The sequence below is a fragment of the Hemiscyllium ocellatum genome, chromosome 33 (genome assembly GCF_020745735.1).
Source record: "Hemiscyllium ocellatum isolate sHemOce1 chromosome 33, sHemOce1.pat.X.cur, whole genome shotgun sequence".
NCBI lineage: Eukaryota > Metazoa > Chordata > Chondrichthyes > Orectolobiformes > Hemiscylliidae > Hemiscyllium > Hemiscyllium ocellatum.
In genome coordinates, this window is record NC_083433.1 from 19,095,535 (window position 1) to 19,154,336 (window position 58,802).

A 58,802-nucleotide genomic window follows, 5' to 3' on the forward strand; every position below is an offset into this window, starting at 1 on the left:
CTAGCTATCACCATTGTTAACAGCTAACCCGAGAATGCAATTTTTTAAAAAAAGGGTTTTGTGATTTACACATGAAAGAAGTGAAACTATCACTGTATTCTAATGGACAATCAATTTTTCAATGTATAATTTCAGTTACATCACACTGTAAATTTTTGCTATAAATTCTGTGTTACCTGATGAAGGAGCGACGCTCCGAACGTTAGTGTGCTTCCAATTAAACCTGTTGGACTATAACCTGGTGTTGTGTGATTTTTAACTTTGTACACCCCAGTCCAGCACCGACATCTCCAAATCATGACTACTATACGTTTCAAGATATCCTCTATAATATGGACATTTTCCAAGATGTCACCGTCTATTTCCCTACATTCTATACCTTCCATGTCCTTCTGCACAGTAAACACAAATGCAAAATACTTATTTAATATCTCCCTCATCTCCTGCGACTCCATGCAAAAGCCACCTTGCTGATCTTTGAGGGGCCCTATTCTCTTCCTAGTTACTCTTTTGTCCTTAATGTATTTGTAAAAACCCTTTGCATTCTCCTTAACTCTATTTGCCAAAGCTACCTCGTGTCCCCGTTTTACCCTCCTGATATACCTCTTAAGTAAACCCCTACTGCCTTTATACACTTCTAAGGATTCACTCGATCTATCCTGTCTATACCTTACACTTGCTTCCTTTTTCTTAACCAAACCTTCCATTTCTCCAGTCTTCCAGCATTCCCTATACCTACCAGCCTTTCCTTTCACCCTGACAGGAATATACTTTCTCTGGATTCTCGTTATCTTATTTCTGAAGGCTTCCGATTTTCCAGCCATCCCTTTACCTGTGAACATCTGCCCCCAATCAGCTTTCAAAAGCTCTTGCCTAATACCATCAAAAATACCTTCCGCCAGTTTAGAACTTCAACTTTTAAATCTGATCTATCCTTTTTAAAACAAATAGAATTATGGTCGCTGGCCCCAAAAGTGCTCCCCCACTGATACCGCAGTCACCTGCCCACCTTTATTTCCCAAGAGCAGATTAGGTTTTGTACCTTGTCTAGTGGGTACATCCACATACTGAATCAGAAAATTTTCTTGTACACGCTTAACAAATTCCTCTCCATCTAAACCCTTAACACTATGGCAGGCCCAGTCTATGTTTGGAAAGTTAAAATCCCCTACCATAACCACACTATTATTCTTACAGATAACTGAGATCTCCTTACAAATTTGTTCTCAATTTTCCTCTGACTATTAGGGGGGTCTATAATACAATCCTAGTAAGGTGATCAACCTTTCTTATTTCTCAGTTCCACCCAAATAACTTCCCTGGATGTATTTCTGGGAATATCCTCCCTCAGCACAGCTGTAATGCTTTCCCTTATCAAAAACACCTCTCCCCCTTCTCTCTTGCCTCTCTTTCTATCCATCACGTGGGTGTCAGAACAGTTTTGTTTCTGTATTTTCAACTCCTTCTCTCAGGTCTCTTCAACTCCTCTGTAAGAGTCTGTCCTTGTTCCTTCACAATTTATTTCAAACAGAGCTTTTTTAAAATATACTTATTCATAAAAATATCTTTATACGGACATTGTCACTGAAGCTTATCAGTTCGGTGCAGTAGCATATGAAGAAACAAACAAATATTGGAGTTTGACTCTCTCCAGGAAACAAACCAAAGATATTGTACAAGATTATTTTTGCATATATTTGAGGCACCAGGAGGGTCTGATAACTGAACAGACCCCTATTTAACTTCAGGCTGAACGGTTTCAGACAATGGTCTTTGCCCACCATCCCTTGGCAACAGCTGCCCCAAGCTTTCGTGCGTCCCTCAGCACATAGTCCTGGACCTTGGAATGTGTCAGTCTGTATCACTCACTCGGAGTCAACACCTTGCTCTGGAAGATCAACACGTTTTGGGCAGACCAAAGAGCACCTTTCACCGAGTTGATGGTTCCCCAAACACAGGTGAAGTTTATCTGGGGAACAGACCATAGAGCACAGAGTCCGGTGTCACGGAGCTGCTCGGGACGAACCTTGTCAAAAACCAATGCATCTTTCTCCAGATTTTCTTTCAGTTATTGCTGCTTCTTTCAAACACTATCACAGATGCTCCTCTTTCTTCATTACCACAGATCCATGAAGGTGGTAGGACAGGTTAGTAGGGTAGTTAAGGATGCATAACGGACACTTGCCTTCAATGTTCAGGGCTTGGATTATAAGAGCAGGGCAGTGATGTTTGAGTCGTACAGAACTTAGATCACAGCTGGAGTAGTGTGTGTGGTTCTGGTCCCACACTATAGGAAGGATGTTATTGCACTGGAGGGGGTGCAGAGGAGATCCACCATGATGTTGTCTGGGATGGAGTGATTTGGTGATGAAAAGAGCTGGATAAGCTTGAGGTGTTTTCTTTGGAGCAGAGACGGTTGAGGGGGAACCTGACAGCAGTGTATAAGATTATGAGAGACATGTTCCCCTTAGTTGAAGGGTCAATAACAAGGGCATCATTTTAAAGTGAAAGGCAGGTGGTTTAGAAGGGACTTGAGAAAAAAACATTTTCACCCAGAGGCTGATGGGAGTCTAGAACGCACTGGGAGAGTAGTTGAGGTGGGAAACCTCACAATCTTTAAAAAGTACTTGGAGGAGCACTTGAAGTGTCATAAACTTAAAGCTATGGGCCTAGTGCTGGAAAATAGGATTAGTGTAGGTAGAACTGTATTTTTGGCAGCACAGATATAATGGGCCAAAGGGGCTCTTCTGTACTGTATAATCATACGATTCCATAATTCTAGATATGAGGTTACTCCAAATCACTAAAACCCAGTGTTTGGGGAATCAAAAAGACCATCAACCATTATCTCAAGAGATCTGGAATAAAAGAAGGTGGACATGATTCAGGTCCATTGTACCCTGAAGGTGGCTGCACTGGTGGATAGAGTGGTCAAGAAGGCATATAGTATGCTTGCCTTCATCAGACGGGGTACTGAGTTTAAGAGCTAGCAGGTCATGTTAAAATGATACAAGACTTTGGTTCGGCTGCATTTAGAATACCGTGTACAGTTCTGGTCACCACATTACCAAAAGGATGTGGACACTTTGGAGAGGATGCAGAGAAGGTTTATGAGGATGTTGCCTGGTGTGGAAGGTGCGAGCTATGAAGAGAGGTTGGGTAGGTTAGGATTGATTTCATTAGAAAAATGGAGATTGAAGGGGGATCTGATTGAGGTCTACAAAATTATGAAAGGTATAGACAGGATAGATAGAGGTAAGCTTTCTCCCAGGGTGAGGGATTCAATGAGAGGTCATGCTTTCAAGGTGAGAGGTGAAAAGCTTAAGGGGGATACATGCAGAAAGTACTTTATGCAGAGGATAGTAGGTGCCTGGAACACATTGTCAGCAGTGGTAGTAGAGGCAGGCATGGTAGATTCATTCAAGGTGATTCTGGACAGATGCATGAGTAGTTGGGAAACAGAGGGATACAGATGCTTAGGAATTGGGCAAGAGGTTTAGACAGTGGATTTGGATCAGCTCAGGTTTGGCGGCTAAAGGACCTGTTCCTGGGCTATAAATTTTTTTCTTTGTTCTTTGATGCTACAGACATATAAAAGGTGAAGTTGCTACAGTCCCAGAGGACCATGGGGAGTTGTCTCATCAGAGAGAGAGAGAGAGATTCAGACGACGGGGGATTGGGGTGGTTTAACCTGAGAGTCACCACAATTCCAGTGAGGGGAAAGGTTGAGAAGCAGAGTCCTTCATGATAATCTCAGCCAATATGGGAATTGAACCACATAAAGCCATGGCTAGACCCCCATTCTGAGAAGTGCTTTTTGATTTGTGTGTGAAGAGGGATATGTTGGGTCTGAGGTGTTGCAATATTCAGAACATGAGCGGCACTAAACGTGTCAAGATTATGAGCGCCGATGCGTGATCTTGCCAAAGCAGATGCTTGCCAGGGGGGTGACAGATAAGTCATTTGATAGATGATGGATAAAAGATAGATAAATTTTGGAATATTAGATAGCAGTGTCATTAACTCCATGTAATCTAGGTTTTAAAAAAATTATTTGTGGGATGTGGGTGTCGCTGACATTTATTGTCCATTTCTAGTTGTCCTCGAGAAGGCGGGGGTGAGCTATTTTCTTGACCCATTGCCGTTCACCTGCTGTGGGTTGATCCACAATGCCATTATGGCAGGAGTTCTAGGATTTTGATCCAGTGACAATGAAGTAACAGTGATATATTTCCAAGTCAGGATGGTGAGTGGCTTGGAGTGGAATTTGCAGGGGTTGGTGTTCCCATGTACCTGCTGCTCTTGTCTTTCTACATAGAAGTGTTTGTGGGAGTGGAAGGTGCTGTCTAAGGACCTTTGATGAATTTCTGCAGTACATCCTGTAGATAGTACACACTGCTGCTATTGAGTGTTGGGGATAGAGTGGATGTGGTGCCCATCAAGCGGGCTGCTTTGTCCTTGATGTGTCAAGCTTCTTGAGTGTTGTTGGGGCTGCACCCATCTAGGCAAGTGGGGGAGTATTCCATCACAATCCTCACTCATGTCTTGTAGATAATGCTGAAAATGTGTTGCTGGAAAAGCACAGCAGGTCAGGCAGCATCCAAGGAACGGGAAGAAGGGCGTATGCCTGAAACATTGAATCTCCTGTTCCTTGGATGCTGCCTGACCTGCTTCGCTTTTCCAGCAACACATTTTCAGCTCTGATCTCCAGCATCTGCAGACCTCACTTTCTCCTCTTGTAGATAATGGACAAGTTGTGGGGAGTCAGGAGGTGAGTTACTTGCCACAGCCTCTAACTTGCTCTTGTAGCCACTCCGATCTTGTGGCAATTCCAGTTGAGTTTGTGGCCAATGATAAGCCCCTAGGATGTTGATTGTGGGGGTGTCAGTCATAGTAACACCATTGAATGTCAAGGGATGGTAGTTAGATTGTCTCTTATTGGAGTTGGTCATTGCCTGGCATTTATGCGGTGTGACTGTTACTTGCCACTTGTCAGCCCAAGCCTGGATATTGTCCAGATTGTATTGCATTTGGACACGGACTGCTTCAGTATCTGAGGAATTGTGAATGGCGCTGAATATTGTACAATCTTCAATGAACATCCCCACTTCTTACGATGCAGGGAAGGTCATTGATGAAGCAGTTGAAGATGATTGGGTCAAACCCTTGTGAGGAGTGCAGAGATGTCCTGGAGCTGAGATGACCTACCTTCAACAACCACAACCATGTTCCTATGTGCCAAGTATGATTGCAACCAGCAGACAGTTTGCCCCAATACCCATTGATTCCAGATTTGCCAGGGCTCTTTGATGCCAAGGTAAAAACACTGACTGCAGATGCTGGAAACCAGATTCTGGATCAGTGGTGCTAGAAGAGCACAGCAATTCAGGCAGCATCCAAAGTGCAGCGAAATTGACGTTTCGGGCAAAAGCCCTTCATCAGGAATGATGGCTAACTTAGTCAAATGTGGGTTGGATCCAATCAAGGTGGCAGTGGAGTTGCAGTGGAGCATGCAGGCTTGTGCTTGGAGCTTGTCTGCTCTGACCCACACCCTCCCCCCCCTTTAATTTTGTTTCTCTTTCACGTTCTTTTCCTTGTTCACTACTTTTCTTATTTAATCGACATACCTTCTATAAAGTGTGAGTCCGTGCGGCGCAGAGGAGATTGTGGAGGAGGAGAGCAAGCCAGCATGGGGAAGCCGAATTCGATGTGGCAGCGAGAGAGGTCGCTGGCATCGAGGGTGGTCATCCCAAGTGATGGCAAGAGCAGGAGCGGGCAGGAGGGGCTGAGATCGAACCCAAGGCGGGTGTGAGATTGAGACCACAGTGGGGGAAGGGGTGAGTTTGAGCCGGGTTGGGGGATGGGGTGAGATCGAGCCCTGGGTGAGGTGGTGTGGGGGTGAGATCCAGCCCGGGGAAGAAGGTGGGGGTGAGATCGAGTCAGGGGTTGGGGGTATGGGGATGAGATTGTGCCCGGGGTGGGTGGAGGGGGTGTGGGACTGAGCCCAGGATTGGGGTGAGATCCCGTCTGGGGCAGGGATGTGGGGTGGGCTGGGATTGAGCCCAGAGTGAGATGTGAGGGTGCGATCAAGCCCAGGGTGGAGAGTGGGGGTGAGATTGTGCCCAGGGCAGGGAGTGGGGGAGGGATTGAGCCTAGGGCAAAGGGTGGGGGTGAGATTGTGCACAGAGCAGAGGGGGTGGTGAGATTGAGCCCAGGGTGGGAGGAGATGGTGGGATCGTGCCGGGGGCAGGGAGTGGGGGGAATGGGATTGAGCCTGGGTTGGGGTAGGGGTGAAATCGAGCCTGAGGCAGGGAGGGTGATGAGATTCCAGTCTCAGGCAACTCTTTGTGTGGATTGTGCACGTTCTCTCCTGCAACCTGTGTGGGTTTCTGGCAGGGGAGGTGCTGAGTGTGTGGGGGAGTACCACCTATTGTTGTTGTAGGCCTGGTCAAAATGGCCATCAACAGATTTAGGCAATGGGTTGTGGACGTGGCAGTGAAGAAGGAATTTAGTACACTTTCCTTTATTGATCAATGCATTGAGTACAGCAGTTGGGAGGTCATATTGCAGATGACTAGGACATTGGTTAGGCCACTTTTGTAATACTGGGGTCTCCTTGCTCTAGAAAGATGTTGTTAAACTTGAAAGAGTTCAGAATAGGTTTACAAGGATGTGGCTAGAGTTGAAAGTTTTGAGCCATAGAGAGAGGCTGAAAAGACTAGGATGTTTTTCCTTGGAGCGTGAGAGGCTGAGGGGTGACAATGTAAAGGTTTATAAAAATCAAGTGGGACATAGATACGGTGAAGAGCCAAGGTCTTTTGCCCAGGTTCGGAGAGTCCAAAACTAGAGGGCATTGATTTAAGGTGAGAAGGGAAAGATTTAAGAGGGACCTAAGGGGCAATATTTTCATGCTGAGGGTGTTGCGTGGATGGAACAAGCTGCCAGAGGAAGTGGTGGAGGCTGGTACAATTACAACATTTAAAAGACATCTGGTTGGGTATACGAATAGGAAAGGTCTCAAGGGATAGGGGCCACATGCTGGTCAATGAGACTAGATTCATTTAGGCTATATAGTTGGCATGGACGAGTTGTACTGATGACTCTATGACTCTAAAGGGCATATTTTTAAGGTGAGAGGAGAAAGATTCAAAGGGACCTGAGGGACAGCAATTTTATACAGAGGGCAGTTCATGTGTGGAATGAGCTGCCAGATGAAGTGGTAAATGCAGATACAGTCACAGCAATTAAAGGATATTTGGGCAGGTACATGGATAGGAAAGATTGAGAGGGATATAGGCCAAACACTGAGATGTCTGGTATGAGTTGGACTGAAAGGCCTGTTTCTGTGCTGGATGACCCTATGACTCTAAATAGCTGCTGCTGACCAGCACAGACTGGATGGGCTGCAGGGCCTTTTTCTTTGTTGTAGACTCTATGTTTCTATGACTGTATATATTCAATTTAATACAGACAGCTCCCAGGTATAAAAATGAGCTCACAAAGAAGTGATTTGCATTCATATGGGAGTTTTGAATGAACCCAAATCCTTCTCAACCAAGGAGATTAGTGTAGTTACTGTTGTACAATGGGGTGAGTGGATGGGGGAAGAAGTGAATTTATCTTCTTAGTTGGAAAACTCCTTGGACAAGATGGTAAGTGGATGTGTTTAGAGGCAGTATAACAGTAGTAAACCTGAAAGAGGATTTGGTCAAGAGTTAATATTCAGAGATGAGTGCCCATTGGGACTTCCTGTGATATTGGGACCAATAATTGCATGATTGTATAGAACCTCGACATTGTTAAAATGGAGAATGAGATTGGAGGTTCTCGCCTTGCACTTATCAGGATTAAAAGTCAAAACAACCAATTTTCTTCCTTTCTAAATTAGATTTTCTTGAGTTTCGGTCCTGGTATGTCAAGGTGAAAAAGTGATTGGAACCAGGTGGAACTCATTGATAATGAGATCCCTGATTGGGATTGGGCCAGTCAGGGAGTTCTGGCTGACAGATATAAACAGAGGATTCAGAGAGTCTCCTGACTTCAGGGGACTGACTCTGAACTGGCTAGCCACGATCAGTGTACAGTGCATAAGGGGTGACCTGGTGACAGGATATAGGCCTCTGTGCATCCCATGTCCCACTTTAGCAACATTGGAGGCAGGTTAATAGACATGGGCCACAGTAAGAACTGTGTCTTAAATTCGCATGCTCTTTGTGCATTAGTTTTTAAATGACTTTGTTTCCATTGTAGTCAGATTATTGTCATGGCCGGAAACCAGATCTAGGTTATACTTATTGTCATTGCATCATATTCTGACTTACTTTCTTTTCTAATATGTAAAAATCTATCGTGGACTTTCGCAACCAGACTGATTCTGCCAGTCTGAGCTGGGCGGATGTCAGAGCAGTAACCAGAAACCAGATTTCACAATATCAGTGTGACCTTGAAGGCGCTCAGTCCCCAGGTCACTCGGGGGGTTTCAGTGGAATCAGCACTTTAGTGTGAAAACCTAAGCAGCAGGCTGATGTGCAGTGTTGTTGTGGCTGTGGAAACCGCAAACTCAGAAAAGCCACGGGCCAAAGAAGCCGAGCATGTAGGTGAAGCAGCTCAGAGACCGGAATGAACAGCCTGCAGTGGGTCACCTTGATGTGGCTGAATTGTAAGTATTGCATCTACCCAACTGGGTTACTGATCCAATTGCTTCATTACTTCTCCCCATCTTCTTACTGCCCATTGCGCCCATGCATTTGTGAAAACATCTATTTATTTAATCTTTCGTCTATTGGATCCCAATTTCTAAATCCGCTGGGTCGCCATCGCTGATTTATTGGATCCCAACAGCACTGTTCACGTGCCTTCAGCTCGAAAGCTGCAGTGCTTCAAGAAGTTGGCTCACCCCCACCTTCTCAAGGGAATTTGGGGGTGGACGATAAATGCTCGTCCAGCCAGTGATATGCGCATCCAACAAGTAAGTCAACAAAACTGTACCTATTGCATGAAAATTATCAATAGGAAGAAGATTGGCCATGATCTAGATGCATGGTAGAGCAGCATTGAGGGGCCAAATGGCCTGATAGAGTCATAGAGATGTACAGCATGGAAAAAGACCCTTCAGTCCAAATCGTCCATGCTGATCAGATATCCTCAATTAATCCAGTCCTATTTGCCAGCATTTGGTCCATATCTCTCTAAACTATTTCTGATTCACCCACCCAGATACCTTTTAAATGTTGTAATTAATCCTATTTCCAATGTTATTTAGATTATGACCTCTGTCTTTCTTAGATCCCTGTCTTAATCTTTGGATCTAGCTATACTGTTAACACTGTTCATTGGCTCCCCTTAGAGTTGTAGCAATATTTCATAATGTTATGCGAGGTTGAATAAGAAATGCGCAATTTAAAAATGCTGCACAAATATGGTTGGCGTTTGCATGTTCGCATTTGGGAACGTTGGGGGAGAGTAGGGAGGTGATCACCAAATGGTTAAACTATGTTTGAAATTATATAGACTCCTTTCCTTGGTCCTCAAGTGGAACTTGAAACCAAGACATTAGACTCATTAACTGAGACACAGTTCATGTATCTGAAGACCACCCTATGTTACAAGTGGGGAACTTAAAAGTTGCCCCTTAAGTTCCTTTTATATCTTTTTTACAAATCATCATGGCAAGTTGAGGGTGGATTTATAATAAGGTAGGCAGAGACTACAGCCATGTCCCCGGTTTCAGATATTCTTGTCACCCTCTTAACATTTACTTGTTTCTTCCGAATACAGATAATTGCATCATGGCATGGACTTCGTGGATAGCAGCGCTCTCTGGAGAGACAGTGAGCCTGGGATGTGAGATTCAAAATAGTTCAGATCTGCTGTACTGGTTTGTACAATTTCCCAGCCAGTCTCCAACCTCACTGTTATATCACCATCGCACCAGCACCACCGCCACTTACTTTAATGGTTTCGGGTCTCGTTTCTCTCCCTCGTTTGATTCATCCACTCAAAGCTCTCAGCTAAGGATCACAAATGTCAGTGTTTCAGACACTGGGAACTACTACTGTGCTTTCAGAGTACACGGTGAGATGAGATTCGGGACAGGAACCATGCTAACAGTGACAGGTAAGAAAGTGACCACCCTCTCACCCGAACACGGTTTACTCTAAAAGATTAAAATTTCCAAGCAGTGTAGAGTTGAGGTCCAGGTACAGAGATCTTTAAGGTGTCACAAACAGGTCCAAAAAATAATCAAGGAGATTAAGAGAATGCTGGCCTTTATTATCTCCAGTACTAAAGGTATGCTTCAATTGTACAGAGCCTGGTTAGATCATACCTGGAATCACTGTGAGATGTTCTGGGTGCTACATCTCAGAAAGGAGATATGGATCTCAGTGGGTGTGCAGGATCTATTGACCAAGCTTATCTTCAAGACTGAATTAAGTGGAGAGATTGCACTATTGTTATGTATTGACAAAATTGTGACAATTCAGTAGGAGGCCACTTAACCCCTTGTCTCTGTACGGGCTCTCCAAATGAGCAAATCACTTGCTGCCATTCTCCCACCTTTTCCCTGTAAACCCTGCACATTCTTCTTTTATATATAACTGTCTAATTCTAGATAAAAACCAAAAGAACTGTAGATGCTGTAAATCAGAAACATAAACAGAAATTGCTGGAAAAGCTCAGCAGGTCTGGCAGCATGTGCGAAGAGAAATCAGTTAACATTTCGGGGGGGTCAGTTCTGAGAAACGATCACTTGATCAGAAACATCAACTTTGATTTCTCTCCGCAAAAGCTGCCAGACTTACTGAGCTTTTCCAGCAATTTCAGTTTTTGTCTAATTCTAGTTTCAATCTCGACGCTCCCACCATCATAAACAGTGTCTTAAACATTAGCTGCAATAAAAAGATTTTCCTAATGTCCTTCCTTTTACTGATTACTCTAAACCTGTCCCCCCTCATTCTCGATTCTGTTAGCGAACAGGAACTCCCTGTCTAATCTGTGCAGACCTCTCATGGTTCTACCAGGTCCTCTCTCAGCTTCTTCCCTTCAAGAAGAGTGGTCCTAACTTCTCCATTCCACCTTCATTCCTGTTCCTCATCTTGGAACAATTTCTATTCAGCTTAGTTATACTATCTTTGAAACCTTCACATCTTTCAAGTGTGCAGCCCAGAGCTGAGGCTAGACTAGTGTCTTGTAGAAGTTCAACATAACCTCTTTGTTCTTGTATGTCCCTATGTTGCCAGAGTTGGAGGGTTTGAGCTATAAGGGAGAGGCTGAATAAATTGGGGCTGTCTTTAGAGTGTCAGAGGCTGAGGGGTGACCTTATAGAGATTTATAATATCATGAGGGGCATAGGTAGGGTGAATAGCCAAGGTCTTTTCCCCTGGGTAGAGGAGTCCAAAACTAGAAGGCATAAGTTTAAGGTGAGAGGGGAAATATTTAAAAAGGAGCTCGGGGCAACATTGTCACGCAGAGGGTGGTGCATGTTTGGAATGAGCTGGCAGAGGAGGTGGTAGACGCTGGTACAATTACAATGTTTAAAAGGCGTTTGGATGGGTACATGAATAGGAAGAGTTTAGAGAGATATGGGTCAAATGCTGGCAAATGAGCCTAGATTAAGTTAGGGTGGAGAATGGGAAAAATTTCTGGCTGTAAGAGCTGCTCCTTTTTTTGAGGTATTTTAGGTGTTGGAGGTGATTTCCTTGAATTCCAGGAGCAGCAATTCCTGTTTTATTTGCTGCTGCATTGTTTGGGAACGTTGGAAAAAAAAAGTCAAAACAACAGCAGTTTTAAAAGGGAGAAGGGCAGACAAAGGAAGCACTTGGTGAGGACAGTGCAGGGGAGAGAGAGAGAGAACGAACGAACGAACCTGCATAGTTACTGCCTTTGCTGTTTGAATTTGTGTATTGCTGGACATCGGAGTGCATCTGGGAAAATTAACAAACAGTGAAATTCACAACTAATCTTGGAGGAACTGTTGGGCGAAGTTCACATCACATAATCAGATAAGTTAATTGTTGTTTTAAGTCTGTCCAAGAGAAAGGCTGCAGTAGTGAGTATAGTGGATTCTTTCTTGATTATATGTTTTTGGAGATAAGTCTCTTGATTAAACTTAAAATATAAGCCATAGCTATTAATTTAACTTGGGGCAGTGTTTGTAGAGGAATAAGATGGTGTTATTTTCTGGGTCTGTAGATTGTGAAGGAGCAAAAATGGCCTTTGCAGTGATATGTACTTCTTGTCAGATGTGGGAGTTTAAAGAGAGTTTAAGGGTCACTGCGGATTATATCTGCCATAAATGCTGTTGGATGCAAATCTTATCAGATCGAGTGGATCGACTGGAGAGACAGATAGAAGCGATGAGGAATTTGCAACAGCAACAGTATGTGATGGATGGCAGTTATAGGAAGGGGGGAAAGTCTCAGATACAGTCACATAGATGGGTTAACTCCAGGAAGGGTAAGAGAGGTGGGCAGCTAGAGCAGGAGTCTTGTGTGGATATACCCATTTCAAACAGGTATGCTGTTTTGGAAAATGTAGGGGGTGATGGATTCTCAGGGGAACGTAGCACAAACAGTCAAGTTTCTGGTATTGAGACTGGCTCTAATGCAACGAGGGGTACGTCGGCTTCCAAGAGATCAATTGTGTTCGGGGATTCTGTAGTCAGAGGTACAGACAGACGTTTCTGTGGCCAGCAGAGAAAAAGCAGAATGGTGTGTTGTTTCCCTGGTGCCAGGATCAAGGATGTCTCAGAGAGGGTGCAGAATGTTCTCACAGGGAGAGGGGCCAGCAAGAGGTCATTGTGCACATTGGAACCAACGATATAGGAAGGGAAAAGGTTGAGACTCTGAAGGGAGATTACAGAGAGTTAGGTAGAATTTTAAAAAGGAGGTCCTCAAGGGTAGTAATATCTGGATTACTCCCAGTGCTACGAGCTAGTGAGGGCAGGAATAAGACGATAGAGCAGATGAATGAATGGCTGAGGAGCTGGCGTATGGGAGAAGGATTCACATTTTTGGATCATTGGAATCTCTTTTGGGGTAGAAGTGACCTGTACAAGAAGGACGGATTGCACCTAAATTGGAAGGAGACTAATATACTGGCAGGGGAATTTGCTAGAACTGCTTGGGAGGATTTAAACTAGTAAGGTGGGGGAGTGGGACCCAGGGAGATAGTGAGGAAAGAGATCGATCTGAGACAGGTACAGCTGAGAGCAGAAGTGAGTCAAATAGTCAGGGTAGGCAGGGACAAGGTAGGACTAATAAATTAAACTGCATTTATTTCAATGCAAGGGGCCTAATAGGGAAGGCAGATGAACTCAGGGCATGGTTAGGAACATGGGACTGGGATATCATAGCAATTACGGAAACATGGCTCAGGGATGGGCAGGACTGGCAGCTGAATGTTCCAAGATACAAATGCTACAGGAAGGATAGAAAGGGAGGCAAAAGAGGAGGAGGAGTGGCATTTTTGATAAGGGATAGCATTACAGCTGTGCTGAGGGAGGATATTCCCGGAAATACATCCAGGGAAGTTATTTAGGTGGACCTGAGAAATAAGAAAGGGATGATCACCTTATTGAGATTGTAGTATAGACCCCCCAATAGTCAGAGGGAAATTGAGAAACAAACTTGTAAGGAGATCTCAGCTATCTGTAAGAATAATAAGGTGGTTATGGTAGGAGATTTTAACTTTCCAAACATCATCTGGGACTGCCATAGTGTTAAAGGTTTAGATGGAGAGGGATTTCTTAAATGTGTACAAGACAATTTTCTGATTCAGTACCTACTAGAGAAGATGCAAAACTTGACCTACTCTTGGGAAATGAGGCAGGGCAGGTGACAGTGGGGGAGCACTTTGGGGCCAGTGACCATAATTCTATTCATTTTAAAAGAGTGATGGAAAAGGATAGACCAGATCTAAAAGTTGAAGTTCTAAATTAGAGAAAGGCCAATTTTGATGGTATTAGGCAAGAACTTTCAAAAGCTGATTGGAGGCAGATGTTCGCAGGTAAAGGGACGGCTGGAAAATGGGAAGCCTTCAGAAATGAGATAACAAGAATCCAGAGAAAGTATATTCCTGTCAGGGTGAAAGGGAAGGCTGGTAACTATAAGGAATGCTGGATGACTAAAGAAATTGAGGGTTTGGTTAAGAAAAAGAAGGAAGCATATGTCAGGTATAGACAGGATAGATCGAGTGAATCCTTAGAAGAATATAAAGAAAGTAGGAGTATACTTAAGAGGGAAATCAGGAGGGCAAAACGGGGACATGAGGTAGCTTTGGCAAATAGAATTAAGGAGAATCCAAAGGGGTTTTACAAATATATTAAGGACAAAAGGGTAACTAGGGAGAGAATAGGGCCCCAGCTGAAAATGTGTTGCTGGTTAAAGCACAGCAGGTCAGGCAGCATCCAAGGAACAGGAAATTCGACGTTTCGTGCCAGAGCCCTTCAACGTCGAATTTCCTGTTCCTTGGATGCTGCCTGACCTGCTGTGTTTTAACCAGCAACGCATTTTCAGCTCTGATCTCCAGCATCTGCAGACCTCACTTTTTACTTTAAGAGAATAGGGCCCCTCAAAGATCAGCAAGGTGGCCTTTGTGTGGAGCCACAGAAAATGAGGGAGATACTAAATGAATATTTTGCATCAGTATTTACTGTGGAAAAGGATATGGAAGATATAGACTGTAGGGAAATAGATGGTGACATCTTACAAAATGTCCAGATTACAGAGGAGGAAGTGCTGGATGTCTTGAAACGGTTAAAGGTGGATAAATCCCCAGGACCTGATCAGGTGTACCTGAGAACTCTGTGGGAAGCTAGAGAAGTGATTGCTGAGCCTCTTGCTGAGATATTTGTATCATCGATAGTCACAGGTTTGGTGCCGGAAGACTGGAGGTTGGCAAACGTGGTGCCACTGTTTAAGAAGGATGGTAAGGACAAGCCAGGGAACTATAGACCAGTGAGCCTGACCTCGGTGGTGGGTAAGTTGTTGGAGGGAATCCTGAGGGACAGGATGTACATGTATTTGGAAAGGCAAGGACTGATTCGGGATAGTCAACATGGCTTTGTGCTTGGGAAATCATGTCTCACAAACTTGATTGAGTTTTTTGATGAAGTAACAAAGAAGATTGATGAGGGCAGAGCCGTAGATGTGATCTATATGGACTTCAGTAAGGCGTTCGACAAGGTTCCCCATGGGAGACTGATTAGCAAGGTTAGATCTCATGAAATACAGGGAGAACTAGCCACTTGGATACAGAACTGGCTCAAAGGTAGAAGACAGAGGGTGTTGGTGGAGGTTTTTTCAGACTGGAGACTTGTGACCAGTGGAGTGCCACGAGGATCGGTGCTGGGTCCTCTACTTTTTGTCATTTACATAAATGATTTGGATGCGAGCATAAGAGGTACAGTTAGTAAGTTTGCAGATGACACCAAAATTGGAGGTGTAGTGGACAGCGAAGAGGGCTACCTCAGATTACAACAGGATCTTGATCAGATGGGCCAATGGGCTGACAAGTGGCAGATGGAGTTTAATTCAGATAAATGCGAGGTGCTGCATTTTGGGAAAGCAAATCTTAGCAGGACTTATACATTTAATGGTAAGGTGCTAGGAGTGTTGCTGAAGAAAGAGACCATGAAGTGCAGATTCATTGTTCCTTGAAAGTGGAGTCGCAGGTAGATAGGATAGTGAAGAAGGTGTTTAGTATGCTTTCCTTTATTGGTCAGAGTATTGAGTACAGGAGTTGGAGGTCATGTTGCGGCTGTACAGGACATTGGTTAGGCCACTGTTGGAATATTGTGTGCAATTCTGGTCTCCTTCCTATCGAAAGATGTTGTGAAACTTGAAAGGGTTCAGAAAAGATTTACAAGGATGTTGCCAGGGTTGGAGGATCTGAGCTACACGGAGAGGCTGAACAGGCTGGGGCTGTTTTCCCTGGAGCGTCGGAGGCTGAGAGGTGACCCTATAGAGGTTTACAAAATAGGATAAATAGACAAAGTCTTTTCCCTGGGGTCGGAGAGTCCAGAACTGGAGGGCATAGGTTTAGGGTGTTAGGGGAAAGATATAAAAGAGACCTAAGGGGCAACTTTTTCACACAGAGGGTGGTACGTGTATGGAATGAGTTGCCAGAGGATGTGGTGGAGACTGGTACAATTGCAATATTTAAGAGGCATTTGGATGGGTATATGAATAGGAAGGGTTTGGAGGGATATGTGCCGGGTGCTGGCAGGTGGGACTAGATTGGGTTGGGATATCTGGTCGGCATGGACGGGTTGGACCAAAGGGTTTGTTTCCATGTTGTACATCTCTATGACTTGAACAAAGCCTTGGTTATGGTATGCTTTATGAACCATGCTCTCAATCTCTCCTGCCACATTCATTGACTTGTGCACCTACCTGTACATTCTAGTCCTTCAGCTGCTGCACCCTATTTAGGGTTGTGCCCTTTATTTTATAATTCATCTGAATGTTATTTGTACCAAACTTCACCTTTCTCTGTAGTGAAGTGCACCTGCCACCTGCCTGTCCATTCCACCTACTTGTGAATGTCCTTCTGGAGTTCTACAGCATTATCTTCACAGTTCACAATGCTTTCAAACTAGTGCTCTGTACACCAAGTTCTAGGAAAAGGAAGGGCCTCAACTCTGTCGCTTATCAAACCTCATTACAAACTTTACTTCACCCCAAAAAAACTCACCCATTTGCTACTGCTATAACATGGGTTGTATTTCCTGGGATTTAGAAGATTACGGTGAGGTTTGATTAAACTTTTCGTAGATATTACGATGAACTGACAACGTAACTGGAGAGTAACGATCTCTGGGAAATCTAGGACAAGGGAACATCATCATAAATTAAACAGAGCTTTCAGGGATAAATTAGGAAATATCTATTCTTACAAAAGGTGATAGAGGTTCATTACTCAAATCCACAAATTTCAATTCATGCTAAATTTTAAAACTGTCATTGATTTTGTTCAACGAAGGTTATAAGGGGATACAACAGAGATCAAACATAATCCCATTGGATAACAGAACAATCTTGAGGGGATGAATGGCCTTCCCCATTGTTCCCCCAGAGAATGGGAAAGAGGAGGTCTTCATGTACTGACACACAATGTTGCTCTCTCTATCATAAAAGGGTCTTTAATTTCTCATTTTAAATCTGAGAGAGAGGAATTTGCGAACAACACATTAACATCACACAGCAAAGGTAGGTGGTAAGAGCAGGAAAGACTCCCTGTCAGCCTCATGAGGAAAGAAATGTTGGAAACTCTCAGATCATTTTCCTTGGTTCCAGATCACAATGTGTATGCAAAAAAATAGATGTTACCGCAGCCAACCTGGCCTCCCTGAGTGAGCTGTCACATTTTGACAACAGTGAAATCTACTTCCAGTGCCACGTCTATCGCCAATCTTATCCCTACCTCAGAAATATTGTGGGCACAAGTCCAATTCCAGAGATTTGGAAGGAAATCCATGTCGATATTCCACTGAGGGAGTGTGGTACTGCCAGAGAGAAAATATTGTTTTTGACTATAATGAGGGAACTGTGAAATATTCCCCTGTCACTCCTTTGGAAAGGAGACTCCCCAGTCATAATACCATAAGAATTGAGAGCAGGAGTGGGCCATTCAGCCTTCCCAATCCTGACCCATCCCTCAATGAGGCCTGAAAATAATTTCAGGAGCAACGGATACGAAATACTCCCGATGCAGTCTCCTCTACAATGGGGAGATTGGACGCCTCCTAGCAGAGCGCTTTAGGGAACATCTCCGGGACACCCGCACCAATCAACCACAACGCCCTGTGGCCCAACATTTCAACTCCCCCTCCCACTCTGCCGAGGACATGGAGGTCCTGGGCCTCCTTCACCGCCGCTCCCTCATCACCAGACGCCTGGAGGAAGAACGCCTCATCTTCCGCCTCGGAACACTTCAACCCCAGGGCATCAATGTGGACTTCAACAGCTTCCTCATTTCCCCTTCCCCACCTCACCCTAGTTCCAAACTTCCAGCTCAGCACTGTCCCCATGACTTGTCCAGACTTGTCCTACCTGCCTATCTTCTTTTCTACCTATCCACTCCACCTTCCCCCCCCGACCTATCACCTTCATCCCCTCTCCCACTTTCTCCCCACCCTCACCCTCCTCTAGCTTATCTCTTCACGCTTCAGGCTCACTGCCTGTATCCCTGATGAAGGGCTTTTGCCCGAAACGTTAATTTTACTGCTTCACGGATGCTGCCTGAACTGCTGTGCTTTTCCAGCACCACTAATCCAGAACCACAGCAAAAATGGTTGACTTTAATTACCCTCTGGGCAATTAGTGGTAGGCAATAATTGCTGGCCTAGCCAGTAATATATACATCCTATGAATGAATGCTAAAAAGTACATGGCATTTGATGGTAGCTTTTCTCTGTACATAACAGAAGCCCAGTTTTCTGCATTATAAGAGCAATGGTGCTTCAAAAATACTTTATGGGCTCCAAGGCTCATTAAGACATTTTGAAAAGGGCTATATGCATCTGAGTTTTTCTTTTCCACAATCATCGGCCCCAAAATGCCTTCCAGCCAATGCAATATTTTTGAAGAGCTGCCATTGTTTTAATGTAGGAACCCATTTGTCACTCAGAAAATAATTTCAGCTCCCAACCCTTGAAATGAAGCTTGGAATAAGATTGTTCAATTTGTTGACTTGGAAAAAGATTCACAAGGATGTTGCCAAGGTTGGAGGGTTTGAGCTATAGGAAGAGGCTGAACAAGCTGGGGTTAGTTTCCCTGCAGCATCGGAGGTTGAGGGGTGACCTTATAGAGGATTATAAAATCACGAGGAACATGGATAGAGTGAATAGACAAGGTCTTTTCCCCAGGGGAGTCCAAAACTAGAGTGCATAGGTTTAAGGTGAAGAGGGGAAAGATTTAAGAGGGATCTAAGGGGCAACTTTTTCATGCAGAGGGTGGTACGTGTATGGAATGAGTTGCCAGAGGATGTGGTGGAGGCTGGTACAATTACAACATTTAAAAGACATCTGGATGGGTTCATGAATAGGAAGGGTTTAGAGGGATATGGGTCAAGTGTTGGCAAATGGGACAGGATTAATTTAAAATATCTGGTTGGCATGGACGGGTTGGACCAAAGGGTCTGTCTCTGTGCTGTACATCTCCACGACTTTTTTTTAATTAGCCTGAATTGCTGGCTTCTCCGGCAACAGTTTGAGGCTAAATTAAAACAAAAAGCTAGAATCTCAATTAATGCAGCAAAGGTATCAAAACATGGCAATGAATATTACTTGTGGAGCAACTTTAAGGTTGCTAAGTTTCTTTTGAAGAAAAAGCTAAGAGTACAGAGAAAAGGTTGGAGACCTGCAACAGGTCAGTGTGTATTTAAGACATACACTGAACCTCGCTCACTTTAAATTAACACAAAGACCTGTGGATGATGGACATCTCCTGCAAAAATGGAGAGTGCTGGTGGGTGACTGGAAGTGAAATATTAACTGTATTTTTCCTTCAATACATGCTGCAAGTTCTGTTGTGTTTCTCTACCACTCTGTGTACTTGGTCTAGCCCTGTCTGTCTGAGCATCTTCAAGAATTTTCCACGCTTATCACAAACTTATGGGGAATGATTACTTAGTGGGATTATCCCTAAACAATTAATCCAGAGAACCAGATATTGTTGTGGGAACCTGGGTTGAAATCCAACCTGGAATTTGAATTTAATTAAATAAAAATCTAGAATTAAAAGTCTAATGATGACTGTATAACCATTGTCTAGGAAAACCATGTTTGAGCTGAAAACGTATTGCTGGAAAAGCGCAGCAGGTCAGGCAGCATTCAAAGAGCAGGAGAATTGACGTTTCGGGCATGAGCCCTTCTTCAAAACCATGTTTGAGTCATTAATGCCCTTTAGGGAACGAAATCCGGTCGATATGTGACTCCCTCAGAGCATTAGGTGATGGACAATAAATCCTCTGAATAAATACATTTTTAAAGTTATATTAGTGCAGGTAAGGATGGCATAAATATTCGAATACTTTTTTCCCATTGTGGGCCAATTTGCGGTTTGGAAGTTGGGAGTCCTCAGTGAGAATGGAAAGTGTGAGATTGGGCCCTGTGAGAGCAGGGATGCAAATGTTATAAATGAGATAGAGCAACATGCCAACCCTTGCTGTCTCACACTTCCCAAAATTACAACTTGGAACTCCACTTGGTCTCCCAATCCCCCAGATGAGAAGCTGTTTAATGGAATGACACAGCAAATATTTTGTCAGAAGCATCTTCAACAAACATTTCGCCTAGAGCTTCCAGTTATTAGATTAGATTACTTACAGCGTGGAAACAGGCCCTTCGGCCCAACAAGTCCACATCGACCCGCCACCCACCCATACCCCTACCTAACACTACGGGCAATTTAGCATGGCCAATTCACCTGACCCGCACATCTTTGGACTGTGGGAGGAAACTGGAGCACCCGGAGGAAACCCACGCAGATACGGGGAGAACGTGCAAACTCCACACTGTCAGTCGCCTGAGTCGGGAATTGAACCCGGGTCTCAGGCGCTGTGAGACAGCAGTGCTAACCACTGTTCCACCGTGCTGCCCCATGCTGTTCCATTTATCAGCATTGAATTGCAAATTGTCTCCTTAAAGTGTTCTAACAGTGGATCAGTCGATAGGTTTGGTAAAAGGATTCAGAAAGGATTCACTAGGTTGTTGCCAAGTTTGAAACATTTGAGATATATGAAGATGCTGAATAATCTGAGGCTGTTTTCCCTGCAGTGTCGGAGGCTGAGGGGTGACCTTACAGAGTTTTATAAAATTATGAGGGGCATGGAGAGGGTGAATAGCCAAGTTCTTTTCCCCAGGGTGAGGGAGTCCAAAACTAGAGGACTTAGGTTAAAGGTGAAGAGGGGAAAGATTTAAAAGAGACCTAAGGGACAACTTTTTCACGCAGGAGGGTGGTGTATGTATGGAATGAGCTGCCAGCGGAAGTGGTTGAGGCTGGTACAATTATGACATTTAGCAGACATCTGGATGGGTACGTGAATAGGAAGGGTTTAGAGCGATATGGCAAATGGGACAAGATTCATTTAAGATATTTGATCTGCATGGATGAGTTGAACCGAAGAGTCTGTTTCCATGCTGTATGTCTCTGTGACTCAGTGAATTGAAAATTACTGCATGTTATTGAACAACCTGTATTTTTCCACAATTAGATTTGGGAAAATATGGCATTTCGCACTTAATCTGTCTCCGACAAACCCAATTCTGGTGAAGCTGCTTCATTAGCTGGTAAAGTTCACTATAAAAAGTCAGGTTTTTTTTACTGAAGATAGTAGACATGCTTTAACCAACTGGTAAGTGATTGCCGGGCAATCATTCTTGTGCAGGGCATAGGCAATTACCAGTGACCAAGCTCATTTCTTCAAGTTGTGAAATGTTTTCAGGTGGTTTTATATATTTTTAATTTCAACCTTTTTGTTTTTCCTCCCTGGCTATTTATTTCCCCTCTCTCCATTCAACCTTTCAGATATTCTCCCACTCGACAGGTTCACAGATGTTATTACACACCTCTAGAGCTGGTGGGATTTGAACCCATGCCTCCTGGCTCAGGGGTAGGGACCCTACCACTGCACCTCAAGAGCGCCCCACATCCAAATTTTCAATTCCGCATTTTATTTTTCTTCCTGCTTCTGATTTTGATTTCAAATATATTGGTTCGAAATCCAGGTCTATTTTCCTCTTTTGAATTCTCAATCTGTAAATCTCATCAGTTGTGAGGATGCACAGGAAGGGGCCTCCTGGCTGGAGACCTAATCAAAAGTTTCGGGTGAATTTCCTACAGTGAATAGGTGCCTAAGTTACAAATGAAGAGCTGTTGCATGACCTGAATAATTTATATATAAACCAGTGGTTAGTTAAAAGCAAATTGCAGATTGTACTTGCTATGAAATAATAGGAAACTAGGATTGTGTGAAATACTCAAATTAAACTTTCTGTGACAGATAATAGAATGTAAGTGAAACCCTTCAGATAATTTCAACTCAGAGGAATGCGTCTTCAGCAGAGAATGCAGAGCAAGGCCCTAATTCAAAACTTAGGATATTTAAACTTTATTCTTTCATGGGATGTATATGTCGCTGGCAAGGCCAGTATTTATTGCCAGTACCTAATTGCCCTTGAACTGAATGGCTTGTTGGGCCCTCTCACAAAGCAATTGAGATTCAACCGCATTTACTTAAATTGAAAAAGTATACTTTGTTCATAAAAATTATGTCTGTTAGTACGTACAAAAAGATTCTGATGCTGTTCTATATCATCATTCCAACGAGGAAAAAGGTACACAAACAGTACATCCACTGTACAAGATAATGAGAGGCATAGATAGAGTTGATAGCCAGAGACTTTTTCCCAGGGCAGAAATTGTTAACACGCGGGGTCATAGTTTTAAGCTGTTTGGCGGAAAGTATAGAGGGGATGTCAGAGGCGGGTTCTTTACACAGAGAGTTGTGAGAGCATGGACTGCGTTGCCAGCAGCAGTTGTGGAAGCGAGGTCATTAGGGACGTTTAAGAGACTGCTGGACATGCGTATGGTCACAGAAATTTGAGGGTTCGTACATTAGGTTTACCTCACATGAGGATCAATGATCGGCACAATATCATGGGATGAAGGGCCTGTTCTGTGCTGTACTGTTCTATGTTCTATGAACTACTGCACAGTTGCAAATAGCAGTTTTCAGTAGGAAAATCTTTTACATTTTGAGGCAAAGAGATAGTCTGATAACTGAACTGACCATCACTAAACTTCAACAGAAAGACTTCAGACAATGTTCTTTCCCCACCACACCTTGGCGACAGCTGCCCCAAGCTTCAGTGAGTCCCTCAGCAGGTAGTCCTGGACCTTGGAATGTACCAAGGTCTGCATCACTCAGTCAGGGTCAACTCCTCATGCACTGGAAGACCAGCAAGGTTCAGACAGAACAAAAAGCATCTTTCACTGGGTTGATGGTCCTCCAGGTGTGTGTCCTGGGGAACAGACTGTAGAGCACAGAGTTTCGCATCATGGATGAACCTCTGGGTCTGGAGTCACATGAGCCCAGCCTGGGTAGGGACTGGAGGATCTGATGGGCTTTCATAACAATCCACTTCATGGTCATCATTACTGAGATCTGATTCCAGATTTAGTTAATCGAGTTTAAATTCAACAAACTGCTGAGATGAGATTTGAACCCATGTCCCTAGAGAATGAGCCTGATCTTTTTGTACGTAAGGCAGTGAAGTTCAGAATACCGCCATCTCCTCTCTGAGGAAATGATGAAAGATCTCATGGAGTTTGAACAAGATCTGTACCCTGGAACTGCCCTGGATTGCTGCCTGTAATTCACAATTAGACAGTGTATCATTTCTGGGCTATCCAAACTTTTCTTTACTCATTTTGTTTTTGCCTTCCCTTTTAAGACAGAGATGAGGGCATTTCTTTTCTCTCTCAGCGTCTTTTTGGAACTCAGTGTCTCAGAAGACAGGATCCATGAATATTTTTGAGGCTGTGTGGTGGATTGATTCTTATTAGGCATGGAATCGAAGTTGATCCGGGATAGGGTGGCACAGTGGCTCAGTGGTTAGCACTGCTGTCTCACAGCGCCAGGGACCCACGTACAGTTCCAGCCTCGGGTGACTGTGTGGAGTTTGCACATGCTCCCCCTGTGTCTGCAGGGGTTCCCTCTGGGTGATCCGGTTTCCTCTCACAATCCAAAGATTAGGGTGAATTGGCCATGCCCATGCAATATTGCCCATAGTGTTCAGGGATGTGTAGGTTAGGCATTAGTCAGGGGAAAATGTGGACTAATAGGGTAGGGGAATGGGTCTGGGTGGGGTTACTCTTCGGAGGGTTGGTGTGAACTTGTTGGGCTGAAGGACCTATTTCCACCTTGTAGTGATTCTACGAAAAGGGGGGAATGTGGAATGGGAAACCGATCAGAATGATCTTATAGAATGGCTGAATGGCCTACTTTTTCTTGGAATTTGTCCATTAGTGTGTTCCAGCTTTCAGTGAGGCCTATTTTCCTATGAGAAAGTGTTATGTCCCCAGATATCTAGGTCACATTTGTAATGTATCCTAGCCAGAGTATTTCAACTGGCTTTTATCAGACAATCCTTTTTGGACGTCAGTGGAACAACGGGACTAGAGTTTGGCTTGTGCTGTCACTAACATTGGTAGTGCATATGAATGATGCTGTTGACATAGCCGTCCTATTTGAAATGGTTATTTGGTTTTGCTGTTGAAATACTTCCACAGAGGCCCATATCCTATCACCAAGTCACCCATTATTTACATATACATCTTACTTGACACTGATCCAGCTCCCTCAGTGCCAGCTCTCAGAGTGAACAGAACCCTTGACATTCGTGTTTCTATCCATCAACCAATGCTCCCTGATTAGACCAGGTTAACAGCCCCAGTCAGGGATCTCATATTCTATGAGGCCCAACTGGCCGATCTCATTACAATCATCTTGCTGATCAATAGATAATGGTTGACTAATGGCTAAAGTTTAAAACTATTGTAATACTATTAAAAGTTATTCCTCTTAATATGGTTATTTTTATTTCACCATGTACTGCAGATGTCTGTCAATTTCACTCCAAATTTCACTCCAGGCATATGTGCAAACACTAACATAAAGGATTAAAAATACCTATAAAAATGACTAGAATCCAGGTTATAATAATTATTCCATTAAACAAAAGAAACTGGTCACTCAGGGGTTAGCACTGCTACCTCACAGTGCCAGGCACCTGGATTCGATGCCATCCTGAAGTGACTGTCTGTGTGAAGTTTGCACGTTCTCCCTGTGGCTGCGTGGGTTTCCTCCAGGTGCTGCAGTCTCCTGCCACAGTTCAAAGATGTGCAGGCTAAGTGGATTGGTCATACTAAATTGCCCATAGTGTTCAGGAATGTGAAGGTTGGGTGGGTTAGCCATGGGAAATACGGGATTACAGGGATAGGGTAGGGAATTGGATCTGGGTGGGATGCTGTTCGGAGGGTTGGCATGGTCTTGGTGGCTGAATGGCCTTCCTCCACACTGTAGGGATTCTGTAGTTTTATTGGAACACCTGCCAATCAGGAGGGATGGGGATAGAGGCAGCACCATAAGGGGTAATGTCCCCGGATAGTAATCGATGGACTGAAAGGCCTACTTCTGAACCTACAACTTGTATTTTTAACTCATGTCAATCTGGCCTACATGTGACTCCAGCCCCGCAGCAATGTGTCTGACCCTTAAGTGGCTTCCAGGCCCTTTCCACTGACACATTGTGAAAAAAATCCTGTCAAAAAATAAAATGAAATTGATCAAATTTCTCCGGCTGAAGGCCTCAGAGGGTGGCGATTCTGTGAATGTGGAGAAATTATTGCCAGTGTCATGACCAGAGAGCACAGTGACAGAATAACGTGGGGGAACAATCTGTTTGAGGGGAGCTGCTGTGATGTGGGAGGGCAGTGGAAGCAGATTCAATCATTCGGAAGAGAATTAAATAAGTAGTTGTAAATGAAAAGAGGAACGTATCAGGCTGTGGGCAAAGAGCTGTTTGAGTGGTACCAGATGAAGAACTCTTTGTAAGATGTGGCACAGGTACAACGGGAGAAATGTCCTCTTTCTCTGATTCTATTTGCAATATCAAGAAAAGTAGTGAACAGGACCTGCCCAAAATGGCTGCTCATAGGAAACCACAAAGACTAATTTTCCATTATACTCAAATCTAGGTCAACGACTTGGAAACTTCTGTTGAAGGGGCTTTGCTGAATCAGTACATTGGTCACTCTGAAAAAGAGAAGCTTACTTCTCTATTTCTGCCCACTGCCACTTCCTTCATCACCTGACAAATCCTCCCAGCAGTACACTGCAGCTTAGGTAGCTCCCAAGAGGACTTAAACATGGCTGACAAGGGAAGCCAACAGCATAAAAGCAAAAGAAAAAGCATACAATGTGGGGGTGAAGATTATTGGGAATCCTTTAAAAACTAGCAGAAGATACCTTAAAAAGTAATAAGCAGGGAGAAGATGAAATATCAAGTTAGAAATATAAGATTGCAAAAAGTGCTTTTAGATATACACAGGGTAAGAGAGTGGACATTGAACCACTGGAAAATGAAGCTGGAGAAGTAGCAATGGGGAACAAATAAATGGCGAAAGAACTGAATAGGCACTTTACATCAATCTTCATGGTGGAAGACACCAGCGGCATGCTAGAACTTCAAGAGAGTCAGGGAGCAGAGGTTAATGTCATGGCCATCACTAAGGAGAAGGTGTTTGCGAAGCTGCGAGGTCTGAAGGTGGATAAATCACCAAATGGACTGAACCTCAAGAGTTCTGAAAGAGATAGCTGAGGAGATTGTTGAGATACTGTTGGTGATCTTTCAGGAATCATTGGGGTCAGAGAGGGTTCCAGAGGACTGGAACATGGTGAATTTAACACCCCTATTTAAGAAGGGAGGGAGGCAGAAGACAAAGCCCGTTAGCCTGATCTCAGACATTGGTAAGATTATAGTGTTCATTCTTCAGGATGAGATTGTGGAGTACTTGGAAATGCTTGGTTAAGTAAGGCTGAGTCAGCACAGCTTCATCAAGGGGAGCTCATGCCCCACAAATCTGTTACAATTCTTTGAGGAGGTAATGAGCAGGTTAGGCAAAGGAGAACCAGTGGACATGATCTATTAAGATTTCCAGAAGGCCATTGTCAAGGAGCTGCATAGGAGGCTGCTAAATAAGATAATATCCCATGGTCACAGGGGCAAGGTATTGGCATGGATAGAGGATTGGATGACTGGCAGGAGATAGAGAATAGGGATAACTGGATCCTTTTCAGGATGGCAGCTGATGACTAGTGAATTTCCACAAGGGTCACTGATGGGGCTACAAATATTCATGTTATACATTATGATCTGGATGAAGGAACTGAGGGCATTGTTGCTAATTTTGCAGATGACACTAAGATAGGAGGAACAGGTAGTGTTGAGGAAGCAGGGAGGCTGATGAAGGACTTAGACAGGTTAGGAAAGTGGGCAAAGAAGTTGCAGATGGAATATAGTGTGGGAGGACAAAGGGAAGTGTGGATTATTTTCGAAATGGGGGAAGGCCTCAGAAATCTGAAGCACAAAGGGAGTTGGGAGTTCGAGTTCAGGATTCTCTTAAGGTTAACACGCAGGTTAAGTTGGTTGGGAAGGCAAATTCAATGTTAGCGTTCATTTTAAACACATCATTTTAACAATTCATTTTAAGTTGTGGGACAGGGGTAACGCCCCTACCTCTGAGCCAGAAGGATTGGGTTCAAGTCTCATCTGCTCCAGATATGTGCAATAGCATCTCTGAACAGGTCGTTTAGAAAATATCTCCATTGTTGGTTAAGGAAGAAAGAGTAAAGAGTGGTGTTTTTTAAGAGAGGCTGAAATAAGCAGTGATTCCCACTCAGCTTGGTGTAAGGAGTTGCTGCTCCTCCCCGATTAATGACTTGAGGTATACAGGGCCTGACTTCAAAGCCCACAATGCCTCAAAATGTGGAAGTTTGCTAAACAAAAGGGAGGCATGAGAACAGAAAAGATTTTCCAGGATGTTGCCAGGAATGGAGGAGAGGCTGGATAGGCTGGGACTTTTTCACTGGAGTGAGGGTGACGTTATAGAGCTTTGTAAAATCATGAGGGGTATAGGTGAGGCGAATGGTAGGTGTCTTTTCCCTAGGGTGGAGGAGTTCAAGACCTGGGGGCATTTTTTTAAGGGGAGATGAGAGATTTTAAAAATACATGAGGGGCAATCTTTTTACACAGAGAGTTGTTTGTGTGTGGAATGAACTTCCAGAGGAAGTGGGTGGATATGGGTATAGTTGCAATGTTTAAAAGACGTTTCAATAAATTCATGAATAAGCAATGTTTGGAGGGATATGGGTCAAGTGCAGGCAGGTGGGACTAGTTTAATTTGGAAACATGGTTGGCATGGACTGGTTGGACCAAAAGGGTCTGTATGACTCGAGCAGTAGATGCCACAAATGCCAAGTTGGCCACAGCTTGTCTCGATGGTGCCAGTGATTCCTTGACATTTGCTTAGATTCTGAATCATCTCCACACCTCAGCTCAGGGAAGGATTATGGTCAGCTGCATAGCAAACCCAAGGTTCCACTTAAATGAAAGAGAAGTGGAGGTTGGAACTGTTTTAACTTACAGTGTACCTACATGTGTTTCCCATCCAAAATCTCACCTCAGTGGTTCAAATTTAATTCAGAGATTGGGATTTGCAATTTGTGTGAGGTATAACAATCAGCAAACAGTGATGACTAGGAACTGGGACCATTATGAAGAAGTTCAATATGTTTGTTACTGCATGGAGTGCTATAAAACTAAGGTAAGCTGCTTTCTCAGAATCAGAGTTTTCAAGATGTTTGAAAGAACTCAGGGACTTGCATTGTACAGTATTCATCTCTTGGCTCATTTCTTATGCCACTATTTACACATTTCCCAGCTTCAAAACAAACCTCAGGAGGTTATAGATTGGCTGGTACGTTAGGCAGGCACAGGGCAGATGGAATTTGATGCTGAGAAATGTGAAGTTTGGTTGGAGGAATGCAGAGAGGATGGCTGTGCCGATTTCACAGACTAACGTGTTTTCCCCCAGTATTTATGAATGTGGTTAACAATGTGACATTGGACAGATATCTCCCCACTCCTAAGCCATACCGACTGGGAAACAGACACAATCCAGGACACCACAGAGAACTCCCTGATCCCCTTCACAAAGGTGCTATGGGATAGACCATATAGGAGCAGAAGTAGGCAATTCAGCCCACCAGGTCCATTCCATTATTTGATCATGGTTGATATGTTTCTCAACCCCATTGTCCTGCCTTCTCCCCATAACCCTTGATCCCCTTACCAATCAAGAACCTAACCATCTCTTTAAATACATTCAACAACTTGGCCTTCGCAGCCTTCTGCAGCAATGAGTTCCACACATTCTCCAGCCTCTGACTGAAGAAATTCCTCCTCATCTCTACTCTAAAGGGTCTTCCCTTTCACTCTGAGGCTGAGCCCACAGGTTCTAGTCCCTTCTATTGGTGGAAACATCTTCTCCACATCCACTTTATCCACACCTCTCAGTGTTCTGCAAGTTTCAATCAGATCCCCTCTCATCCTTAGAAACTCCATTGAGTACAAAAAAAAACAAGTCAATTAAATGTTGCCTAAATGCAGATTCCCCCAAAAATGTAAAAACGCTGCAGAGGTTCAGCTTTCCCGTCATTTTATTTAAACATCTAACTATTTGGCTTTTATGTATATGTATGTTTTAGTTTAGTAATGGGACACTTTCATTTATATCTTTATCCAATTTTTATTTAATGTGATTTGGATCCCTGTTGCTTAGTGAATCTGACTTTTAACCCCTTGGATGTAATTAATTACCATGATTCCACCTATTTGTTTGTAGCATCAGTAAGTTTGGATGTATTGCAGGTGGATCCCTTAGTGATTTACCAGGATCTTGATAGGAACGGAGTATAAGTAGAATGGAAAGACTGGGACTTCTTTTTAATGAATTATACGAGGTTGTGGGGTGACTTTATTGAGGTTTTAAAATCATGAGGGGCATAGGTGAAGTGAATGACAAGGGTCTTTTCGCTAGAATGAAGAAGTTCAAAACTAGAGGGCACATTTAAAAAGGACATGAGGGGCAACGTTCTTACATAACTGGTGTGTGGAATGACCTTCCAGAGGAAGTGGTAGATGCAGGTACAGTTACAACATTTAAGACATTTGGATAAGTTAACGATCAGGAAAGGTTTGGAGGGATATAGGCGATGAGCGGGGAGGTGGGACTAATTTAGTTTGGGAACATGGTCAGTGTGGACTGGTTTGACCGAAAAGTCTGTTTCCGTACTTAATAACTCTACAAATCAAAAACAATTGGCAGTAGTTCAATTGGATTAGCCTTTGATCCAAGATTTTTATTAAATTCAAATTTCACCATCATTCTCATGAAATTTAAACAGTGCCCTCAAAACCATAAGCTTGGGGAGTTCTGGATTACTAGTCCTCTGACATTACCCCTCTCCCGCCAGTTCCACTAGGTGGGACATTCATTTGGAAAACCAGTACAGGTACAATGGGCTGAATAGCCTCCTTCTGCACCACAACAATTCTGTGGTTATTTATCTATTTACTGTGTACCTTGGTTTAACACCTCCTCTGCCCTCAGCACTGACTGAATTCTACCGCTGCTCCATTTAGCAGGTTCCCACAATCTCTATTCACCGAGGTCCGCATTGACACCTCTCCGTATTGAAAATGTGCTGTGATTGCTTTGAATAACCAAGATATTAATCAAAAGAGTGCAATTTTCTGTCAAACAGAAATCTATTATCTAATTAACTAGTTTCACGGGGTCACCACAAACTATATTATCCATGAATCCTTAAAAAACTTTTATTCTGTTGGTTCCTGAAGATTTTTGAATATTTTTATCCTCCCTCTGTACCTTTATCTGACTTTTTCTCCTTAATTCGTTGTCACATCCAAATAGATTACTGCTGTATTTTGTCTGGCTTTCTGTTGCTTTATGTCAGCCCAGCTACCTCTTGTTCTAAGTCCCGATAAAAGCAGAAAAATCACTTTCTCCTTCACTATTGATGCATTTCCAGCATTTTCTGTTGCCATTCCCAAATTCTGATGCTCATCATGTTTTGGTTGCTCAAATCAGGGAAGGCATATACACCTAATGGTAAGGTCCTGGGGAGTGTTGCTGAACAGAGACCCTGGAGTGCAGGTTCATAGTTCCTTGAAAGTGGGGTTCCACGTAGATAGGAAAGTGAAGAAGGCATTTGGTATGCTTGCCTTTACTGGTAAATACATTGAGTGCTGAAGTTGGAATGTCATGTTGTGACTGTACAGGATATTGGTTCGTCCACTTTTGGAACACTACATACAATTCTGTTCTCCCTGCTTGAAACTTGTGAAAAGGTTCAGAAAAGATTTACAAGGATGTTACCAGTGTTGGAGGGTTTGAGCTATGTGAAGAGGCTGAATATGCTGGGGCTGTTTTCCCTGGACTGTTGGAGGCTGAGAGGTGACCTTATAGAGGTTTATAAAATCATGAAGATCATGGGTGAATAGCCTAGGTCTTTTCCTCAGGGTAGGAGAGATCAAAAGTAGAAGGCGTAGGTTTAGGGTGAGAGGGGAAAGATTTAAAAGGGACCAAAGGGACAACATTTTCACACAGAGGGTGGTGCATGTAATGGAATGAGCTGCCAGAGGAAGTGATGGAGGCTGGTACAATTCCAACATTTAAAAGGTATATGAATAGAAAGGGTTTCAAGGGATATGGTCCAAGTGCTGGAAAATGGGACTAGATTTATTTAGGATATCTGGTTGGTGTGGATGAGTTGAACCGAAGTGTCTGTTTCCTTGCTGCACATTTCTATGACTCTATTCTTTCATGTTTTTTGTTTGTTCAACTAATCTAATCGACCCCTATTTAGCTAACCCACTAGATTGAAGTTCTGATCTATTTCAATATATTTTTAATCCAGCTGTATGTATTTTAGCAAGCTTTGTGATGGACCAGCTGTGATGATACTATAACTTTAAGAGGTCTGATTTGTCCTGGATTTATAAAGAAAGGTTTTAAGGCAGAGGTGAAGAGATGTTTATTGAAAACTTATAAAGTAAACAGTAGTGAGGCCTTGGGTTTTTGTTAAGTTGGAACAACAGAGGCAGCTTGATTTGGTAGGATCAAGCTCTCACAGAACCGGGATGTTTTAGTTTTTTAGCTTTCTCTCAGTAGCGGTTGCTGCCGTGTCTGTTGCTACAGTACATCTCTCCGGCAACACCCTTTCTCTGAGTTCTCTTGATGTATTTCCTCCTGCTAGAGTTGCATGTGAAATAATCTATTTTATTGATTTTGTCTTTGCCAAGGATGTGTTTATGGGATATTGCTATATTGGAACAATTACTATTTCTATTCTGTTAAGCTTTCCAATAGAGTTGCAGCATTGCCAATTCTTTTCTTTTGTCTCTCGTTGTATTTTAACTAGAGTATATGAATAAATTGTGTTTTACTTAAGTTGTTTGACCAATCGAATTGCATCTGGAATGCAGCGTCTTAGACTTACGTTTAAAATAAGGAAAAGTTAGGGTCCACACTATCTTCTGAATATATTTTTAAGGAAGGTTTGGTCTGGTCCATAACACAGCAAAAAGAGAGATAACAACAAATTAAAGCTGACTAAGAAAGAAGTCTCTAATGGAAACTCGAGATAGGAAGTAAAACATTCTTTTTCTACCAGCCTCATGAGTTTGCTGCTATTGATGAATCTAAATGCCATCTGAGGAAGCCTGATAAATCCATATCCCTAAATCTGCTATGTGTGGGATCCATTGTTCAATCTGCAGAAGCTTATTTTGATGTAAAACAGATCTCATTTATCACCAATGAGCCAATACAAAAACATTTATGCAGTAACATTCTGGCTGTTTGGCTGATGTTGTGGAAAGTTGGTGGCCAACAATATTTATGTTTATCTTTATCTCCATATTATTTTCTATCTTTCTGTCTGTCTCTATACATCTCTTGTAACTCATTGGATAGTTCATTTCTTATCTCTTTCACTGGAAGGAATTTTGGAAAATTTCCGAAGGATTTTCTCAGGTGCAACATGCTTTAAAAAAAACCCTGTAAACCCAATTATTAGAAAATAACATGAAAATAAATGTTGCAATATCACCCCCTCAAAATGGACATTTCATCGTTTTGATTAATTGCTTACTTTTTTTCCGAAGGTTCTGCTGACAGGAAGGGAAGGAGAAAGGATGGATCGACTTGTGTTGTTACTGAAGTGAACAGGGGTTATGCCCAGTTAATGTTGAACGCCACACTGAGTAACAGAAGAGTGACTGGTGAGGCTGCCAAAAGCCAAACAAAGAGGCTGAACATGTACTGCAATGTCACGCTTGAAGATGGTCTGGGAGTATTGGAGATGTGTCAGTGTGAAACCATTGAAACAACAGCAGCAAACCATTCTGCAGAGAGTACGTTGTGTTCAAAATGCAATTGTTAAAGCTGGTCTTTATTAACTCGTGCTGTCACCTGAGGGTAGAATTGGAGGGGTTGGGCTGTGCAGAATATGGGGGAATTGAATGGGCAGAAGGAGGAGGAGGAGAAGCAGATGGGAAATCCTGTAGCTTGACAGGAACAGTAGAAGTGGCTAGCCGTGGGTGACAGTGCCAATTTTAAAAGTTCACCTCAGGGGATCTCCCATCCACCGCCTCCAACCTCATAGTCCCACAACCCCGCACCGCCCGTTTCTACCTCCTGCCCAAAATCCACAAACCTGCCTGCCCCGGCCGACCCATTGTCTCAGCCTGCTCCTGCCCCACCGAACTCATCTCCCAATACCTCGACACGGTCCTGTCCCCTTTAGTCCAAGAACTCCCCACTTACGTTCGGGACACCACCCACGCCCTCCACCTCCTCCAGGATTTTCGCTTCCCCGGTCCCCAACGCCTTATTTTCACTATGGACATCCAGTCCCTGTACACCTCCATCCCCCATCACGAAGGACTCAAAGCCCTCCGCTTCTTCCTTTCCCGCCGCACCAACCAGTACCCTTCCACTGACACCCTCCTTCGACTGACTGAACTGGTCTTCACCCTGAATAACTTCTCTTTTCAATCCTCCCACTTCCTCCCAACTAAAGGAGTTGCCATGGGCACCCGCATGGGCCCCAGCTATGCCTGCCTCTTCGTAGGATATGTGGAACAGTCCATCTTCCGCAACTACACTGGCACCACCCCCCACCTTTTCCTCCGCTACATCGATGACTGTATCGGCGCTGCCTCGTGCTCCCACGAGGAGGTTGAACAGTTCATCAACTTTACTAACACCTTCCATCCCGACCTGAAATTCACCTGGACTGTCTCAGACTCCTCCCTCCCCTTCCTAGACCTTTCCATTTCTATCTCGGGCGACCGACTCAACACAGACATCTATTATAAACCGACTGACTCCCACAGCTACCTGGACTACACCTCCTCCCACCCTGCCCCCTGTAAAAACGCCATCCCATATTCCCAATTCCTTCGTCTCCGCCGCATCTGCTCCCAGGAGGACCAATTCCAACACCGCACAGCCCAGATGGCCTCCTTCTTCAAGGACCGCAGATTCCCCCCAGACGTGATCGACGATGCCCTCCACTGCATCTCCTCCACTTCCCGCTCCTCCGCCCTTGAGCCCCGCTCCTCCAACCGCCACCAAGACAGAACCCCACTGGTTCTCACCTACCACCCCACCAACCTGCGCATACAACGTATTATCCGCCGCCATTTCCGCCACCTCCAAACGGACCCCACCACCAAGGATATATTTCCCTCCCCTCCCCTATCAGCGTTCCGCAAGGACCACTCCGTTCGTGACTCCCTTGTCAGATCCACACCCCCCACCAACCCAACCTCCACCCCCGGCACCTTCCCCTTTCACCGCAGGAAATGTAAAACTTGCGCCCATACCTCCACACTCACTTCCCTCCAAGGCCCCAAGGGATCCTTCCATATCCGCCACAAGTTCACCTGTACCTCCACACACATCATCTATTGCATCCGCTGCACCCGATGTGGCCTCCTCTATATTGGTGAGACAGGCCGCTTACTTGCGGAACGCTTCAGAGAACACCTCTGGGCCGCCCGAACCAACCAACCCAATCACCCCGTGGCTCAACACTTTAACTCCCCCTCCCACTCCACCGAGGACATGCAGGTCCTTGGACTCCTCCACCGGCAGAACACAACTACACGACGGCTGGAGGAGGAGCGCCTCATCTTCCGCCTGGGAACCCTCCAACCACAAGGTATGAATTCAGATTTCTCCAGCTTCCTCATTTCCCCTCCCCCCACCTTGTCTCAGTCGGTTCCCTCAACTCAGCACCGCCCTCCTAACCTGCAATCCTCTTCCTGACCTCTCCGCCCCCACCCCACTCCGGCCTATCACCCTCACCTTGACCTCCTTCCACCTATCCCACCTCCATCGCCCCTCCCCCTAGTCCCTCCTCCCTACCTTTTATCTCAGCCTGCTTGGCTCTCTCTCTCTTATTCCTGATGAAGGGCTTATGCTCGAAACGTCGAATTCTGTATTCCTGAGATGCTGCCTGGCCTGCTGTGCTTTGACCAGCAACACATTTGCAGCAATTTTAAAAGTGCAAAGACATGTGACTTTGGGTAATCGCGCCACAGTGCCACCTATCTTGGAGGACAAGATCCCAGTTCAGTAGTCTTATTGACTTTGGATTCACAACTCATCAGGGGCTGATTAGCTTAGTTGGCTGGGAAGATGATCTGTACTGTAGAGTAGGTACTATCAAGTGTGTGTTCAATTCCCCTCACCAGCAGAGGTTACCATGAAAAACTCATTCTTGCCTGAGAGGTGGTGAGACCTGGTAGCAGATACATGGAAACATCTGTTATGTTATTCAGGTGGATATCCTCAATAGGTATGGGTTACTACCGGATTAAACTACAGTACCTCGGGCATATACCTGAGGCCGTTACCTGTCAAGTTTACCAGTGGTCCCTATTGACTGTATGGTCCTGATAGCTACAAACTCGGCTGGGTTTATCGCAGGTCTCTAGGTCCCTTCAGTTTATCCTTTCACCTAGGAGTGAGAGGGATTCACTTTAAGTCAATCCTAATGCCTTCTCAGCTAAGTTCTAGACTTAACATACCAACACAAAGGTAAACATATCTTATCAAATAAAGGTTCGGCGAATACGAAGTGTGTGGTGTAAAATATAATAGAAATTTATCAATATAATAAGTTGAATACTCACAATCAGATGTTTTCAGTTAATCACAATCGTTACAGCCTTTTTGAATGTTCTTAAAAGATACCTAGGATAAAAGCAGAGCTTAATACCTGAGTGTCCCAAATGGGATCTTCATAGACTAGCGTGTATCAGCTAGTTGGTTTAGATTGTATCTTCTTCAGGCTAGAATGCAGTGCCTCAACCGAGAATCTTTTAGGCAGGCGTATTTCAGCAAACTCTTAGCCGTCCGTATGTTTCATCCGATCGGTCCGTATTTTGCACAAATGTGTCTTTTCTGCAAGCCTGGTGGTTCAGAGGATGGTTGGGTGACTCATTGTCTGTGTTTCAAGACAAGAGTGAGTTCTGTCTGTTTTAGCTCTGCTTTTATATCCCTTACAGTCTAAGTTAAGCAATTACATCATTTGTTTAAAGAACTGGAATCTCAAACTGTGCCTCGGTCAGCATTGTTTAAAGGTCGCGTTAAACACTTAATTAGCTGAGAAAACAATAAGTAGCTGATAAGTAGCTGGTAGAGAGCAGTTGCCACATAGTCATAGTTATACTTAATTGTTGCTAGGCTAAAATACAATAAAGAGTTAATAGTATCATTGTTGCTACAATCTAATATAATCAGGTAAAATTCCACAGAAGAATTGAGTCTTTTCATGAAGAAGTAGACAGATCCCATGACACTTAACGAGTTAATAGCATCATTGCTGTTAAGCTTAATCTTATACAATATAATATAATCAGGTAAAATTCCACAGAGGAATCGAGTCTTTTCATGAAGAAGTAGACGGATCCCATGACACTTAACGAGTTAATAGCATCATTGTTGTTAAGCTTAATCTTATACAATATAATATAATCAGGTAAAATTCCACAGAGGAATCGAGTCTTTTCATGAAGAAGTAATGGATCCCGTGACACATCATTCCCTCTGAACCAGTCACCATCATGACTTGGAAAGGTACTACCATTCCTTCGGGGTTGCTCGGTCAAAATCCTTGCCCTCTCCCTCCCTCACAGCATTGTGGGTCAACCCACACTATGTAGACCATAGCAGTTTAAGAAGACAGCTTTCCATGACCTTCCCAAGGGATGAACAGCAAACGCTGACCTAGCCAGTAACACCTATATCCCATTAAAGTAATATTTTTTTAAATGGAGAACAAAGGAGTAACTCCATATTTGAGAGCGAGAGATTAATTTGCATCCAACTTTAGTTTTATAAATAAATAGAAGATATTTAATAGCTTGATTGACCCTCAATGAATTAGGATTAGCCTTCATTGCTGGTTTAATGCTAAGTGACAACTTAGAGTTATTCTAGGATTTGAAAGCTACACTAGTTTACCTAGAGAATGCTCAGGTGGTAGCTGGCTTGTCATTATATCACAAGCATGTGTGTTCACATCCTATTCCAGAGTCTTAAATCCAAATCAAAGTGAACCATCCAGTGCAGTGCTGATGGGGATGCTGTGTTGTTGGAGATATAGCCTTTCAAGTTGACTGTAAATGTGAGGTCCACCTGCATTCTGATCCCACTGCATAAGATGGGAGAAATGCTGTAGGTGTTATCCCCAGTGTCCTGGCTGATAGTTACCCATTAATCAACAGTACATGCAAACCAGATATCTGGTCATTATCACATTGCTGTTCTTGGGAGCCTCCTGTGTGCAAATTGGCTTTTGCACTTCCCACATCACAACAGTGACCACACTTTGAAAGTACTTTGTATAAATGGTTTTAGGACATTATGAAAGGTTCTAGATAAATGTAATTCTTTATTTTCAGTGACAGGGAGATTGGGGTTCCTCACCTCCACCTGCCAAAAAAAAGCCTTTGTAATGTCAATTTATACCTTAGTTTGCCTGTAGTGACTGGAATGAGGTTGGCCAGGTGAATCTCATTGGATATGAGTTACCTGATTGGGGCTGTTAACCTGGGCCAATCAGGGAGCCCTGGCTGACAGATATAGATTAGATTAGATTAGACTTACAGTGTGGAAACAGGCCCTTCGGCCCAACAAGTCCACACCGACCCGCCGAAGCGCAACCCACCCTTACCCCTACATTTACCCCTTACCTAACACTACGGGCAATTTAGCTTGGCCAATTCACCTGACCCGCACATCTTTGGACTGTGGGAGGAAACCGGAGCACCCGGAGGAAACCCACGCAGACACGGGGAGAACGTGCAAACTCCACACAGTCAGTCGCCTGAGTCGGGAATTGAACCCGGGTCTACAGGCGCTGTGAGGCAGCAGTGCTAACCACTGTGCCACCGTGCCGCCCACAAAGCAGGTGTAAAAAAAGAAACGAAAAAAAAAATAAAAAGAAAAAAATAGAAAAAAAAAGATAAGCAGGTGTATCAGGGATTCTCCTCCATCTGGGCAGTGGCTGTGAACTGCCTGGTCAGACTCCTTGTACGCTGCATGTTGTAAATAAAGGGTAACTTGGTGATGGGATACCAGCCTCCCTGGAGTTATTTCATTGCCGAGCCCTAAAAATATATGGAATTTAATAAAATTCAGTTCAAGTAATGCAGACAGAATGGAAATTGTATCTAGGTGAGCTCTCTAACTCTCTATTTTCTATGCAGGAGTGTTAAAACTTTGTTATTCACTGCAAATGTTCATGTTTTATTTCTTCTTTGCAGGGTTGAATGGCCTGGATTTGTTGATGTGGTGTTTGGGTTCAGTTATTGGGCTGTTAATAATAACACTGCTCTGCGTTCTCATTTACTTCACTTGCTGCAGACACAAAGGTACCTGTCTGTTTGGGTAGGGTGAGGGGTTGGGCAGCAAGGGCCATGGATTGAAGCACTGGTACTTAAGCTAATCGTAGTGAGCATATAGTTAAAAGTAACGTCTCCAGAACCAACTGTTACTGTGTGGAAACCAATTCTAACTTGCCTGGATCCAATTGCAAACCTATTGAAATCATTTGAGACCCACCAGGCCCACAACCAATTGTAACTCCTGTTGTCTGCCAGAGATATTATCTCAGCACAAGCGAGAGATGGAAGCTAGGGGCTTCCCTTTCTGGCTTTAGTATTGTCCCTCTTGTGATTAGCAAGTTCATTTCCAGTGTTGCCAGACACCACCTTAGTTTCTGCTCTGTGAATTCTCTTGGAATCGGGATAATCAAATTTGAGCTCAGATTTCAACCATTGCTTTCTTCTTGATCTTATTTATAATAGATTGTTGAGAAAAGACAAGTTTGAGATTGTTCTTGTTAGAATTCTATTTTGTTTTTTCATGGGATATGGCTGTAACTGGGCTGGGTCAGACCCTAATTGCCCCTTGAAAAGGTGATAGTGAGCTGCCTTGTTGAATTGCTGCAGTCTTTGGTGTGTAGGTAGATCCACAATGTCGTTAGTGAGGGAATCCAAGGAGTTTCACCCAGCGATACTGCAGGAATGTTGATTTCCAAGTCAGGATGGTGAGTGGCTGAGAGGGGAATTATAGGGGTCTTCCAATGTATCTGCTTTCCAGAAGATAGTGGTTTTGGGTTTGGAGAGTGCTGTCTAAGGATGTTTGGTGAACCCCTGAAGTGCATCTTGTAAATAGTACCTACTGCTGCTACTGAGCATTGGTACTGGAGGGAGTGGATGTTTGTAGATGTCCTGGATAGTATTGAGCTTCTTGAATGGTGTCGGAGCTGCACCCATCCAAGCAGTGGGGAGTATTCCGTCACATTCCTGACTTGTAAATGACAGACAGGTTTTGAGGGGTCAGGGGTGAGTTATTTGCCAAAGAATCCTCTGCTTTCACAGCCGCAGTATTTATTTGGTTGTGTCCATTTCAGTTTCTGATCAATGGTAACCCCAAGGGCATTGATAGTGGGGGACTTCAGTGATGAAGTGAATGTCAAGAAGAGCTCACTAGGTTTACTCCTGTTGGAGGTGGGCATTGTCTGGCATTTGTGTAGTGTGAATATTACTTACCACTTGTCAGCCTAAGCCTGGATATTGTTCAGGTCTTGCTGCATTTGGGCTTGGATTGCTTCAGTATGTGAGGAGTTACGATTGGTGCTGAACGATGTGCCATCACCAGCGAATTACCCCCAATTCCTTGTGATGGAGGGAAAGTCATTGATGAAGCAGTTGAAGATGGTTGGGCCTGGGACTCTACCCTAAGGAACTTCTTCAGAGCTGTCCTGGAACTGTGATAACTGACCTCCAACAACCACAACCATTTCCATTAATGTCAGGTATATCTGCAACCTGTGGAAATACTTCCCCTGATTTTTATTCGCACCAGAATTGTTCGGGCTCTGTGATGCCACACTTGGTTGAATGCGACCTTGACGTCAAGGGCTGTCACTGTCCCCTCCTGTCTGGATTTCAGCTCTTTTGTCCATGTTTGAACCAAGGCCATAATGAGATCAGGGGCTGAGTGGCTCTGGCGGAACCCAGACTAGGCATCACTGAGCAGCATATTGCTGAGCAGGTAGTGCTGGATAGTACTGTGGATGACACCTTCCATCACTTTACTGATGATGGAGAGGAAGCTGATGGGGCGGTATTGGAAGGTTGCTTAGCCTTTGCGGTAACCCAATACCTAGAGCCATTTGTTTGATACCATATGACGTGAATTGGCTGAAGATTGGCATCTGTGATGCTGGGGACCTCAGGAGATAGCTGAGATGGATCAACGTCCAGCAGAAGCTGGTTATAAATGCTTCAGTCCTGTCCTTTGCACAGATGAGCTGGGCTCCTCCTTCATTGAGCATGAAGGTGCTGAGTTTCAGTTCACTCAGACAGCCCAATGCACTATTACTTGCATGTTGCAATCTGGTAGAGGCTCCATCATGTGGCGAGTCAGGAATTTCTCCTGCTCTTACCATCTGCCATTGCCGGTGTGTTGGGAGGATTTCCAATTTGATACTCCAACTGTGGGATGAGCCCATCACCATCAAGTCCTGGGGTGGGACTTGAACCTGGAACACCTGGCTGGGAGGAGTGCAAGCATTAATTGGTGGTATAGCAGGATGAGATATTGTAGAGATCATTGTAATTTCCTTGGACATTGTAATCACATTTGTGCCTCTTTGATACATTCAGGTGCAAATAACTTACCGTCAAATATTTGGACTCCAGCCCCACAGTTAACTGAAGTTGGTTCCAGGGTGAGTATGTCTTGAATTCTCTTTTGAGACCTCTCCACTCTCAAGTTGTTGTCCACCTTTAAGACACTCCTGAAAACCCACATTTAAGAAAAATTCATTCATGGGATGAGGGTATCACTGGCCGAGCCAACATTTATTGCCGATCCCTAGTTGCCCAGAGGGTAATTAAGAGTCAACCCCATTGCTATGGGTCCAAACTCTAATAGGCCATAGATGAGTCGAGACGAGACCAGGTAAGAATGGCAGTTTCCTTCCTAAAGGATATTAGTGGGTTTTTCCCCTGACAATCAACAATAGGTTCATTGGACTCTTAATTCCAGATTTTTTTTAAAAAAATGAATTCAAATTCTACCATATACCATAGCAGGATTTGAATCCAGGTCCCCATTATATTACCTGAGTCTTTGGATTAATAGTCCAGTGCTAATACCACTAGGCCATCTCCTCCCCTTCTTTACTGTAAGTCACCTACCTTTCCAGCAATAAAAGCCATCGGCTTTACTGCTCCCTGGTCCACCAGCAGATGTACTGGGGTAGCATAAGATAGTGCTACCAATGTAGAAACAGGGCTTAGTAATGGTGTTAGTAGAGTCATAACATCATACAGCACAGAGACAGATCCTTCAGTCCAACGCATCTATGCTGACCAAGTTTCCCAAACTAAACCAGTCACATTTGCCTGCATTTTGTCCATATGTCTCTAAACCTTTCCTATTCACGTACCTGCCCAAATGTCTGTTAATTGCTGTAACTGAACCTACATCTATCACTTCCTCTGAGAGCTCATTCCACATATGAACCACCCTCTGTGTGAAAACGTTGCCCCTTTTAAATCTTTCTCCTCTCACCTTAAAAATATGTCCTGTAGTTTTGAACTCTGCGACCCCCAGGAAAACACTCTTGCCAATCACTTTATTTATGCCCCTTTTATAAATCTCTACAAGGTCACCCCTCAACCTCCTACACTCCAGATAAATAAGTCTCAGCCTCTCCTTATAACTCAAACCTTCCATTCCCGGCAGCATCCTGGTCAATCCCTTCTGTACCCTATCCAACCAAAGCTTACCTTGGGACGTCTAACAAGGCCGCCAAGTTGCAAAGTCAGGTCAGGTCAGGCCTCAGATGGTTGCTGTGGAGAGGGACGGAGTCACTTGTGCTCATCAAGTAACACATGTCAGCCATGAGGTCTGAGACTATAGCGAGATTGGAGGAGGCGGGAGAGATGGTGATGAAATATCAGCAATGTTATGACATCATAAACATGATGTTTTCAGATGGTGTCACTGAAGGGCGGGGTATATGGAGGTCGAAGGTTAGAATCATTGAGGATTGCAGAGGTCACATGGCAAAGCATAAAAAGAATGAAATCTCTGGCTACGTTTAGACAGATGACGTTGAAACTAGGAGAGTGCTTTCCTGCCTCATCTTGGTGAGAATCTTAGAATTAGCTGTATTGTCACATGTACTCACAGTGAGAAGTTTACAAGTCGCCACTTGTGGCGCCATCTTAGGTACAAAGGTGCCTGGGTACAGAAATAAAAGGTTCAGTCATAGAGTCATAGACTTATAGAGATGTACAGCACGGAAACAGAACCCTTTGGCCCAACCCGTCCATGCTGACCAGATATCCCAACCCAATCTAGTCCCATTGGCCAGCACTTGGCCCACATCCCTCCAAATGCTTCCTATTCATATACCCATCCAGATACTTTTTAAATGTTGTAATTGTACCAGCCTCCACCACTTCCTCTGGCAGTTCATTCCATACACACACCACACTCTGTGTGAAAAAATTGCCCCTTAGGTCTCTTTTCTATCTTTCCCCTCTCAGACTAAACCTATGCCCTCTAGTTCTGGACTCCCCCAAGGGAAAAGACCTTGTTTATTTACTCTATCCATACCCCTCATGATTTTATAAACCTCTCTAAGGTCACCCCTCAGCCTCCGGCTCCCCAGGAAAAACAGCCCCAACCTGTTCAGCCTCTCCCTTTGGCTCAATTCCTCCAACCCTGGCACCATCCCTGTAAATCTTCTCTGAACCCTTTCAAGTTTCACAACATCTGACAGTGGAGAGGCGTTAGCGGAGGATTGTGTTCTCAACTATGTCAAAGATTGTAGATGGGTTGAGAATGCCAAGAAAGGGAGGTAGACCCAGTTCCTGCGTTGGCTCTCGCTGGAGCCACTTATTCCTGCTGTCAATGGTAATGTCACCTTGGATTCAGTGATCAATAGTCCAGGGGAGGTTGTGGGTTTGAAACCAGATCCAACAACTTGAGTATTGAATGTTGTGGTTCTGCTCGCCGAGCTGTAAGTTTTTGCTGCAAACGTTTCGTTCCCTGGCTAGGGAACATCATCAGTGCGGTGGGAGCCTCGTGTGAAGCGCTGCTTTGATGTTTCTTCCGGTATTTATATTGGTTTGTTCTTGCTGCTTCCGGGTGTCAGTTTCAGCTGCAGTGATTTGTATCTGGGGTCCAGGTCGATGTGTCTGTTGATGGATGTTCTTGCTGTTTCCGGGTGTCAGTTTCAGCTGTAGTGGTTTGTATATGGTGTCCAGGTCAATGTGTCTATTGATGGAGTTTGGGGATGAATGCCATGCTTCTAGGAATTCTCTGGCTGTTCTCTGTCTGGCTTGTCCTATGATAGTGGTGTTTTCCCAGTCAAATTCATGTTGCTGGTTGTCTGAGTGTATGGCTACTAGAGATAGCTGGTCGTGTCGTTTTGTGGCTAGCTGATGTTCGTGGATGCGGATTGTTAGCTGTCTTCCTGTTTGTCCTATATAGTGTTTTGTGCAGTCCTTGCATGGTATTTTGTAAACTACGTTAGTTTGGCTCATGCTGGGTATTGGGTCCTTTGTTCTAGTGAGTTGTTGTCTGAGCGTGGATGTTGGCTTGTGTGCTGTTATGAGTCCTAAGGGTCGCAGTAGTCTGGCTGTCAGTTCTGAGACACTCCTGACGTATGGTAGAGTGGCTAGTCCTTTTGGTTGTGGCATGTCCTCGTTCCGTGGTCTTTCTCTTAGGCATCTGGTGATAAAGTTGCGTGGGTAACCGTTTTTGGCGAATACCTTGTATAGATGTTCCTCTTCCTCTTTTCGCAGTTCTGGTGTACTGCAGTGTGTTGTGGCCCTTTTGAATAGTGTCCTGATGCAGCTTCGTTTGTGTGTGTTGGGGTGGTTACTTTCATAGTTTAAGACTTGGTCTGTGTGTGTTGGTTTCCTGTGTATCCTTGTGGTGAATTCTCCGTTGGGTGTTCTCTCTACTAACACGTCTAGGAATGGGAGTTGGCTATCCTTTTCTTCTTCTCGTGTGAATCGGATTCCTGTGAGTGTGGCATTGATGATTCTGTGTGTTTTTTCTATATCTGTGTTTTTGATGATTACAAAGGTGTCATCAACATATCTGATCCAGAGTTTGGGTTGGATTTGTGGTATGGCTGTATGTTCTAATCTTTGCATAACTGCCTCTGCTATGAGTCCCGAGATTGGTGATCCCATGGGTGTTCCGTTGATTTGTTCGTATATCTGTTTGTTGAATGTAAAGTGTGTGGTGAGGCACAGGTCCAGTAGTTTAAGTATGCCGTCCTTGTTGATAGGTTCGGCCTCCTGTGTTCTGTTATGTATGTCCAGTAGGTTGGCTATTGTTTCTCTGGCTAGGGTTTTGTCAATTGAAGTGAACAGTGCCGTCACGTCGAATGATACCATGGTTTCTTCTTTGTCAGACAACAACTCATTAGAACAAAGGACCCAATACCCAGCATGAGCCAAACTAACGTAGTTTACAAAATACCATGCAAGGACTGCACAAAACACTATATAGGACAAACAGGAAGACAGCTAACAATCCGCATCCACGAACATCAGCTAGCCACAAAACGACACGACCAGCTATCTCTAGTAGCCATACACTCAGACAACCAGCAACATGAATTTGACTGGGAAAACACCACTATCATAGGACAAGCCAGACAGAGAACAGCCAGAGAATTCCTAGAAGCATGGCATTCATCCCCAAACTCCATCAATAGACACATTGACCTGGACACCATATACAAACCACTACAGCTGAAACTGACACCCGGAAATGGCAAGAACATCCATCAACAGACACATCGACCTGGACCCCAGATACAAATCACTGCAGCTGAAACTGACACCCGGAAGCAGCAAGAACAAACCAATATAAATACCGGAAGAAACATCAAAGCAGCGCTTCACACGAGGCTCCCACCGCACTGATGATGTTCCCTAGCCAGGGAACGAAACGTTTGCAGCAAAAACTTACAGCTCGGCGAGCAGAACCACAACAACGGATACCCGAGCTACAAATCTTCAATCAGATTTTGAGTATTGAATCCTGGGCTAGCGCCAAGGAACGCTACACTGCAGGAAGTAACTGTCTTTCAGGGGAGCTGAACACACTCAAAGGGGTGCGTAAAACATTCCCGGAGCTATTGTGAGGAAGGACAGAGCATCTCTCCTCAGTATCCTGGCCAATGTTTATCTCTCAACCAAAACAGATCATTTTGGTCACCATGACATCTCAGTTTGTGGGATCTTGCTGTGCTCCTACTGGGCCTTGACATGGTGACCATCTGCAGGTCAAGAGGGGTGATGTTGGCAGCTGTGGGCAAGCAGACTCTGGCTGGCTGACGAGCCTCTCCCTGTGGCTATAGACACACTGAAATATCCGATTGAGTGGAAAATACTTTTGAAGTGTTCCAGCAGACGCTTGGAGATGTATTTGCAACATTAAAGAGCCACATCTTGCTTTAATTTCAGAAACTCCTGTTATTTGTCTTCATATGTGTGCCACGGTGTGTGTCTATTTCATTGTGTGTGTGTGTGTGTGTATCTGTGTTAGCACATGTGTATGTGCGTGCGTGTCTGTCTGTGTTCGTGTGCATCTGTGTGCACGCATGCGTGTGTCTGTGTTACTGTGTGTGTGCAGTGTGTGTCTGTGTATGTATGTTAGCGCATGTGTCTGTGTGCATGGTAGTTCATTAGGAGGAGGATAAATATTTGACTGTGGCAGGAACTTGTGAATGCACATTCAAAGCCAGAGGTTAGAAGGTTGATTAGACATAATCTCTGATATACTTTTCTGGTCATAATTTAAATTCAGTTTGCACATCACAAAACACCAACTTCACTGAGTACTTGTTCCCTCTACACACACAGTTCTCACTCAATTATCCCTTAATTAATAATGTCACCATCAGTTGTTCTCTCTGTTCTTGGGCATCCCTCCCAGACACTGCCAAATGAAAACAATGAACTCTTGTTAACATGGGCAGGCTGTTGTTTTACAGCCATCTCATGGTTCTGAGCAAACAAGAGCCTCTGCCCCTGGTCTGCCTGCCATTGTTACGTCAGAAAGACTTACAGCTTAATCATGGGCAGTGTGACATATTTGGGCCACAACCAGGTCAACGGCCATCAATGGGGCTTGAACCTGAGGCTTGTGATACAGAGGGAGGAATGCTGCTCTGCAAGACCCCTTTCTTTTTGCTCATCACATGGAGTGTCCTGTTTAAAGAAGCCCTTGAGCTAATTTGTCTGAATTGCTTTTATGAAAGAGTTACAAGAGTTCACAAAAATACACAACTGGCTGTAAAATGCTTTGCGATGTCCTGTGTTTGTGAATAGTCAGTCATTCTGTCTCCCTTTCTCTATGAGAACATTTTCACATGCAATGTCCAGAAGATTACTTTTCCTTATGTAGACCTTTAAATTCTCTATTTTCTCACAAGCAGCCATTCCCCAGGGACCGACGGTTACCACGAGAGCAACAGTTGCCAGGAGACCAGCGGTTATCACCAGAGCAGCAGTTACCAGGGGACCTGTGGTTACCACGGGAACAACAGTTGTCAGAGGAGCAGTTACCAAGGCTTCCTGATTTGTCACCACGGCAGGCGTTGCTATGGCACAAACAATTGCCACGGACACAGCGAATGCCAGAGGAAACAGAAGTGCTTTACTCAGCCTTAGATCTGATAGCAATGGACAAAAGAAGGAAGGAAAGATTATCTTAATCATGATGGAGGGGCCCTTATTTCAATGCTGCATCCTGAACTTGCTTTAGACTGTTATCAGGGACCTATTGTCCACCGGATGTTCAGAAGATTGCAACATTATATAACTTAAATTCACAATGCCCCGTCTCTATCTGTTCTCCTGTGTCCATTCCCACAATGTCTAATGTCAATTAACAGGAACTATAGCGGAGAAGCTCCTGCTCCCAGGCCTGTGTCATTGCCAATCAAATTCATATGGCACCCTATCACCTAGGATTCCTTCACTAAAGTGTGGCAAAAATTGATGTTGCAGCTCACCTGATGTCCATTTCCTGGGTGAGCAGAGACTTTCTCTGATTAAATATTGGGAAAACTGAAGCCATTGATTTTGAATGGCAAGTGCATTCCTCTGCCTGGCAACAGTTTGAGACTAAGTCAATCTGTTGGCAACCTTGGGGTTACATTTGATCTTGGGTAAGCTTCCAGCCTCTTTTTTTAGTGTAATCTTCATGATGGCCTATTTTCACCTCAGTAATATCATCCGGCTTTGCCTCTCTTTCAGCCCACTGATGCTGAAGTCCATCTTCGTGCTTCAATATCTCGTGATTTGACCACTTCAATGCACCTCTTGACTGGATGATCTGTATCACCACTGTGGCTCCAAGAGCAGGTCACTGGCTAGGAATACTGCAGTGACGTAACTCACTCCACAATCTCTCAAGTGCATGACAGAATTACCCATCCCATTTCTGGCAACCAGTCTTTAAAGGATCCCACAGTGCAGTAGAAGGCCATTCAACCCATACCGACCCTCCCAAAGCACATCCCACCCAGACCCATCACTCTCTTCCCCTGCATTCCTAATCTGCCCGGTCTGCACATCTCCATAGACTATGGGCAATTTAACATGGCCAGTCCACCTAACCTGCACATCTTTGAACTGTAGGAGAAAACCCACACAGACACAGGAGATTGTGCAAACACCATACAGACAGGTCCTCGAGGGTGGAATCAAACCCAGGTCTCTGGTGCTGTGAGATAGCAGTGCTAACCACTGAGCCACCGTGCTGCTAAGCTTTCTGCTTGACATCTGCCAAACATACCAATCAGGTCTGTGATGTCTGACCAGACTGAATCTATTCCCCAATAAATACTGGATGTTTGAAAAATAGTGTTCTGTGTTCACACAGGCCCAAATTAGCTGCAGCTTAACTAAAGAGGGAGCTGAGATTGTGTCTTTATGCAATAATAATTTTGACATAACAAAGCTCATATCAGGCAGGGGATGGTGTATTGAGCACGATCTGACTCATGCACAAAGGGATCTGGAGTCTGGCTGGCGCAGTCAATAGGAACTGAGATCAGGTTGAAGCCAATAGCATGGATCCCCATTCTAGGTGGAAGTGAGGACTGCAGATGCTGGAGATTAGAGTCAAGATTAGAGCAGTGCTGGAAAAACACAGCAGGTCAGGCAACATCCGAGGAACAGGAAAATCGAGGTTTCAGGCAAAAGCCCTTCATCAGGAGTGGCTCCTGTCTGAAATGTCCCAAACGTCAGATGCTACCTGACCTGCAGTGCTTTTCCAGCACCACTCTGGATCCCCATTCTGGCTGGGGTGGATCTGAGGAGAAAGTGAGGTCTGCAGATGCTGGAGACCAGAGCTGAAAATGTGTTGCTGGAAAAGCACAGCAGGTCAGGCAGCATCCAAGGAGCAGGAGAATCACACCTTCCTGAAGAAGGGCTCATGCCCGAAGTGTCGATTCTCCTCTTTGGATGCTGCCTGGCCTGCTGCGCTTTTCCAGCAACACATTTTCAGCTGGGGTTGATCTGAACCAGCCTCCCTGTCCTCGCTGAGGTAGAGATCACAGCGCTCCAGGTTCGACCAGTTTTTGGGCAAAGTCAGAAGTTTCACGATACCAGTTATAGTCCAACAGGGTTTATTCAAAGCCACAAGCCATTGGAGCACCGCTCCTTCATCAGGTGAAGGAACAGCACTCCGAAAGCTTGAGATTTCAAATAAACATGTTGGACTATAACCTGGTGTCATGAGACTTCTGACTTTGTCCACCACAGCCCAGCACTAGCAGCCCATATCATATGTCTGGGCAAGCATATAAAAAGGTTATCCTTGCTTAACAATGGGAATCAGGGTTAGGCAGAAATGCAGAGTTGAGGTGGGACAGTCTCAAACTGATGATTCTGGATTAGTGGTGCTGGAAGAGCACAGCAGTTCAGGCAGCATCCGAGGAGCAATAAAATCGACGTTTCGGGCAAAAGCCCTTCATCAGGAATAAAAGCAGTGAGCCTGAAGCGTGGAGAGATAAGCTAGAGGAGGGTGGGGGTGGGGAGAAAGTAGCATAGAGTACAATGGGTGAGTGGGGGAGGGGATGAAGGTGATAGGTCAGGGAGGAGAGGGTGGAGTGGATAGGTGAAAAAGGAGATATGCAGGTAGGACAAGTCCAGACAAGTCATGGGGACAGTGCTGAGCTGGAAGTTTGGAACTAGGATAAGGTGGGGGAAGGGGAAATGAGGAAGCTGTTGAAGTCCACATTGATGCCCTGGGTTGAAGTATTCCGAGGCAGAAGATGAGGCGTTCTTCCTCCAGGCGTCTGGTGGTGAGGACGCGGCAGTGAAGGAGGCCCAGGACCTCCATGTCCTCAGCAGAGTGGGAGGGGGAGTTAAAATGTTGGGCCACGGGGCGGTGTGGTTGATTGGTGCGGGTGTCCCAGAGATGTTCCCTAAAGCGCTCTGGTAGGAGGCGCCCAGTCTACCCAATGTAGAGGAGACCGCATCGGGAGCAACGGATACAATAAATGATATTGGTGGATGTGCAGGTAAAACTTTGATGGATGTGGAAGGCTCCTTTAGGGCCTTGGATAGAGGTGAGGGAGGAACTGATGATTGGCCTATTCCTGCTTCTAAAGCCTATGTTCTGACAGACAGCTGCCATGGTAACTGAAGCCAAATATTTACTTCATGTTTACTCCATATCCACCTAAAGTCAGTCAAAAACACAATGTAGACACCTTCTTCCACTTGACTGGGGAGCTACAATTTGTTTTTGTCAGGGGACCAACAACATGTAGAAGTTTACACAGTACCTTTTAGATTACAAAGTTATGTCCCATGCTCGTTCACGCAGGAACGTTAGAAACTGAGCAGGGAGCAGTAGAGAGGTTCACAGTGAAAGGGTTAAATGAGGGTTAAACAGTTAAAAAGTGTCTTTTACTGAAATGAGATATAAACAGAAAATGACAGAAGGTTATTAGACAGGATCAGGAACAAGACCACGGTGAGGAGCCAGGCCAGGGAGTGGGTGATGAGAACAAGGATGTAGCCTAGATTACAGCAGGTGCAGGATGGTTGGAGTGGAGGGGACCCTTGGTTAGGGAAGAATAATGCCTGATGCATGTACTGTGGGAAATATGTGATTGTAAAGTAACCATATTAAAATTGAGTACATGACTGACAGTGTAAAGGAAGTAAGAATTTGCATCTCTTCCTGAGTTCAGTCTTAGACTTTTTAAGGCTTGTTTTCCAAGCGTACACTTGATTAAACAATTGTAACCTTTAGCTGAGTGACCTGCCGCTGACTGACCTGTAGCTGAGTGACCTATAGCTGGGTAACCTGTAGCTGAGTGACCTGTAGCTGAGTAATCTGTAGCTGAGTGACCTGTAGCTGGGTAACCTGTAGCTGAGTGACCTGTAGCTGAGTGACCAGTAGCTGGGTACCTGTAGCTGAGTGACCTGTAGCTGAGTAACCTGTAGTTGGGTAACCTGTAGCTGGGTAACCTGTAGCTGAGTAATCTGTAGCTGGGTAACCTGTAGCTGAGTGACCTGTAGCTGAGTGACTTGTAGCTGAGTAACCTGTAGCTGAGTAACCTGTAGCTGTGTGACCTGTAGCTGAGTGACCTGTAGCTGAGTAACCTGTAGCTGAGTGACCGGTAGCTGAGTAATTTGTAGCTGAGTGACCTGTAGCTGGGTAACCTGTAGCTGAGTGACCTGTAGCTGAGTAACCTGCAGCTGAGTAACCTTTAGCTGAGTGACCTGTAGCTGAGTGACCTGTAGCTGAGTAATCTGTAGCTGAGTAACCTGTAGCTGGGTAACCTGTAGCTGAGTGACCTGTAGCTGGGTAACCTGTAGCTGAGTGACCTGTAGCTGAGTGACCTGTAGCTGAGTAACCTGCAGCTGAGTGACCTGCAGCTGAGTAATCTGTAGCTGAGTAACCTGTAGCTGGGTAACCTGTAGCTGGGTGACCTGTAGCTGAGTGACCTGTAGCTGAGTAATCTGTAGCTGAGTAACCTGTAGCTGGGTAACCTGTAGCTGAGTGACCTGTAGCTGGGTAACCTGTAGCTGAGTGACCTGTAGCTGAGTGACCTGCAGCTGAGTGACCTGTAGCTGGGTAACCTGTAGCTGAGTAACCTGTAGCTGAGTGACCTGTAGCTGAGTAATCTGTAGCTGAGTGACCTGTAGCTGGGTGACCTGTAGCTAAGTGACCTGTAGCTGAGTAACCTGTACCTGTGTGACCTGTAGCTGAGTGACCTGTAGCTGAGTAACCTGCAGCTGAGTAATCTGTAGCTGAGTGACCTGTAGCTGAGTGACCTGTAGCTGAGTGACCTGTAGCTGAGTAATCTGTAGCTGAGTGACCTGTAGCTGGGTGACCTGTAGCTAAGTGACCTGTAGCTGAGTAACCTGTACCTGTGTGACCTGTAGCTGAGTGACCTGTAGCTGAGTAACCTGCAGCTGAGTAATCTGTAGCTGAGTAACCTGTAGCTGGGTAACCTGTAGCTGAGTGACCTGCAGCTAAGTGACCTGCAGCTGAGTGACCTGTAGCTGAGTAACCTGTAGCTGAGTGACCTGTAGCTGAGTGACCTGTAGCTGAGTAACCTGTACCTGTGTGACCTGTAGCTGAGTGACCTGTAGCTGAGTAACCTGCAGCTGAGTAATCTGTAGCTGAGTAACCTGTAGCTGAGTGACCTGTAGCTGGGTAACCTGTAGCTGAGTGACCTGTAGCTGAGTGACCGGTAGCTGAGTAATCTGTAGCTGAGTAACCTGTAGCTGAGTGACCTGTAGCTGGGTAACCTGTAGCTGAGTGACCTGCAGCTGAGTGACATGCAGCTGAGTGACCTGTAGCTGGGTAACCTGTAGCTGAGTGACCTGTAGCTGAGTAACCTGTACCTGTGTGACCTGTAGCTGAGTGACCTGTAGCTGAGTAACCTGCAGCTGAGTAATCTGTAGCTGAGTAACCTGTAGCTGAGTGACCTGTAGCTGGGTAACCTGCAGCTGAGTGACATGCAGCTGAGTGACCTGTAGCTGGGTAACCTGTAGCTGAGTGACCTGTAGCTGAGTAACCTGTACCTGTGTGACCTGTAGCTGAGTGACCTGTAGCTGAGTAACCTGCAGCTGAGTAATCTGTAGCAGAGTAACCTGTAGCTGAGTGACCTGTAGCTGGGTAACCTGTAGCTGAGTGACCTGTAGCTGAGTGACCGGTAGCTGGGTAACCTGTAGCTGAGTGACCTGTAGCTGAGTGACCGGTAGCTGAGTAATCTGTAGCTGAGTAACCTGTAGCTGAGTGACCTGTAGCTGAGTGACCTGTAGCTGGGTAACCTGTAGCTGAGTGACCTGTAGCTGAGTGACCTGTAGCTGAGTAACCTGTACCTGTGTGACCTGTAGCTGAGTGACCTGTAGCTGAGTAACCTGTAGCTGAGTAACCTGTAGCTGAGTGACCTGTAGCTGAGTAATCTGTAGCTGAGTGACCTGCAGCTGAGTGACCTGCAGCTGAGTGACCTGTAGCTGAGTAACCTGTAGCTGAGTGACCTGTAGCTGAGTGACCTGCAGCTGAGTGACCTGTAGCTGAGTGACCTGTAGCTGAGTAACCTGTAGCTGATGCATCGCAGCTTCTCTGCCCAGAACCATAAGACACTACAGATAGTTGTGAACACAGTTTAGTCCATCACGCAGGCCAAACTTCTATCCATTGACTCTATCTACACTTCCTGCCATCTCAGAAAAGCATCCAAGATCATTAAGAGTCCTCTTCCACCCCGGTTTATAATCTCTTCCAACCTCTCTGGCAGGCAGAAGATACAAAAGCTTAAACCAACAGATTCAGGAACAACTTCTCCCCCACCGTTAGACATATTTGAAATCATAAGCTTTCAGAGCACTGCCCCTTCCTCAGGTGAAAATACTTATAATATACCTGTTGGCCTATAACCTGGTGTCATGTGACTTCCGACTTTGTCCAACCCGGCATCTCTACATCATTAGATTTCTGAACGGGCCTCTCAAATTTCAAACCTAATGTTGATCATGCTTTTTGTGTAAATTCTCTGCAGCCATAACCTTATATTCCTTGCTCTGTTCTATCATCCGATGATCTCTACGTTATGATCTGCCTGTACTGCAGTCAAAACAAAACTTTTCACTGGACGTATATACAAATGACAATAATAAATCAAATCTAAATCACGTTTGCTGGTGGTTTGCCACCTCGTATCACAACAACAATGGAGGCCAAAGTGGGAACTGTGCAGATGCAGGTACAGGTACAGGAAGATACAGGTATCTTTCTACATTTCTGGAGCCCAACCCACCACACCCCTCATTGGAGACTGAAAAATAAAAGTCCAGAGGTGTATAATGGGTGAACAAAGTGATGCTTCTCATTTTGTACCATTTCTAAAGGTTAACTATTTCCCCTTGGTGAATGCTGCACAAAGGAAACCACATCTTTTAAGGTCAGTGTTTTTGTGTCTGTTTATTGTTATTTAATTGTAGAAATTCCATTAGATTTCTGGACAATCCACTCCACTGTTGACAGTACAAGTGTTACGTGTCTCCACATTAAAAGCACATCCATTATAAATGCATCATTTTGTCTGACAAATGAGAATTAAACAGGAACATACAAGAACTGTACAACATTTCATTTCAGACTCTTCAGAGCAAAAGCCTTGGGATTTGTCATCAGCTGTTTACACAAGTGATAGTTTAACATTTACTAAATTAAGAGTGATGTGAGCTTTACCACTGGGCATTGATGGAGATTAAGACAAGCACCACTGAGTTAGTTAGCGACTTAACGTCTGTCTGATATAAACTCAGTGTTAATTGTGGCTTCACAGCTGATCTTATCCTGCAACAAGCCTTTCTTACCCTTCGACAGCACAGTTAGATGTGATTCGCATTTCATTGAGTGTGGAAGCAGGCCATTTAGCCCATCGAGTCCACAGCGATCTTCTGAAGAGCAGCCCACACAGGACCAGCTCCATGCCCTATCCCTAGAACCCTGTATTTCACATGGCTAATCCAACAGATCACTATGAGCAACTTAGCATGGCCAATCCATCAAACCCATGCATCTTTGGACTGTGGGAGGAAACCAGAGCCCTCGGAGGAAACCCACGCAGACCTGGAGAGAATGTGCAAACTCCATACAAGCAGTTGGCCAAGGATGGAGTCGAACCTGGGTTCCTGGTGATGTGAGGCAGCAGCACTAACACTGAGCCACCATGCCGCCCCATTTGAACAAGATTCCAATTGTACCCACACATCCTATGGAGCAGACAGCTCCTCATTCAGACCCAGGATGTAAAATCTCAATCCATGCCTTCAAAGCACTTAAATACAAAACACGCACGCACCGTTCCGTGGTTCATTTGCTGAGAAAGCTGACTGTTATGGGCCCAATACAATGACAGGGACAGTGATTAGCAAACAATTCTGTTTGATGGACAGGATTTTTCTGCACGCAGGGTAAATAATCTCTAAGCAATTGCCACTCAGATATACCCAGTAATGCCAGGTGGAGCATGGCAAGGCCAGGAGGGCATCACGAGTGGACACTCGCCAATGAGGTTGGGACTCCAAGCAGCGATCCTTGTTTAGAGATAGATGTTCTGACTGGGCAGATCCCCAGTCACATATTCAACTGCAAATCTTGTGGGGGGGTGGGGGGGGTTACACAAACAAAATGTCCTTTAGCCACCTGATTCCCTCAGGAGTACTGACAGCAACGGCTGACATCTACAGGACACAGCAGATGGTGACCGGCAAACCTCACTTTACATAGAAACAGAAAATAGGTGGAGTAGGCCATTCAGCCCTTTGAGCCTGCAGCTGTACAGGACATTGGTTAGGCGACTGTTGGGAATGTCGTGTGCAATTCTGGTCTCCTTCCTGTCGGAAAGGTGTGAACCTTGAAAGGGTTCAGAAAAGATTTACCAGGATGTTGCCAGGGTTGGAGGATTTGAGCTACAGGGAGAGGCTGAACAGGCTGGGGCTGTTTTCCCTGGAGCGTCGGAGGTTGAGGGGTGACCTTATAGAGGTTTACAAAATGATGAGGGGCATGGATAGGATAAATAGGCAAAGTCTTTTCCATGGTTTTGGGGAGTCCAGAACTAGAGGGCATAGGTTTAGGGTGAGAGGGGAAAGATATAAAAGAGACCTAAAGGGCAACTTTTTCACACAGAGGGTGGTTAATGAATGGAACGAGCTACCAGAGAAAGTGGTGGAGGCTGGTACAATTGCAACATTTAAGAGGCATTTGGATGGATATATGAATAGGAAGGGTTTGGAGGGATATGGGCCAGGTGCTGGCAGGTGGGATTAAATTGGGTTGGGATATCTGGTCGGCACGGACGGATTGGACCAAAGGTTCTGTTTCCATGCTGTACATCTCTATGACTCTATGACTATTCAGTAAAATCATGGCTGATCATGCACTCTCAGTATCCCACCCCCCCGCTTTCTTTCCAGACTCATTGATCCTTTTAGCTGCATGGGTCACATCCAGCTCCCTATTGAATATATCTAAGGAACTGACGCCAACAGCTTCCTGTGGGAGAGAAGTCCACAGGTTCACAACTCTCTGAGTGAAGAAATTCTTCCTCATCTCAGTCCTGAATGGCTGACCTCTTATTCCTAGACTGTGACTCCTAGTTCTGGACATCCTCAACATCAAGGACATTTAATCCACATCTAACCTGCCCAGTCCCACCAGGTTTTATATGTTTCTGTGAGATCTCCCCCTCCAACCCCACATTCTTCTAAATTCCAGTGAGTACAAGCCCAGTCGATCCAGTCATTCCTCATATATCAGTCCTGCCATCCCGGGAATCTGTCTGGTGAAGCCTCACTGGACTCCCTCAGTAGCAAGAATGTCCTTCCTCAGACTAGGAGACCAGAACTGCACACAATACCCAAGGTGCGGCCTCACCAAGGCTCTGTATAATTGCAGCAAGACACCTCTACTCCTAGGGGTGTCAAATCCTCTCGCTATGCTGGCCAGCCTGCTATTAGCTTTCCTCACCATTCGCATGACAACCTTCAGCGAAGCGACCTTCTGGGTCCTCCCAAAAAAGACACATAACTCAATGCTGGAAGGACAACTCGATGGGAACCCATTCCCATCTACTCTGAGCAACACCCACATCCAAACATCTCAACATTTCAGATTCCTCAATTTTAATGAAACCATTGTTTATTGATTATACAATTAGTTGGTGTGTTCAGAGGATGTAGCAGCTGGAGTGAGAGTATGGAAGTCACAAATTATTGGCTGCAAGAGGCCTAGGGCTGATGAAATTGTCCTTGGATGCGTTTAGACATTGAACATTTAATAATGCTGTATAACTCAGATTGTGCAGGGACCATATTCATGACCAGTATCCCAAAATCATAGTCATACAGCACAGAAACAGACCCTTCGGTCCAACCAGTCCGTGTCGAACATAATACCAAAGTAAACCAGTCCCCCCCCTACCTGCTCCTGGCCCATATCCCTCCAAATCTTTCCAATTCATATACTTATCCAAATACTTATCCCATTCCTGATGAGGGGCTTATGCCCGAAGTGCCGACTTCCCGCTCCTCGGATGCTGCCTGACTTGCCGTGCTTTTCCTGCACCACGCTCTCGACACTTATCCAAATGTCTTTTAAATGATTTAATTCTACCCACATCCATCACTTCCTCAGGAGGTTCAACCCACACATCCTCCATGTAAAAAAAATTGCCTTCATGTCTCTCTCCTCTGACCTTAAAAATATGCCCTTCAGTCTTGAAATCCCCCATCCTAAGGAAAAGACACATCCTGTCAACCTTATTTATACCCCTTAATTCATCCATTAACATAATCAAATTGGGGCATGCATCCTTTTAGAAATTATGATCACTTGATTTGGACATTCACTGAGAAAACTTCCTCAAATGTTGATGCAAATCCTTAATTAAAATTAAACATTTTAGTAACATGCAAATTATATTGGTGTCTGTGTCTCTTTGCTGATCCAACATGCAGATGTCAAACTTTCCCCATGGTACTGATTTGTGCCAAGTGCCAAGAAATTCAGTTTCCATGGCGATGAGGCTGGGTAAATATTGGACTGGTCATGTAGATGCTAGATTGCTGCAATCTCCAATTAAACAACATCAATATAAAAATGAGAACAATACATTTTTAAAAGTCAAAGGTATGAAGAGGAGAAAGCATTCTGTCCAGATGCATCACACTGGGATAGCAAATGCTCTACCCAAGATTGAAAAACTACAGAGAGTTGTGAACATAGCCCAGTCCATCACACAACCAGCCTTCCATCACTGATGCTGTCTACACTTCCCAGGAAAGCAGCCAATGTAATCAAAGACCCCTTCAAACCCAGCTATAATCTCTTCTACCCTCTTCCATCTAGCAGAAGATACAAAAGTTAGAAACCACATACCAACAGATTCAAGGACAGCTTCTTCCCCTCTGTTATCAGACTGATGAAACAGTCCTCTCATATATTAGAATTGATCTCTCTCTGCACCTTCTCTGTTGCTGTAACACTATATTCCACATTCTGTTCTATTACACTGATGTACTCATGTAATGTATGACTTGTCTGGATAAAACACAAAACAACACTTTTCATTGTATTTCAATACATGTGACAATAATAAATAGTAAGGCAGGTATATATGGAATTTGCTTTCAGTTGAACTGTGATCTTATTGATTGGTGGAACGGAGGCAATGGGTTAAATGGCTTCTTCTTCCTATGATTTAGGACAGCCCTCGTATCCAAGAAAGCACGCCGACGCTTCTACTTCTCAGGAGGCTGGGAATTTCAGCATACCTGTAAAAACTCTTACCAATACTTATAGCTGCACCACAAAAGGAATTCTGTCTGGATGCATCATGGCTTAGTATGGTAACTGCTCTGCCCAGGACCATCAGAAATGACAGAGAGTTGTGAACGCAGCCCAGACCATCACATAAACCAACCTTCCATCCACTGACTCCCGTCCATATTTCCCACTGCCTCAGGAAGGCAGCCAACATCAACAGAGACCCCTCCCACCCCCCCCCCCCCCCCCCCTCCCTTCCCCGGTTATGATCTCTTCCACCCTCTTCCATTGGGCAGAAGATACAAAAGCTTAAACACACGTACCAACAGGTTCAAGAACAGCTTCTTTCCCCAATTTTGCTGAATGGACCTCTCAAATTTTAGATTTAATGTTGATCTTGCTCTCTGTGCGTCTTCCCTGCAGCTGTAACACTGTATTCCTCGCTGTGTTCTATTACCCTAATGCCCTTTGTATGGTATGATCTGCCTGTACTGCATGTAGAACACAACTTTTCACTGTACCTAGGTACATGTGACAATAATAAATCAAATCAGATCAATAATGAAAGACACGCTCTGACAGAGAGGTTTTCCTTTAGCTCTGCCACACCCCAGGCCCTAAAAGCTGCCTGGGCCTTGTTGACTCTGGCTCTCCCACAATAAAGCCACACCCCACGGTAACGTGGCTCTGCCTCTAGAATTTCTTCGATTCACC

General features: G+C 44.6%; 1 protein-coding gene across 1 annotated transcript; it reads left to right on the forward strand.

Annotated features, from left to right (window-relative positions):
* Positions 1–9,783: 9,783 nt before the first annotated feature.
* On the forward strand, positions 9,784–47,115 carry LOC132831418 (uncharacterized). The gene is made up of 5 exons (XM_060849552.1): positions 9,784–10,116; positions 32,819–33,067; positions 38,495–38,602; positions 40,904–40,968; positions 46,717–47,115. The coding sequence occupies exons 1-5, from the start codon at positions 9,789–9,791 to the stop codon at positions 46,993–46,995; spliced, it is 1,029 nt and encodes a 342-aa protein (XP_060705535.1). The 5' UTR covers positions 9,784–9,788; the 3' UTR covers positions 46,996–47,115.
* Positions 47,116–58,802: the final 11,687 nt, after the last annotated feature.

Bases quoted from the DNA above. Each gene is read 5' to 3' on its own strand.
- LOC132831418 (XM_060849552.1), top strand. From the start codon at position 9,789: ATGGCATGGACTTCGTGGATAGCAGCGCTCTCTGGAGAGACAGTGAGC. The intron at 10,117-32,818 runs GTAAGAAAGTGA...TTTTTTCCGAAG, and splicing joins AACCATGCTAACAGTGACAG to GTTCTGCTGACAGGAAGGGA. The intron at 40,969-46,716 runs GTGAGTATGTCT...TCTCACAAGCAG, and splicing joins TAACTGAAGTTGGTTCCAGG to CCATTCCCCAGGGACCGACG.